The following is a 72,089-nucleotide window of genomic DNA, read 5'->3' on the forward strand; positions in this document are numbered from 1 at the left end:
GCCGCAACGTTGCTTATCTTCCGAGATGCAAAAACATCACTTCCATTTACAATCACGCTGACGTATTCGGTAGACCGACTGAATAAGTCTAAAAGAGACTAAATAAATGCCCGTAAAAATCCGAATTTTAAAAGTTTGGGACAGGGTACAAACTGTAGCGTAAACAACATTTTTAAATCTATCACTATCGACAGCCAACACCGTCGCCCGACTTAAGCGAGACCGTCATTAAATAACTGTTGGACTATGAACATTAACTTTTTGAAGGTAGTACGTCTTTCTAATAAGTCATCTGAATTGATATCAGATCTCTAACACTGTATAAAAATTATCCGGCCAATTATTAACAACTAGCATACCCTGGGTGCTTCGCTAACCTAACTTAAATTAAATACATAAATTTAAATTAATTTAAATAAATAATTAAAATGATTAAACATTTTTTTAAATGTTTCAGTTTTATACGTTCAATATCACGTGATTAAATTCGCATTCAGTAAGAAGCTTGTATTTTAAGTTTTATTCATTTAGCTTCCACATTACAGAAAATTTCGAAAGTACTATTTGAAAAAAAAGTACTATAAAATACCTCTAATAGGTTATCATTCAATCAATTCAAAAAATATAATTTGATGAATTAAAAAGTACCAAAAGTACCAAAAGTACTTCATTCACTAAGGTCCCTACATTTTAAATTTTATTTTCAATATCGTAAAAATATCAAAAAGTACCATCGGAAAAACGAAAAAGTACAAAAATCTCTTTTAATAAATTCTCATTTAATAAGGACCGTGTGTTCCGGTTAACCATTATAAAGAATCTAAAAGGTACCATTTGAAGAATAGAAAAGTACCAAAGAGTTTCCACTTACAGAATATTATTCAGTCAAGATCATGTATGTTAAAATTAATGTTCCTAGGTTGAATATTTTAGAAAATTAAAAAAGTACCAATCATGAGATAAAAAGTACTAAAAAGTTCTCTCTTAAAGAATCTTATTCAATGAGGACCGTGTATGTTTAATAATCATGTGTTTTGAATTCATATTAAAGAACATAGAAAGAGTATCATTTGAAGAAAGAAAAAGTACCAAAAGTGGAATACTTTTTACCTAAGTGGAAAGTACTAATAAAGAGTACAATTTTTTCCCTTTTCGCTTAGAAATATACTTTTTCGAGAATTAAGTTTACAAAATGTTTCGTATTTAAATCTATATATCACAGATAAAACTCAAACGATTCAAATCTGCTTTCATTTGTTCCAGAAAAATAGTGCTTTCAAAAAGTACCAAACAATTTACTATATAGGCCTTAGTACTCGAATTCCAAAATAATATACCAATAGCTTATTTTGTGTGAGTAAATAAACTTCTTTTTCAAATTTTATAAAAATTGGCTCAATGAGAATAAAATTAAATTTCCCGTTTTTTTCCCTTTTTGGTACTTTTTTCCCCAGTGAAATAGCAAACATTTTATTACAATAAATATTGCAGAGTTAGTCCGTAATTTAATAGGAATAATTCAATAAACCGAAAAAGTTTTCATAATGTGCTAAAAAAGTACCATGAATACAGTTTTCTCCCTTTTACACCCAAAAAGGACTGAATTTTAAAAAAGTAAGAAACAGGTGTCTCATAATTTTGGGAGATGTATCAAAAATATTTATAAACATTTTATTATATTAATTAGTTCAAAAGTTATAAAGGGCCAAAAAAGGTACCAAAATCACCTTTGTTACACATTTTTACCCCTTAAAAGTACGAATTTCAAAAAAGTACCAGACATTTTAAGAGTAGATACAGGTGCATTTAAAATTTTTCTGGTATCACTAATATTGTGTGAGATAATTAAGAAAACCTGTTTTACCCGTTTTTTCCCCTTTTTGCCCGTAAATGTACAAATTTCCAAAAATCCTCCTTAGTGGATCTACATAACCAAAAACGCATCTACTGTAAAAATTTCATGATTCTAGGTTCAGCCGTTTGGGCTGTGCGATGATGAATCAGTCAGTCAGTAACGCTACTATTTTATATATATAGATAATTCCCTGGGAGTTTGTTCCCTTTTGTGTACTTAATGTATAGGTGAGGGAACAAACTCCCAGGGAATTTATTATTCAGAATAGGCCAATAAATATGCAGGTTTTTTCTGAATAAATCCATTTGAAATTACCTCACTGATAGATTTTTCTTGCAATTCATTGAATTGTCAAATTTTTTAACAATCTAATGAAAGTATGTATTACTTGCATGATCAAAAGTCATGACAATTCCAAAATTATGTCGGAGGTCAAACATTTGTCCAACAAATTAACTTAATATCTAATATAAATCATTTACACAACAATTATCGTAGACTACTCAAAGTAGCCCCCCAAAAAAGCAATAATTGTAACATAAAGATTTATGCAAACATAAGTTACATATCGGATAAAAATCCCCATTCATAATAATGTGGGTGGATGGTTGGAATTTTATTCATTAATTCATTCATCTCGTTCATTATCACATATTTATACGCTTTTATATGAGAATGTTTTTATTTACTCACAAAGTAATTATCATTATCATACTTATTGTGCTCATTTTCATATCATGTATATAGATTTTTTTATTATTTCTCTTTTCTTTAATTTTATTTGGTATGTTTTTAACCTCCTTCAAAAAAAGGAAAGAGAAATCAGTACAACAAACGTATGAAAAGGATTATAAAACAAGATTGTGTGTCCTTTTAGGGGGGGGAGGTAGTGGTAGTGGTGTCTGTATATGTATGTTTTGCAAACCCGCATTGTTAATAGATAATGTATATTCTCAACATTAATAATAAAATAAAATGGAATAAATACTCGTAAAAGTTTATCAAAGACAACAACTAAAATAAAGTCAACAAAAAGCCACAAATGGCAGAGTCAAATTGTTGTTGTTTTCATCTTATTTTCACACAAAAACACATAAACTCATAAAATTATAATGGTACATATTTACATACTTATACGAGGGCAAACTAAGAAGTTACATATTTGCTAATCTTAAATCAATTCTTTTAAATAAATTTGTCTGGGTCCATACCTAAAGATAATAGGAATGAATTTCTTATTATATAATACAGATCCTTGTTTCTGTTCGAGCATTTTATTGCGAAATTAGTAAATGATCCAATACATAAATGATAAGTGTGCTTTGTGCTAAGGTTTGGTCCATTTCCGCCTCCATTTCCTTCCCCACGCAACGGAGAGATTTACAAACTACAACGAAATGCTCTACTTTAGGGTCGTTGAACCAACAATTATTTTCAACATTTCAAGTGGAAACTTCTTAAACAATAATGTTTATGTCATAACAAGCAAAAGTTCAATCAAAAGTTATTAATTGCAGTCAGAGACGAAGAGTTTGAGATATCAAAATGGCTTACCATGCTTAAGACTTATGTACATCGTCTTTGTCTAACTGCTTATCGTGAACACCTGCTTTGACGACCTTATATCATGGTGATCTTTTTCATCCACTGGGTGGACTTAAGAATGGTCTATTACGCGTCCCTGAATCCTTCTATGAAGAAATCAGGTGGCAAGGCTGTGCCGGTCCATGTACAAGCACTTTGCTGCAATACTCGAGCTATCTAATCTCTTACCATAGCAGCCTCCTTGCGGAATGACAGGCAGCATTAGATCAATCCCAATGCATACCCCGACAAGGAAAAAGCAATCACTGGTCTAAAGTCAATAGAAGGGGCGACGCCAACATCAAGTGAAATCAATCTTCCGGTATATCACACCGGAAAGTGTCCACACTTTAGATGTCATGAAAGATTGCATTATTTAAAATGCAATCTCCATCAACTAATGACCCATTCCAGTGTATTCCTTAAGCTCTTAAAGCCCGCGGAAACACGCTACTGGTCCTGTTAATTTGGCAACAGCACCTAGAGACGTTTGGTAGTCCGAAATACCCAGCCAATAAACCAGGATTCCTTTGTACGGATGTAGGAAATTCCAAAGTTGATTCGAACCCGGGCAGAGGAGTCTTTCCCGAACGTTCACCAACTTACATCATTTCCATTGTCAGACCATAAAGAACGATCTACGAAATGACAGGCAACTACCAAGTGTCAACCTTAAAATTCCCCAAACAATACCTACTACGCGAAGAGTAAGAGATACTCAAAGGGTTCAAAAATCCAGCATAAATTTCTCTGTTACATCACCCAGCGACATCTGTTGAGATGGCAACAGCACCGGAGTGAGAATCCAGACATAGGAATATCAGTCCTTAAAGCAACATTCACTCCCCTACAAAGTCCTGCGGGCAACTGGCCACCCGTAGTACCAAATTATCTGGTGCTCTGGTTCGACCCCATGTCAAATCATTCCAAGGCAAGGCCGAGGATACATTTGATCAGATACAGTTTATAGTCTGGGCAGACTAGGTATTGTTAGCACCTCTTTTCCCCGGGATATTGCAATAACACCAAGATGGAGATTTTACCAAGGTAACCTGCCCCCGGGGGATGCTCCCAGATCAGTAAAACCTTCTGGTCATTCGTTCTTCAGTGTTCTTCGCCGCTAGTTCATTCAAAGGTAGTCTTCTCATCATATCCTACTATTTTGTAGAATTTCTTTCATGCTTGCGGATTCCAATATCGGTACCCCAAAGAATGACCAGTCGGAGGAGAATTGTCACGCTCTTCCCAAATTTATTGTATGACCATTTAAATCAGTTAAGTTCTTTACAAAAACTTTTACAAAAAGGATTGCCAAGGAGTCAAATATGTAAAACATTATCTATTTCTCATACAGACATTTCATCCTACCCTCGCATTAACATACAGACACACGATAACAATTATGAATGTATATGAGAGCATCATACACAAGCAGTAATAATAATCATGAATAGAGTCAATTTTTACTCATATTTTCCTTTTTTTGTTTTTTGTTTTTATTATTGTTTTTTATTCTTCTTTTATTGTTTGTATATATGATTTTGGTTTTGTTGTTGAAAGCTATTATCCTTCCTTATTCTTACGAATATTAACAATAATGGCAATGGCATTATACTCGTCCTTTTTTTTGCTCCATAAGCCACGCCTATTCAACAAACGAAAACAGCAACAACCACTTGTTTTTCTTAAACGAAATATTCTTTCTCTTACACACAAGGGTTGTTACTTTTTCGACAATAAATGTACATATGTATGTATATGTGTATGTAAGTGAGTAGTTTATAAAACTATATAAGGATAATTGTGTTTATGGTTAACACACTGTTATAAAACGAAGAAAGAAACCAACTGAGATTCTACATATTTATACACACATATTCCATTCCGTATTTACTTGGTACATGTGTTAGTATTTTCCGTCATAAATATTAGTAGTAATGTCAAAAGGACATGCCTTTATAAGTGTAGTTATTCTTTTTTTTTTTTCTTCTCTTCTTTTCTTTAGTTGGCCTTAACATGTGCATGTGATAAATTCGAGTATAAGATTTGTTTTATTTCACTTTTTTTATTTGCTCTGGCGTTGTTTTTTTTTCTTATTTTTGTTCTCTTCATGCTGTTTTGTTTGGTTGAACTTTTATGATTTTTGCCATAAAATCATTGGTTTTTATTACATACTATTTAATCGTTATGTGAATGTAGTTTCAAGTATGTACTTACAGCAAGTTATAGACAGGAATTTTAAGTAATGAGTTTTTAAATTAGTTTGGTAGTAATCGAAGAAATGTTCCCAAGGAGAGTCTTAATTAGGCAGTCTCGTTTTTATTGAAAAATTCTCCACAAGAAAAAAGATTTCAGTAATAATACTTTTTTTTATAGAGAAACTAGCTATACCCAGTGTGCTTTGCTACCCTAAAAGCAATGTAAATAAAAAAATTCTTTACGATTTTGAAGTTTCTAACTATAATAGTTTTCCATATATACATTTTTTACATATTGGGGATGCCACGCAAATTATTGCAAGTTCGCCAAATTTTCCAAAAGTTAATTTAGATTTTAATGTAACTTATGTAAAATCTGAATAATATAATAGTTTCCCAGATATATGTAGGTCCTATTGAAAGTCCGCCCATTTTTCTCTAAATATTCACATGAATGTCAAAGTTTTTCATGTAAAGTTTTTGTATTTAATTCATATGAGAGGTTCCGATTTGCTAGTCCGCCAATTTATTACCAAAATGTTCACATTGATGTCAAAGAAGTTTTGCTCTAATAGTTTCCCAGACATTTAATTCTATTTATTTAATATGGTAGGTTTTTAGCTCTAATAGTTTCTCAGATATACGGATTTATATATTTAATTCATATAGGGTGTTCCAAGCCCCCCTGATGAAAGTCCGCCCTTTTTTCCCTTTCATATGGGAGGTGCCACGACCCCTACTGCTAGTCTGCCCCCTTTTTCCTTAAATAATAAAATTGACACTATAGTGGTTCCGACAAAATTTGAAGACTCTATCTGTTATATTTTCTCAGATATGCTGATTTAATATTTTCTTCATATGGAAGGTGCCACGCCCACTATAGGCGTCCAAAAATATTCTTATGGATGTCAAAGTTGCACATACAAAATTTGAAGACTCCAACTCTTGCAGTTTCTGAGATATGCGACTTTTAATACTAATTTTTAAAGTGGGCGTGGCATGTCGCCCACTTGGAATTTTGAAGTAATCAGTAGCCTATAGTTCCTTCCAGATATAGGGGAACATACACTGAAAATTTCAAAAAGATCGCTTCTGTGGTTTAGCCTCCTATAAGGTACAAACAAACAAATAAATAAACATCATCGATATAAGGAAGTTTTCTCTGGAGTCTTCCTAAGGAAGACTTTTTCAGTAGAATATAGAATAGTCTTCCTAAGGAAGACTTTTTCTATAGGAAAAGACCTTTTCTATAGTAAAAGAGAGTTCCTTAGGAAGATTTTTTCTACAGTAAAAGAGTCTTCCTTAGGAAGACCTTTTCTATAGTAACAGATCTTCCTTAGGAAGACATTTTCTATAGTAAAAGATTTCCTTTGGAAGACCTTTTCTATAGTAAAAGATCTTCCTTAGGAAGGCCTTTTCTATAGTAAAGATCTTCCTTAGGAAGACCTTTTCTATAGTAAAAGATCTTCCTTAGGAAGACCTTTTCTATAGTAAAAGATCTTCCTTAGGAAGACCTTTTCTATAGTAAAAGATCTTCCTTAGGAAGACCTTTTCTATAGTAAAAGATCTTCCTTAGGAAGACCTTTTCTATAGTAAAAGATCTTCCTTATGAAGACCTTTTCTATAGTAAAAGATCTTCCTTAGGAAGACCTTTTCTATAGTAAAAGAGTCTTGCTTAGGAATACCTTTTCTATAGTAAAAGAGTCTCCCTTAGGAAGACCTTTTCTATAGTAAAAGAGTATTCCTTAGGAAAGCCTTTTCTATAGTTAATGACTCGTCATTAGGAAGACTTATTCCATAGTAAGTGAGTCTTCCTTAGGAAGACCTTTTCTATAGTAAAACAGTCTTCATTAGGTAGACCTTTTCTATAGTAAAACAGTCTTCCTTAGGAAGATCTTTTCTAAGAATCTTCCTTTGGAAGGCTTTTTCTATAGTAAAAGTGAGTACCTTAGGAAGACCTTCTCTAGAGTAAAAGAGTCTTCCTTGGGAAGACATTTTCTATAGTTAAAAAGTCTCCCTTAAGAGACCTCTTCTATAGTAAAATAGTCTTCCCTAAGAACCCAATTTCTATCGTAAAAAAGTCTTTCTAAGGAAACCTTTTTGAACAAAATGGTCTCCCTAGGAACATATTTTATGTACTATAAGAATCTTACCCAGAGACACATTTGCTTAACAAAGGAGTCCTTTTCTGTAGTAAAAGAGTCTTCCTTTGAAAAACCTTTTATTTAGGAAAACAGACTTTTTATAAGAAAATTATCTTCCATAGGAAAAATATTCTTAAAGTACAATTTCATTCTTTTAGGAGCCTGTTTTATAAAAAAAAATACACACACTATGTGTTTCGTGTATATATGATTATATAGAAAAATACATACATATTTGTACAACTGTTTGTACATTAAATGTAATTTGAAACTAACAATTTTTGTTATTAAAAGTAAATATTAAAATGTACATAGAACTTGGGTGATGATGACAATTACTACAACTAATTTGTGGTCATAATAAAAGTTAATAATGTTACGACTACTACTTATTTATACTCTTCTTTGTACATGATTGTATATTAATTTTCATAACATTATTTATTATTTATAACAGTGTTACGAAAAGATTTCAGAACAAAGATATACATTTTTATACTAATGCATCAAATGTAGGTATCTGTCCGCGGGAAGACTTTTAATCAAAAAGTAGTTCGGAAAATTTCCACAATTCAGATGATGAGTTCAATATTATTTAAATTTTAAGAAAGAGGTTATCTGATCAGTATAATCAGAAGTAGCGAGTTATTCTTTGAATTAGAGAGTCTGAGCAAGTGATCTCAAAATTACATATGGGCAATTCCATGAAAAGGTAAACCACGACTGAAAAAATAAAACCCTTATAACTGCTGCATTTTTGAAGATAATTCAACAAAATTTGGTATATGATCTTTTGTAGCACCAAAGATGAAGACTGTTGCAAATTTTTGAAATTGGTCTATTTTTACACCTCGCCGCCATACAAACGGACCCGAAAATATCACTTTTTAGCTCATAATTCTGTTAATTATGATGCTATCCCTTCAAAAATCGGCAGATCTAAAATGTTTATAAGCCTAAACCTTTATACCGATTTTCATAACGATTGGACCTCATTTGACCCTAGTTCCATTCAAAGTTTAATTTCAGAAAAACACTTAAACGTCCGTAACTCACCTCTAATCACTAGTATTATGATAAAATTTGGCACAAATAAGTTGTATATGAATAAAAATCACACCCTAGAATTTTATGAGGATCGGTCCATATTTGACCCTAGTCGCCATATAACTCCAGTTTTTTATTTTTATCTATAAATTGCTTAAACATGTATATAGGTCGGCCATGTCGAACTGCACTTTCCTACTCCTTTCGCTTTGTTGAAGTGTGTGTATGTATATATTTCCAAAATATATATTTTATAACCTAAAAAAATCAAGAGAAAAATCTGTCACATACGATGTGTCACGTACGATATTTAAAAATGTTAATTATAAAATTATATTAATTTTTTTGTATTTAAAAGTTATGGATTACTAATGAACAATATGTCCCATAGTGTAAGAAATTAAAACAAAAAAGATACACCTACAGAATTCGCAGATTTTCGTAAATATTTACATGTACTTTAAAAAAACTTCCGTTTTTTGTCACGTATGATATCGCCATATTTTAATCCATATTTTGGAAAACAAGGGATGATTCCTTTTGCAAATATAGTATTATTTAAATGGAACAGAATGACGAAATTGTTTTCCAAGTACTCCTAATTTTACAAAATCTATACCACTCTGAAGGCGTGCGAATGTCACATACAAGCGTATGGAATTGCCCATATATAAGAGTAATAAAAAAAACGTAATAATTTCTGAAAATTTAGTTTAATTTCAATAAATATTCCCAGTTTACAGTGTTTAAGAGTTATTGAATTTTGATTATAATTATTAGATACATACATAAATTGCAGAGAAAATGAAAAATCTTACGTTTCTAAAAGTCAACTAATTTGTTCACATTTTTCTAGCACTAACACCACTGTGCAGATTCTTACTTAATCCAATAAGAAATATAAATTTCCAACCAGATACGTTCTACTTAGAAAAACAAATAAACAAAAAAAAAACTTAAATAAATGAGAAAAATTTTAAGTCAAGGATATGCAACATTCATACACATACAAACATGTATAGAGATTACATTTACTCTCAAAAACAAAAAGCGTCTGTGCTCAACTAACAAGAAAATTAATATTTTATTGTTTTCACACACAAACCTGGAAAAAAACCTGAAAAAATATAAAAATATGTTAATAAAATCAAATAAAATAATTGCAAAACACAAACATGGCATGGCATACTAATAAAAAGGATACCCGCATATACACACACACACATTGAAACAAATGCCAAGCGCTGAAAAAGGAAAATAAAGTTGTCAAATGCTGTGTATTAAAAAAAATTCAAATGAAACTGAGAAAATGTGATAACGGAAATAATAGAACAATGAATGCATTACCAAACTCAGGGACTCCACAGCAGGAAGGGATAAAGGAGGGGATAAAGACAATTTGTTTTTTTTCTACGTTCATCATGCCACACAATTGTGTATAAGAATTATCACGTGCCACACACTTACAAGCTCACATACTCTAGCGTTAAACAGCCATAGTTGGAGATGGGCACAAACAACAAAAAAACCTGGGCAGGAGAAATAGACCAACCACCGCCAAGCAACCCTTATTACCAGGATATAAGTGTAAGTATGAGTGTGTGTGCACCAGTGGAAGAGAAGATTTCGCAACAACGACAAATGCGCAGCCTTCTAATGCAATACACGACGCATCAAATGGCAGCAAATAAAAATGAAAATTAAATGAACAAAAAATAAACACACAGACACAGAAAAGGAAGCAAGAAAAACTCAGCCAGGATAATCAATGCACAAGTTCAGTTCGATTTTTGAACGTGACGCGTGTACATGTAACGCAAGGACGTAACAAAAGTTAACGTAATATTTAAACAACAAAAATAAACGGAAACGGATATACAATTAAAGCAAATAATTAAGACACATTGTAACTTACAAAAAAAAAAAAAACAAAATTAAATTGTGCTTTTCTTTCGTTTTGTGCTTAATTTAAAGAAAATAATATTTGTTCATAAAATTCATGTTTACATTATGTTATTAAGTCGTAATTCATCGGTAACTTCCCATGAAGATACTGCAAGTGCTTTTGCCGCTACAACTAATAACGCACTCAACAACGATACCGCACACGATCATATCATGTCTTATGATCATACCCACCATCATCATCACCTTCACCAACTCACCTTAACGGGTCGTCTCGGTGAACGTGTGGAATTGTGTTGTCATCTTTGTGGCAATTATGTGCAAATAGTGAATACGAAAAATTTTACCAAAGAAGAAATCTTACGTAGAGAAAACAATTTTAAATGTGATAAATGTAAGAAAACGAAAAAGAATCGTTCGAAAAAATTAAACAATGATCGGGTTAATGTTAATAGTGATGGTGAGCAAAGTGATAATAATGTCGATGATGAAATTATAGATGATGATGAGGATGATGATGGTGTTGATCGTCCTATTGATAATGTTGAACGTGGACATGACGATCTTGATGATGATGAGGAAGATGCCGATATTGGCATTGATGATGATATGGACGATGATATTGATAATGATGATGTGGATTTAGTGCGTGATGATGATGACGATGATATGGATAATGATAGTGCTTCTTCACGTTTGCCAAAAGTTGATGGTGTTACGTCTGCCTCTACGACCACACTGCTAAAGGATAACAATACTAAACCCATTTTAAAATTTAGTGTTTCTGCGATATTGGGTGATACCCGGGAGGGTGTTAGAGTTCGTAATGGTAAGATATTTTTCGATATTTTTTTCTCCATTCACACCGGTATCCAATGAGTGTTGATTAAGACTTTTGGACCCTCTTATAGTATAAAGGAGTGCAAAAGTGAAATGAAATCAAATCTAATTTGCAAAACTTTATATACCCAAAAACAATGTAATATGTTCCTTTGGTCGATTTCGTGAGCTGGCACAGAATGCATAAAAAGTGTAATTTACCCTCTAATATTATATCCAAAAAATAAATAAAGATGCACCATCATCCTCCTATAAAGTATAAAAACTTGAACCGATCTTTCAACATACGATTTTCGAAATTGTGATCATTAGATACTTCGGACTAAAGCTATTGTTGAGTTTTTACTCTCAATAGCTTTAGTCCGATAACTGGAGTTATAGGGGACTTAGAATCCCATAATTTAGTTAATTGAAAGACTGCTCTCCTATAAACTACAAGAACTTGAACCGATCTTTCAACATACGATATTCAAAATTGTTGGTTTGTTTTACTCTTTTTTTATAATTGGAGTTATAGGGGACTCAGAATCCTACAATTTAGTTAATTGAAAGACTTATCTAAATAATAAGTTTCGGTATGTAAGACCTTCATAGTACTTAAAGACGGAATTCGAGTTTTTACCTCACAGTGGTTTAGAAACCTCTATTTTTGGAAATAAATAGTTATCTCTGAAACTATTAAAGATATCGTATGATCTGATTGGGCTGACAAGTAAAATATAACTTCTAATTGAGAAAAACTACAAGAAATGTGCTTCCATGTGTGGTTTATCTCTTTTGCTTCAAGAGATTTTTAGGGTCTTCGAAGGGACGTCAAATTTTTTAAAAATATCTTCTAGTTTTCTGATGAAATTCGAAATAAAACAAAAACAACTTCTCTCAAATTATATTGACTCTATAAAAAGTTAGACGCATCCAAATTTGAAACATATAAAAAGCTATTTCCCAAAAAAGTCTCTATATATTTTTTCTTTTATAGAAAAAATTTTTTTCGGGACTATAAACAAATTTTGTATGATCCGTAAAGGGAACATAACGTTTAAGCGTGTAAAATAAAATTTGGCCTATTTAAGCGGGAACTGGTACCACCAGCCTCAGGGCAAATGGGACAATCTTGAAAATAAAATGTTTTTTTTTTTTAAGTAAAAAATCTAAAAACGCAAAGTATCAATTCCCATAATGGCTTCATATTTATATGGACTTTAATGTTTCTAAAATATATCCAAAGTCTTTTTACTTTCACACAGTAATTAACGTTACAGTGGGCACTTTTATCAAAAAGCTCAGTTTTTGGAACTTAATTTCTCCGGTTTTAGGAATCTTGGTATTTGCTTATAGAAAATGAGAATAACTGAAACGCCGTAATTTAACCCTAGCCTGATTTTTTTGTTTGAGCGGCAAAAATTTATTTAATAAAACTTACATTTCTAAGCAACTTTTGTTCTAAAACTTTGTTCATATGTAGTATTTACCTGTGTTATGTGAAAAATACCTGGTTGGTTCCTAGAGGAACCACCAGGCACCCGGACTTCCAAATTATAAATATTGTAAAACGTACTTTAAAGGCAATAATAAGCAATTTCATTGTTAATGAAGACAATTATATTGGGATATAAATATAATATATAAAACAGCTCTTTTCTGATGAAAAATATGATTTTATGCGACATTTTCGACATCGAACTTTCGTTAGGGATGAATAATTTGGATTTTTTGATCGCGTTATGCCTTATATTATAAATTTTGGTAAGAGTATTATGTGATCTAGGTGAATATAGCTAGTTGGCAATAAACAGAGATTCTACGCCGACGTTTCGAAGCAATTTCAACCCCAAAATTTTTTGGTCGATCTTTTGCCACTCGAATTTTAACACAAGATTTCATCAAGTAATAACAGACTAGTGGCACAAATGCTATGCTTCATTTTAAAATAAATCAATCAAAAAACATCCCAAAAATTTCTATTTATATAATCTGATATATGAAAAAATTTGAAGTCTGGGTGCCTGGTGGTCTTTTAAAGAACCAACCAGAAATTTCTAAAAATCTCTCTAACTAAAGAAGCAAAATCACTTCAAATACCTATTATTACAATAATATTAGGCAACGATCCGTAAAATATTTTTTCTGTTTAAAATTTTGTTGATTTATAACTAAAACTTTTTGTCAAAAGTACACGATATCACAAAAGAATTTTTTTGAGGTAATTGCATTCTTTTGAACCTGGACAAGCCAAATGAAACTTTATTCCAATACCGATCAAAGAAATTAGTGCCGCTTGCAATTAAAAAAATTTTAAGAGTCTTAACATGAAGTTGACAAATATTTAAATAACAAAAAACTTAATTTTTATTGGTTGGTTCCTGGCGGTACCACCAGGCTATTAAGTGTTAAGAAAGACTTGGAACTATATACGTCCAAAATTTTGTTCCGATATCTGTAACCTTTCAACTTTTACATTAATTCAAATTTTATATTTGTAATCATATAGTAGGGATATAGGCGAAACTGAAGGGGTTGTCAAACAAAATTTGTTATTCTCTTCACACAGACGAGTTCTGTGAGAATAAAACACACTTGAGAGAACTAAACTCACTCACAAAACTTCAAATTTTCTTCGCAAAATTGCGAGGATATTTGCACTTAATAGTTTTTCTTATCACTTAAACATAATATTTATTATTTTTTGCGACACTTTTATTGTATTTAAAACCCCGAAAATAATTTATATTTTACAAACGAAAAAAAAATATTTTTTATTCTTTGACATTTCATTTTAATTAAAACTGAAAAAAAAGTTGTAAATTTTCGTATTGAAAATGAAAAAAGTTTTTCACCTACTTTTTTTCTTTTTCCATTAGTGCAGAAAAAAATAACAAAAAGACGTGTTTATAATATGTTTTAAGATGAAATATCTTCTGAAAAAAATTAATTAACTATTATTTTCATTCACTAGTATATAAAATCCCAGTAATAACATAAAAAATAACGTATCAGAAATACATTTATTATTTAGTACCTTTTGAACAACTGTGTTTATTTTTGTGCTTCTACTAATACATTCTCACCAGTTAGGTTTTTGACAGGGGACTTAGGTCTTTGACAATCCCTTTCGCCTATATGCTACTATATGTTTGTAATTTTAAAAATTCTCTATATTATAATTTTTGAATTTGTTCGTAAATGATGATTCTAATAATAGATCCCTTATATTATATATCTATTAAAATTTAATCCCTATGTCATTAGGTTTTCAATGATATCAAATATTTGTATAAAAACTTTAAACTTATAGTATACGCACAATTGGGATGAACGACGAATTTTTCGGAACGAATATTCGTCGTCAGAAATAGAACACACTTGGGTATATGAAAATGTACACAATCATTGCGTATGACGAAATTCGTCGTACGTAACGAACTATGCGATAGGTTTATTTCTTACGCAGACGAATTAATTGGGGAAAATTTGGCGGTTGTGAGTACAGCTAATGACAATACAATATTATGTTGGAATATTAGAAATTATATTCGAATAATTAAAATAATTTCTGGGTCATAAAAACTAAAAATAAAATTTTCGAAAATTCGAACTTAAGTTCGAAAAATTTTTAAAGCCATTAAAACCAGTTCTCGTGGCCCGAATTGTCTGAAATTTGGCAGTCTGGAGTACACTTGATGACACTGCAATGCTATGTTGGAATATTTAAAATTAAGTTCGAAAATTAGAAGTAATGTTCGAAAAAATTTTGAAGCTAATATTTCTTTTCGGGGCCAATTTCTTACATTTTCTAAATAATGTTCGAAGAAATTTTAAAGCTGTTAAAATTATCTCAAAATCGTGGAGATTCACAAAAATATAATTTTTGTTCCTTTTTCTTACTTTTTCCAATTTCGAACAAACAAATTTTGAAATGAATTCACAGTATGAATAATTTGATTGTGTTCCATTCGACGAATTAACGCAACGAATTTTTGTCGACTAGTTCGTCGTGCTATACGAAATTCGTCGTTCGTCCCAATTGTGCATATAGCATTAATCAACAGAATGTTGCCAAGCTTATACTCCTTTTGTTATTTTTAATGCTATTTTGCAGATTTGCAAGCAAATTTCGCTTATTAGCTCTGCCCCTGAAAAGGAAAATTGCCTTTGATGAGACTAATTTTATTCCATCTCTCTGTTGTTTGTAACACCCACCTTAATGTATACCAATCAGTTCAGAATCACTTCCTTATGCGCAATCTACAGGTCGCAATTTTCTTCTTTTGACCCAAGGATGAAACTATTGAAAATAGTTAAAATCGGTTCATTATTTCGCCTACCCCCATACAACCATTATTAGAATGTGTTCCTGTTCTTTAACTCCTTAGAAATACTTAAGTATCACAACAATGTTCCATAGAATTGGTTCCAGATCTAATGGCGTCATCACAAGTTTCAAGTTTGCTATTCAAGAATTTGAACTGATTCTGTTTGCACTCGATCTAGAACTAATCAATTTTTAACTAATTCTAAAATCCTTCCACTGAACTTACTTTTCAAATTTCAATCTTACCTTAAAAAGCTTTCTTTGGAAAAGTATTCGGTTAAAGTTTTCCTATAATCCAATATAGTCTTATCACAAGATATCGCCCTAATTACCTTCTGGTTATCGGTAAATATGTGAACCCCTGTTGGCAGCACATTTATTCTAATCCAATTTAGGCATTCCGTTATTGCTCAGACTTCTGCCTAGAAGTTAGTGTTGAGTTTAGGTAGTCGTTAGTATATTTCTGTTTCTTCATTATAGTACATCAGGACCGTTTGTCTCCCAGTTTGAAGCATTTCATGTTGCAACGGATTCCTAAGGGCATTCGCTTGATCTGGGATAAATATTTCAAAGTTTCCGACATATTTGAGGTCCGATCTGGCACGACCGATATTTCCGTCTGTAATGGCCGCCTTTTATCATCTACATAGAAAAATCATATTGTAATTGTCTATAAATTTCGGAAGAACATTTTGTTTGGATAGGATCCAAAGGATTTTAAACAAAGCTTATCAGCATATACTCTCATTTAAGGACCATCTTGTCACTAACTGGCAGAGTAACGGAGGAAATTTTACATAAATATTCTCTATTGATAAGATTTGATTGGAATTGAAAAATGGGCAATATTGATTCAAAATTCCAACTGGCCCTCTTACAAATGATCCCAGAGTACGGCAATGAATATAAAATTTTGCAAACGATAGTTTTATGTACCCAGAAAATATATTCTTAAGTATACATTAAAAATAATCAATGCGTAATATATACGAAAAATGTCGTACATAGTACGAAATGTAAGGCGCATAGATTATAAGGTGAAGTCATTTCATTTTGCGGCGAATTCATGCAATTTTTTATATATGGAGTTTGACATTACGAAAAAAGTAGTAGTTCCTTAATTACTAGATTTTCAAAATTTTTTAAAAGAAATTAACCATGAATGATTATTCGCTACTGAAATAATAACAATAACTGTAACAAAAATATAGTTTTAATAAATGTGAAAATTTTATTAACCGTTAAATGAGGTCAAATTATGGCGCAACGGCTTAAAAAGCTAAAATAAATATTGAAATTATTTCTTTTATTAAAAAATGCCAATCAAAAGAGGATTTCGCTCCATTTAGGATTCATTAAAATTCCCTAAACAATAAAAAACTACAATCACAACAGAAAAGCAACAAAAAATGATAATTGTATCTTTGTATCTTCTTTTTTTAAGCGCACATTAGTTATGGTAGCAGGATCAGCCAATGATTTAGTTCATTGCTATTGTCCTTGCTGCTACAGTGTATTAATGCCTTTGTTGTTTTAATGTTTTTTTATTGAGGATTTAAGCCTTCAGGCTGGAAGGCTGTAAAAACACAACACAATTTTTAATCATGTTTAAATTATTGCATATGCGGTATGTTTTTTAAATGTTTCTAAAGATCCTTATAAATCTTTTTCATATAAAAAATCAAAACACATATTGTTAAAAGAATAGAACGGAATAAAATTAACCAAAGTAAATGAGAATAACTAGTTTTTTTTTTCGAACGTAGCAATACTTCATTGAGGGTTAATTTACTGGCAACTTGATCAAAAGTAAGAGAAAATAAAACATGATCATAACATTTATAAGGCTATGAAAAAGGACGAGTGAGTAACTGTGTGTGTCTTTTTAGGATCTCACATTTTGTTGCCTCAAGTAGACGAGGAGGCACGCACGCACACACAAAAGAAGGCGTTACAAATTATCTATCAGTCATTGTAATCATTCGTCCTTAATATTGTTTTTACTGTTTGTTACCGTTTCCTTGTTTTAGTTTTTTTTTTACAGGAAGTTTTTTATTTTCTGTCAATTGTTATTCGTTTGGTAGGTTGGTTTGTGCTATTAGATTAATTGTTATTTTTTTTATTTTTTGTTGTATGGATATTGTATTTGTATATTTAATAATCCCATTTTTGGGTAATTTTATGGCTAATTTTTTATCAAATTTAGTTTTTTGCACATTTTTAATGCAATTTTTTTATTATTTTTGCTGTGTAAGGCCACGTGCTAGTTTTTGGTGTGTGTTTTTTATGGTTAAAATATTTAAGGTGTAACCAAAATCATATAAATCATAGATCCGTTTATTGTTTTATAATAACCAGCTTTTTCAATCATTATTTAATAGAAGAAAAAGGTTTTTATTATATAAGGTTGCTCTATCCCTTTGTAAAAGAACTAATTTATATAATTATCCTGGCGGTACATTGTTTTCACTTATTTTAGAAGAAATAACATAAAGCTTTTAAAGATTTAAATAAGTTTACAATTTTAGTTCGAAATTTCCAAAAATCATAAAACATTATATTCTGGAACTGCTTTGAAAAAAAATTTCATAACTAGAATGAAATTTGTCATAAATAATATGAAGAGGTCATGAATTGTTTTTCCTGAATTATAGTTTGGTGTTTAAAGTGATCATCCTCATCCTCATAGAAATGTACATATATACACAGAAAAATAGAATTCATAACTAGAATGAATCTTGTCATACATAGTATGAATTTGTCATGAATTTTTTATTTACCATTTGCTGTTTAAAGTGATCTTCCTAGCGGTTGTATTCTTCGTAATTTTGTAAGGAATGTCAAAGTAAAGACATGATATAACTAGACTTTAAGATTTCCTTCGATTTATTGATCCATCGAAGTCAATGGATGAAGAATTTCACCAGAACATCTATATTATCTGGTGCTTTCGGTAAACACAATAGAACAAATCGTAGACATAGAATTTTAGTGGAAGCTCTGAAAAATGCAAATGCTTCGGGATACGAATTTCCTGCGCTATGGAACAATAGACCCCAACTACGTGACTATAATCGAGAAATGCATTGAAAAAGTTTAGATGATTGAATGCATCTGTAGTATATGAATGTTAAAGTAAACACTTAGTAGTTGGCAGTCACTCCATGGAAGTGTTGTTCCAGCCAAATCCACCCCCGGGGTCATGTTACCTTGATGAATCTTCTTCCCCCATCTCGGTACTGGAAAATACCAGTAGCTTTAGTCTGCCGGGACTATAAACTGATCGGGTTCAAATGTATCCTCGACCTTTCCTTAAAATGTTTTGACATAGGGTCGAACCAGAGAACCACATACTCTTATACCACAGGAACCAAAGTTTCGGCAAAGTTTTTAGCCTTGTCCCGGTTATTGGAGTGGTGCTTTCTGGGTGCACGTGGCAGCTGTGGTTTAAATCCAAATTTGCGGGAAGAGAATGTTGGTTAAGAGACTGATGCACGGTAAAGTCTATAATTCGGGATAAGTTAGGTAGTGTTTCCGCACAGAAAACTCCTCCGGAGGCTGATGAAAAAACCCATCTTAGTGTGATTGCAATTACGGGGAAAAGGGCTGCTACCTATAATCTGGTGATGATCAAAATGTATCCTCGGCCTTTTCTTAGAATGATTTGACATGGAGTCGAACCAAAGAACCTCATAATATGTTACTACGGGTGGTAAGTTGCCCGTAGGACTTTGTGGTCGGTTGGTTAAGGACTGGCTGGTCAGTTGGTTAAGGTTCGTTCGGGACACACGTAGTGCCTGTGGTTTAAAACCAAATTCGCGGAAAGAGAATGTCCGTGACTTGATGCACGGTGAAATCTAAATTTCGGGATAAGTTCGGTGCTGTTGCCGAAGTCAACAGATACCCCCCACGTAGTGCCTGTGGTTTAAAACCAAATTCGCGGAAAGAGAATGTCCGTGACTTGATGCACGGTGAAATCTAAATTTCGGGATAAGTTCGGTGCTGTTGCCGAAGTCAACAGATACCCCACAGAAGAGTGATTGTGGGACTACATTCATCCAGTATCGTAAGATGAATGTAGCGGTATACGGAACTTACCCACCCGTATGTCTAGAGTGAATGTATCGGATATTGTTTTTCTTCTTAGTCCAGGTATGTTCAGGGTTTACTCTCTTCATACCAGATTTATCACAATGTGTTCTCTCTGAGTAAGAACAAGTCCTCAGCTTATTTGATTTATTCGTATTTCGGATTCCTGTTGCTGATGTTTACCTCTTTTGTCGAGGCCATTATTGAGCTGGATTAAAAAAAGGATCCTGATTTACTTTAGAGCGCAAGGGTACTACTATGGTAAAATCACTTTGACTATTTGTCTCTTCTCTCATTGTTATATTTTCGCTCGTATTCTCGATTTAAGAAACCAGTAGTGTCACTCGCTCTACATACCTGACAGATCGATCTTTTGACTGGAATCTTGAAGGTCGATTTCCGATGATATTCTGATTCGATTTTAGTGTTTTATATCTTATTTTATAGATATTTTATACAATTTCGTAGAATATAAAAACTATTTCTTAACTTTAGGGTAAAACGGAAAAAGTGTTAAATGTTAAACAATTCTGTGATAATTTGTACACGAATTTTCACAATCCAATTGGGTTTAAACTTATCACCAGTTATATTGAATAAAATTAGACAATTTTCCTTTTCTGGAGCAGGACTAATAAGCGAAATTTCATAAAAAAGCATTAAAAATATCAAAAGGAGTACGTACAAGTTTGAGAGTTTCTTAACAAAAGTTTTATTTAAATTAAGAGAACCTATAATTTTCTTTTGGCACCCCACAAAATGGCGCCGTCCTATTCTAAAAGCTTCAACCAACTATAAAATCATTATAACTAAAGAGGCGTTAATATGTTAATTGTTTCTGTCTAATCGAATTAAAATCATAACAAAAAACACTTGGCAAAATGAACACAAAATTTACAAAACCTTTAAAACTGTAGACTAGTAAAGAAATTTTTCGAAACAAAGCCATAGGTAATTTAACATACATACATCCTTATATAATACATATAAACATCCTTATCCATAATTCTACACAAAATAATACAAATTAATTCCATACGTCTGCATATGAGTGGAAAAATGTGGTTTTTGTTTGAGTGCGTTTGTATTAAGAAGGATGTGTAGTAAGTGTGTGTGAAATTATTTTGAAAAACTTTTCCTTTTCGTTTATTATAATTATAAAATCAAGTTTAGCTACCATGCAAAGACAAACAATAGGAATAAAATACCTTAAATTAAACTAACACAAGGTTATGTACATATCTACATATATGTATCCTTAAATATACATATTTCTAAGTATTTATGTATAATTAATTAAACGTGTTTTAGTATGTGTTAGTTTTAAAAGTCTTTGTTGTTGCTTTTTTAAACAAAAGTTTTTTGTTTTTTCTTTTCTTAAACAAACACAAGGTGCTTATATCCGCCGGAAGCTAAACTTCTAACATCAAAGCAATAAAATAATTAAAATTTTTGTCTGCAGAAGTGCGTGTGTGTATAGGTGGGAGAGTAGGAGCAATAATATGTGCAAATGTTGGCTTTTAAAAATTTCCCATCTTATGCTGTCAAGTTTTATTGTTTGAATTGTTTTGAAAATTTTCATAATTATGCATATGATTGTGAATCTTTGACACTTCAAAGTGTTGAATATTCCACTTCGTAATGTTTGTGTTCACTCACTCATTAAAAGAAAATGTAAATGGGAAATTCAAAATTAAGCAGAAATGTCTGTGGTTGAAGATAGTTGAAGAAATTTTTAAATTAAGATGGCTTAGCTAAAAGTTGCCAGGCAGCAAATTTTAAAACTCGACGACATCTGAATTCGTCCAAAAGTGAAATCTCAATAAATTTTAGGTTTTTAAGAATTTGTAATTAAAGATATGTTGTAACTAACTAACTAACTAACTAACTAGCTAGCTAACTACTAACTAACTAACTAACTAACTAACTAACTAACTAACTAACTAACTAACTAACTAACTAACTAACTAACTAACTACTAACTAACTACTAACTAACTAACTAACTAACTAACTAACTAACTAACTACTAACTAACTAACTAACTAACTAACTAACTACTAACTAACTAACTAACTAACTAACTAACTAACTACTAACTAACTAACTAACTAACTAACTAACTAACTAACTAACTAACTAACTAACTAACTAACTAACTAACTAACTAACTAACTAACTAACTAACTAACTAACTAACTAACTAACTAACTAACTAACTAACTAACTAACTAACTAACTAACTAACTAACTAACTAAACTAACTAACTAACTAACTACTAACTACTAACTAACTAACTAACTAACTAACTAACTACTAACTAACTAACTAACTAACTAACTAACTAACTAACTAACTACGAACTAACTAACTAACTAACTAACTAACTAACTAACTAACTAAACTAACTAACTAACTAACTAACTAACTAACTAACTAACTAACTAACTAACTAACTAACTAACTACTAACTACTAACTAACTAACTAACTAACTAACTAACTAACTAAACTAACTAACTAACTAACTAACTAACTAACTAACTAACTAACTAACTACTAACTACTAACTAACTAACAGACTAACTAACTAACTAACTAACTACTAACTAACTACTAACTAACTAACTAACTAACTAACTAACTAACTAACTAACTAACTACTAACTAACTAACACTAACTAACTAACTAACTAACTAACTAACTAACTAACTTAACTAACTAACTAACTAACTACTAACTAACTAACTAACAACTAACTAACTAACTAACTACTAACTAACTAACTAAACTACTAACTAACTAACTAACCTAACTAACTAACTAACTAACTAACTACTAACTACTAACTAACTAACTAACTAACTAACTAACTAACTAACTAACTAACTAACTAACTAACTAACTAACTAACTAACTAACTAACTAACTAACTAACTAACACTAACTAACTAACTAACTAACTAACTAAACTAACTAACTAACTAACTACTAACTAACTAACTAACTACTACTAACTAACTAACTAAACTACTAACTAACTACTAACTAACTAACTAACTAACTAACTAACTAACTACCTACTACTAACTAACTAACTAACTAACTAACAACTAACTAACTAACGAACTAACTAACTAACTAACTAACTAACTAACTAACTAACTAACTAACTAGCTAACTAACTAACTAACTAACTACTAACTAACTAACTACTAACTAACTAACTAACTAACTAACTAACTAACTAACTAACTAACTAACTAACTAACTAACTAACTAACTAACTAACTAACTAACTAACTAACTAACTAACTAACTAACTAACTAACTACCTAACTAACTAACTAACTAACTAACTAACTACCTAACTAACTAAAACTAACTAACTAACTAACTAACTAACTAACTAACTAACTAACTAACTAACTAACTAACTAACTAACTAAAACTAACTAACTACCTAACTAACTAAAACTAACTAACTAACTAACTAACTAACTAACGAACTAACTAACTAACTAACTAACTAAACTAACTAACTAACTAACTAGCTAACTAACTAACTAACTAACTAACTAACTAACTACCTAACTAACTAACTAACTAACTAACTAACGAACTAACTAACTAACTAACTAACTTTTAATAAATGTTCCTTTCAATAAAAAATTTTCTTTTCTATAGAAAATATAAAAAATATCTTTCCATTGAAAATAAAATTTCCGTTTCAAAGAAAATTTTTAAATTAATTTAACTTTTTAAAGAAAATTTCCATTAAATTTTCGATAAGTTCTCTTTAAAAAATATTTTTTATAGAAAATTTGTAGTCATTCTTTTCTAAAAAATTTAATTTTCATTAAATTTGCTATACATTTTATTTTACATTTTTCTGGTAAATTGTTCTTTCTATAGAAAATTTTTTATAAATTTTCTTTTTCAAAAAAAAAAATATTTTTAATGGAAAATTTTCATTAAGTTTCCAATTGATTTTATTCTTTAGAGAAAATTTTCGATAAATATTTTTACTATAGAAAATTTTCTATTATTATGAGGATCGTTTCAGTTTGGCCCTAGCCGCCTATAAAGACTTCATGAGTTCAGCGCATAATTAAGCCATACCTTAACTTTAAGAAGTTCTATTAAAATACACCTTTCGAATCATATTATACTTTCATATATGAAGTAGGGTGTCATTTGATGGGCCATAACCGACTACACTAACTTATTTGTTATAATATCTATTCATATTTTGCTTAAACACCTACATATTAATAATTATGACTTCTATTGTTATTGTTTATTTTTTGTAGAATTTATGCAACCACAACATATCTGGCCTTATTTACAACAAAACTTCATACACCATCCACACTTTCCGCATCCAGCATTTCTAACGCAACAGCATCACAATGGCAATAGTTGTCAACCGCAAACCACATCATCGTCGTCACCTGGCAGTACGATTAGTGATAGCGACAATCACTCTACCTGCACCACAAATAGCATCAGCACAAATACAAGTTGTAATAATGGCAACAACCATTCCAATAACAACAACAATACACATGCAAATAATAACAATGACAAGGATAACAATGAAGAGGATAACAATAATCGAAGACATACAATGCCAACGGGTCAAGAAAAAGCAACAATGCCTTTACAACATCCTGGTAGTGGTGGAGGTGGTGTCGGTGGTGGAGGAGCTCATCTAACACACGCACAACAACCACAACATCCGCAAGCTGTTATTGCAAAACCCCTGCCCAGTCGACCAACACCATTCCTGCCTCACAGTCTCCAACATCCACATTTGCATTCATTGTTGGCACATTGTAGAAATCCCTACATGAGTGGTAAGTACATGTCCGTCTGTCTGTATGTCTGTCTGTCCATCAGTCCATTGAACACAAATAGAAATTACACCCGCTTCCGAACAAATAAACATTTTAGTAGTGCTTCTCAACTAAAATTTAGTTAAAAGGGAAATGTTCAGCAGGCTTGTATTAATTGTTGTCAACACCAATTAAAACACAAACTCACTGCAATATTCCAATGCAGTTGTGTGTCTGCAACATTTAAATGCAACTGTAATTATGTGTAAAATGCATTTACAATAGTACGCAATATATCCCCACATATTTACTCTCATAGACTCTTTACTATTGCAACTAAATTTGTAAATTTTCCCACGTTTTATTTGTATTCTTTGAACAGTTGGTGCACAAGTGTTTCCCCTGCCTCCCGGCCAAGGTTTCCCTTGGGCACATTCAACACGTGGTAAACCACGTAGGGGTATGATGCGTCGTGCGGTGTTTTCTGGTAAGTGTGAAAATATTTATTTTCTTAATTTATGTTGTGGTTTAGGTTTAAATTTACGAGTATTTTTCAGTCGTACTGCATGGTTGCAGTCTTCATAATTTTTATAAGAATCTTTTGGTAGGAGAAAAATATTGATTTATTTCTTGTTTATTGTGTTTATAGACTCCCAGCGTAAGGGTTTGGAGAAACGCTTTCAACAGCAGAAGTACATCAGTAAACCGGATCGCAAAAAGTTGGCAGAACGCTTGGGTCTAAAAGATTCTCAGGTAAGATTTGAAAAACATTTTGAAAAAATTTTTTCTTTATTAAATAAAATTATAATTTGAATAGTAACAAGATTTGGGTTGCTAATAGTCCAATTTTGGTCCAGTTACCAATTAAAATTTTAAAATAAAAATCTGAAACTCATTTAACATATTAATTATTTGACCGAGATAGTTTCTCAAAAGAGAGTGAAGAGAGTAATCTTTTCAAAATCAAAAAAATTGTTAGCGGATTAAACTACTGGCTAGACTATAGACTAGACTATAGGCTAGACTATAGACTAGACTATAGACTAGACTATAGACTAGACTATAGACTGGCCTATAGACTAGACTATAGACTAGACTATAGACTAGACTATAGACTAGACTATAGACTAGACTATAGACTAGACTATAGACTAGACTATAGACTAGACTATAGACTAGACTATAGACTAGACTATAGACTAGACAATAGACTAGACTATAGACTGGACATAGACTAGACTATAGACTAGACTATAGACTAGACTATAGACTAGACTATAGACTAGACTAGACTATAGACTAGACTATAGAAACTAGACTAGACTATAGACTAGACTATAGACTAGACTATAGACTAGACTATAGACTAGACTATAGACTAGACTATAGACAAGACTAGACTATAGACTAGACTATAGACTAGACTATAGACTAGACTATAGACTAGACTATAGACTAGACTATAGACTAGACTATAGACTAGACTATAGACTAGACTATAGACTAGACTATAGACTAGACTATAGACTAGACTATAGACTAGACTATAGACTAGACTATAGACTAGACTATAGACTAGACTATAGACTAGACTATAGACTAGACCATAGACTAGACTATAGACTAGACTATAGACTAGACTATAGACTAGACTATAGACTAGACTATAGACTAGACTATAGAATAGACTATAGACTACACTATAGACTAGACTATAGAATAGACTATAGACTAGACTATAGACTAGAGACTATACTATAGACTATACTATAGACTAGACTATAGATTAGACTATAGACTAGACTATAGACTAGACTATAGACTAGACTATAGACTAGACTATAGACTAGACTATAGACTAGACTATAGACTAGACTATAGACTAGACTATAGACTAGACTATAGACTAGACTATAGACTAGACTATAGACTAGACTATAGACTAGACTATAGACTAGACTATAGACTAGACTATAGACTAGACTATAGACTAGACTATAGACTAGACTATAGACTAGACTATAGACTAGACTATAGACTAGACTATAGACTAGACTATAGACTAGACTATAGACTAGACTATAGACTAGACTATAGACTAGACTATAGACTAGACTATAGACTAGACTATAGACTAGACTATAGACTAGACTATAGACTAGACTATAGACTAGACTATAGACTAGACTATAGACTAGACTATAGACTAGACTATAGACTAGACTATAGACTAGACTATAGACTAGACTATAGACTAGACTATAGACTAGACTATAGACTAGACTGTAGACTAGACTATAGACTAGACTATATAATAGGCTATGGGCTGAAATCTATACCAGACTATAGACTAGACCATAGACTGGACTATCGACTAGACCATAGACTGGACTATAGAAAGACTGTAGAATAGACAATAGGCAAAATTCTAAAAATAATCCATCATTAACCGTATTAAGCATTGATAAATACGGATCATAGTCTTTGTATATGTATATGACTTATTACTCCGAATTACAGTTTATAGCCCTACTTTACCTCTGACCTTTCTGATGAACTTACCAAACATATTAGCCAGCTTTAAGTGATGCTGCCACTGACACAAAGTATGATGATAAATAAATAATCTTTCGACAAAATTTCAAATAAAAAATTATTTATTTCAAATTGTTTTATTTTATAAAGGAAACAAAAAAACAAGAAAAAATTCCATATAAAAAATCAACTTTTTTCGAAAAACAACAATAGAAAAAATCACAAAAATAAAAAACGAAAAAAACTCCGCCCATTGTGCTAAAATAATAAAATGAATGCCACTAACAGAAAATAACAAAGGAAACAATACCCTGTTTTAGCACAACCACAATTATAGGATTTAAATAAAAGAAATGCGAACTTTTTACAACTAAAAAATACCGACGGTAACTACTTCAAAATTTTTACTCACTCATTATTAACAAAAAGCAACATCTTATGAGTAGAAAATATAAAAGAACGAAAGCACTCATTATTATAAATCATACAAAAAGCTTATAGTAACAAGGATACGCAACTTGAGATTATAAAAGGAACAAAAAATATTGAGTGTTTATACACATACATACATACCTACATACAGAGATATTTGTAAAATAAAAAGGAAAATAAAAGAACTTTTAATGTTAACACCCCAGACATAAATGCGCAGTCTCTATAAAGGAAAAATTTTATATCGTTATATAAATACAAAGTAAATTTTATATATTTATGTGAATCTATGTATAAAATATTGTTGGTTTTGTTTAAAAGTGTTTATTTTATGTGGTTTTGTTGTATTATGAAAAAGAAATAAACTCTAAATAACAATATAATTTGCATATTTTATAATATTAGATTGTATTTATATAAATAAATTGTATTTTAGAATTAAATATACAAATTATACATTACCTTTAACACAGACATTATATGTATGTTAAACAGGATATGAAGAGAAAAAAGGATATTTCCATATATTCCACTTTAAGATAGGTGAAAGACTTAAAACGAGGAAATAAAGCTAATATGTATATTTGGACTTTCTTTAAGTTATTAGCCTCATTTGGAAGATGTGCGGAATGAATTATAGAAATCTGTAGTACAAAAAAATATATAGCATATATATAATATATGTTCCGAAATTACTGTTAGTATCCATTCAGTTTTGCATCTAGTTATTTCCAAAAACATACCAAAATAGTCCTATGTGACTATGACTATAATCTAGACTAGATGATAAACTAAACTATAGACTAAACTTTAAACTAAACTACAAACTAGACTTAGATTAGACTACGGATTAGTCTATAAACTAGACTATATAGTCTAGACTAGCCTAAACTACTGCGTAAACTATTGACTAGGCTGTAGACTAGACTAGAGAATAGACTACAGTCTTGGCTATAGACTACACTAAAGACTAGACAAAAGATTAGTTTATAGACTAGACTACAGTATAGACTACTATTTACTAATCTATAGACTGGACTATGAACTAGAGTACGGCTTAGACTATGGCCTAGACTATAGGGTAGACTGTTGATCAGTCCATTGACTAGACTGTTTACTAGAACATATAATATATTATAGACTAGATTATACACTAGAATATAGACTAGAATGTATACTAGACTATAGACTCGCCCGAAGACTAGGCTAAGATTAAACTATAGACTAGACTACAGACCAAAATATTTACTTGAATATAGACTAAACTATTGAATAGACTATAAACTAAACAAGTGACTAGACTACAGACTACAGTATAGACTACTATATACTAACTATATACTAGACTATGAACTAGACTATAGACTAGACTATAGGCTAGATTATAGACTAGATTCTGAACTAGACTATAGACTAGATTGCAGACTACACCATATACTAAACTATAAACTGGAATATAGAATATAATATAAATAAACTATAGACTAGACTAAAGACTAGACTATACTATAGACTAGACTATAACCTTGACTATAGACTCTAGACTCTAGACTAAATGATAGGTAGACTATAAACTAGACTATAGACTAGATTGCTGACTAAACCATATAGTAGGCTATAAACTAGACTATAGTAACTAGATTAGTCATGTTCGATTCATACTATTTATTACAAAATTCATTCTAAATATGAATATTCACGGGGGACATTTCTATATGGTATAGGTGAAATTAAGAACTAGAGTATGGCCTAGACTATGGCCTAAACTATAGGCTAGACTATATACTAGATAGTTGACTAGTCTATTGACTAAACTGTAGACTAGACTATAAACTAGATTATATACTAGAATATGGACTAGGCTGTAGATTATAGACTAGCATGAACACTAGGCTACATATTAAACTATAGACTAGACTACCGAGCAATATATTTACTAGAATATACACTAAACTATTGACTAAACAAGAGACTAGACTACAGACTACTAAGGACTGAACTATAGACTATAGACTAGTTATAGATTAGATTATGGACTATGTTATGAACTAGAATATAGACTAGAGCGCTGCCTAGACCATATACTAGACTATAAACTAGACTATAGACTAGAATATAGACTAGACTATAGACTTGACTATAGACTAAACTGTGAACTAGACTATTGACTAGACCATGAACTAAAGTATAAACTAAACCATATACTAGACTATAAACTAGACTATAGACTAGACTATAAACTGTAATACACACTAGACTTACAAAATTCATTCTAGATATGAAAAATTTATTATCACAAAAATGTTATCATAATTTCAGCAATATCTTCATATTTATTAGTGTTCAAACAATATTCCCGGAAACATTTCTATGGGATTTTGGGTGAAATTATAACGTTTTTTTTTTTTTTTTTTTTTTTTTTTGAAAGCGATTATAAAAAGACTTTTTAAGTAATAAACTTATAAGATGTCCATTGCTGTACATCAAATTATTCTTGATTTTAAAAAAATTAATTGCGTTATATTTTTATTTTGAAACAACAGCATATGTTAGTAAAATCTTTCAATTTAAAATTTTGTGCTCGCCTTCTTTTCCCAAAATTAAAAGTATTACATACTTGTATTGTTTGAAAATTTTACACCAAATTATAACTTCATTAGTCAAAAATTTCCTTACGTATGAAAAACTTTTCTGCACTAAATATGAAAAGAAATATAAAAATTTGATCGATTGCTGTCAAAAACTAATTAGTAACACTTTATGTTTCCAAAAAAAAAAAAACTAAGCGTAATTATGGTTTAGATTTCAACAGCTAAAGGAAAACATAGAAAAAAAACTACTGCACTAATTTGGCGTAACATGTGACATCAGACAGGAATTGGAACAAAAGGACAATTGTATTTAATCATTCATTTACGCACATAAATAAATACATACATATATTAGTATGTATATTGCTTGTGTTTAAGGATCACATATAAACGTGTGTGTTATGAGTATAACCAACTGCTTTTAGGAGTGATTCTCCATGTTTGGCTCATATGATAATGATGTGTAATTTTTATTCTTTTATTTTTTGTATTTTTGTTAAATAATTGAGTTGTGAATCGATTACATTTTGACTTCTGTTAATTCGTTACAGAAATTTGCAATTTTAAAATTCATTGTTATTGATTTTTTCTTTATTGCTTTACTGTAGTGTCATGAAAGAAATTTGTTTTAAAACCATTAGAGTTTTTTTCATTTTATTTTATTCTTAATTACAAATGTCTGTGGCTAATGATAGTCTGTCATCATTACACGTTTAAGTACAATCGGTAATAAAATTGTAGATTACAGACTAGACTAGGCTAGGCTAGAATCTAAAAACCAGACTCTATTAGACTAGACTTAACTAGACTATAGACTAGACTAGTAGACTATAGACTAGACTATAGACTAGACTATAGACTAGACTATAGACTAGACTATAGACTAGACTATAGACTAGACTATAGACTAGACTATAGACTAGACTATAGACTAGACTATAGACTAGACTATAGACTAGACTATAGACTAGACTATAGACTAGACTATAGACTAGACTATAGACTAGACTATAGACTAGACTATAGACTAGACTATAGACTAGACTATAGACTAGACTATAGACTAGACTATAGACTAGACTATAGACTAGACTATAGACTAGACTATAGACTAGACTATAGACTAGACTATAGACTAGACTATAGACTAGACTATAGACTAGACTATAGACTAGACTATAGACTAGACTATAGACTAGACTATAGACTAGACTATAGACTAGACTATAGACTAGACTATAGACTAGACTATAGACTAGACTATAGACTAGACTATAGACTAGACTATAGACTAGACTATAGACTAGACTATAGACTAGACTATAGACTAGACTATAGACTAGACTATAGACTAGACTATAGACTAGACTATAGACTAGACTATAGACTAGACTATAGACTAGACTATAGACTAGACTATAGACTAGACTATAGACTAGACTATAGACTAGACTATAGACTAGACTATAGACTAGACTATAGACTAGACTATAGACTAGACTATAGACTAGACTATAGACTAGACTATAGACTAGACTATAGACTAGACTAGACTATAGACTAGATTACTAGACTATAGACTAGACTAGACTAGACTATAGACTAGACTATAGACTAGACTATAGACTAGACTATAGACTAGACTATAGACTAGACTATAGACTAGACTAGACTATAGACTAGACTAGACTATAGACTAGACTATAGACTAGACTAGACTATAGACTAGACTATAGACTAGACTAGACTATAGACTAGACTAGACTATAGACTAGACTATAGACTAGACTATAGACTAGACTATAGACTAGACTATAGACTAGACTATAGACTAGACTATAGACTAGACTATAGACTAGACTATAGACTAGACTATAGACTAGACTATAGACTAGACTATAGACTAGACTATAGACTAGACTATAGACTAGACTATAGACTAGACTATAGACTAGACTATAGACTAGACTATAGACTAGACTATAGACTAGACTATAGACTAGACTATAGACTAGACTAGACTAGACTATAGACTAGACTATAGACTAGACTATAGACTAGACTATAGACTAGACTATAGACTAGACTATAGACTAGACTATAGACTAGACTATAGACTAGACTTAGACTAGACTATAGACTAGACTATAGACTAGACTATAGACTAGACTATAGACTAGACTAGACTAGACTAGACTATAGACTAGACTAGACTATAGACTAGACTATAGACTAGACTAGACTATAGACTAGACTATAGACTAGACTATAGACTAGACTATAGACTAGACTATAGACTAGACTATAGACTAGACTATAGACTAGACTATAGACTAGACTATAGACTAGACTATAGACTAGACTATAGACTAGACTATAGACTAGACTATAGACTAGAGTATAGACTAGACTATAGACTAGACTATAGACTAGACTATAGACTAGACTATAGACTAGACTATAGACTAGACTATAGACTAGACTATAGACTAGACTATAGACTAGACTATAGACTAGACTATAGACTAGACTATAGACTAGACTATAGACTAGACTATAGACTAGACTATAGACTAGACTATAGACTAGACTATAGACTAGACTATAGACTAGACTATAGACTAGACTATAGACTAGACTATAGACTAGACTATAGACTAGACTATAGACTAGACTATAGACTAGACTATAGACTAGAATATAGACTAGACTATAGACTAGACTAGACTATAGACTAGACTATAGACTAGATTATAGACTAGACTATAGACTAGACTATAGACTAGACTAGACTATAGACTAGACTAGACTATAGACTAGACTATAGACTAGACTATAGACTAGACTATAGACTAGACTATAGACTAGACTATAGACTAGACTATAGACTAGACTATAGACTAGACTATAGACTAGACTATAGACTAGACTATAGACTAGACTATAGACTAGACTATAGACTAGACTATAGACTAGACTATAGACTAGACTATAGACTAGACTATAGACTAGACTATAGACTAGACTATAGACTAGACTATAGACTAGACTATAGACTAGACTATGGACTAGACTATAGACTAGACTATAGACTAGACTATAGACTAGACTATAGACTAGACTATAAACTAGACTATAGACTAGACTATAGACTAGACTATAGACTAGACTATAGACTAGACTATAGACTAGACTATAGACTAGACTATAGACTAGACTATAGACTAGACTATAGACTAGACTATAGACTAGACTATAGACTAGACTATAGACTAGACTATAGACTAGACTATAGACTAGACTATAGACTAGACTATAGACTAGACTATAGACTAGACTATAGACTAGACTATAGACTAGACTATAGACTAGACTATAGACTAGACTATAGACTAGACTATAGACTAGACTATAGACTAGACTAGACTAGACTGTAGACTAGACTATAGACTAGACTATAGACTAGACTATAGACTAGACTATAGACTAGACTATAGACTAGACTATAGACTAGACTATAGACTAGACTATAGACTAGACTATAGACTAGACTATAGACTAGACTATAGGCTAGACTATAAACCAGACTATAGACTAGACTATAGACTAGACTATAGACTAGACTAGACTATAGACTAGACTATAGACTAGACTATAGACTATAGATAGACTATATAGACTAGACTATAGACTAGACTATAGACTAGACTATAGACTAGATTATAGACTAGACTATAGACTAGACTATAGACTAGACTATAGACTAGACTATAGACTAGACTATAGACTAGACTATAGACTAGACTATAGACGAGACTATAGACTAGACTATAGACTAGACTATAGACTAGACTATAGACTAGACTATAGACTAGACTATAGACTAGACTATAGACTAGACTATAGACTAGACTATAGACGAGACTATAGACTAGACTATAGACTAGACTATAGACTAGACTATAGACTAGACTATAGACTAGACTATAGACTAGACTATAGACTAGACTATAGACTAGACTATAGACTAGACTATAGACTAGAATATAGACTAGACTATAGACTAGACTATAGACTAGACTATAGACTAGACTATAGACTAGACTAGACTATAGACTAGACTAGACTATAGACTAGACTATAGACTAGACTAGACTATAGACTAGACTATAGACGAGACTATAGACTAGACTATAGACTAGACTATAGACTAGACTATAGACTAGACTATAGACTAGACTATAGACTAGACTATAGACTAGACTATAGACTAGACTATAGACTAGACTATAGACTAGACTATAGACTAGACTATAGACTAGACTATAGACTAGACTATAGACTAGACTATAGACTAGACTATAGACTAGACTATAAGACTATAGATAGACTATAGACTAGACTATAGACTAGACATAGACTAGACTCCCTAGACTATAGACTAGACTATAGACTAGACTATAGACTAGACTATAGACTAGACTATAGACTAGACTATAGACTAGACTATAGACTAGACTATAGACTAGACTATAGACTAGACTATAGACTAGACTATAGACTAGACTATAGACTAGACTATAGACTAGACTATAGACTAGACTATAGACTAGACTATAGACTAGACTATAGACTAGACTATAGACTAGACTATAGACTAGACTATAGACTAGACTATAGACTAGACTATAGACTAGACTATAGACTAGACTATAGACTAGACTATAGACTAGACTATAGACTAGACTATAGACTAGACTATAGACTAGACTATAGACTAGACTATAGACTAGACTATAGACTAGACTATAGACTAGACTATAGACTAGACTATAGACTAGACTAGACTAGACTATAGACTATAGACTAGAGACTATAGACTAGACTGTAGACTAGACTATAGACTAGACTTAGACTGACTTTAGACTAGACTATAGACTAGACTATAGACTAGACTATAGACTAGACTATAGACTAGACTATAGACTAGACTATAGACTAGACTATAGACTAGACTATAGACTAGACTATAGACTAGACTATAGACTAGACTATAGACTAGTATAGACTAGACTATCTAGACTATAGACTAGACTATAGACTAGACTATAGACTAGACTATAGACTAGACTATAGACTACTATAGACTAGACTATAGACTAGACTATAGACTAGACTATAGACTAGACTATAGACTAGACTATAGACTAGACTATAGACTAGACTATAGACTACTATAGACTAGACTATAGACTAGACTATAGACTAGACTATAGACTAGACTATAGACTAGACTATAGACTAGACTATAGACTAGACTAAGACTGATAGACTAGACTGATATACTAGACTATAGACTAGACTATAGACTAGACTATAGACTAGACTATAGACTAGACTATAGACTAGACTATAGACTAGACTATAGACTAGACTATAGACTAGACTATAGACTAGACTATAGACTAGACTATAGACTAGACTATAGACTATAGACTAGACTATAGACTAGACTATAGACTAGACTATAGACTAGACTATAGACTAGACTATAGACTAGACTATAGACTAGACTATAGACTAGACTATAGACTAGACTATAGACTAGACTATAGACTAGACTATAGACTAGACTATAGACTAGACTATAGACTAGACTATAGACTAGACTATAGACTAGACTATAGACTAGACTATAGACTAGACTATAGACTAGACTATAGACTAGACTATAGACTAGACTATAGACTAGACTATAGACTAGACTATAGACTAGACTATAGACTAGACTATAGACTAGACTATAGACTAGACTATAGACTAGACTATAGACTAGACTATAGACTAGACTATAGACTAGACTATAGACTAGACTAGACTAGACTATAGACTAGACTTTAGACTGGACTTTAGACTAGACTATAGACTAGACTATAGACTAGACTATAGACTATAAAAAAGTAGCATAAGAAAGGACACAATACAAAAAATAAAAAATTTTCCTCCCTAATCGGTGAAACTGGACCCGTCCCTGCCTTAGTCGTTATGTAAAACCACTTTAGGAATTTAACATATTATTCGGCATAGCAGAATAACACTAACTATAACTTTATTTTATTATTCTTTGATTTTATCTTTATCAATTTAAAATTTCTATTCCTGGTTAAATATCGATTTATTTTGCGCCATATTTTTTATATAGTTTTTATCATAAAAATGTACCAACATACCACATAATCATAAAACTATAAAACAATTGAGCAAAAGAAAAATCTCTATAAAATCATACTATTATTTATCATTTGTCAAAAGCATTTATTTGATTGACCATTTATTATTTTGTCGGCAATTTTATAGGAAATCAAAAAACTATAACACATATACATACATAGTTTTAAAAAGAGAGTGCAAAAAAGGACAAATTAAAGTTCTAAAACATGAAATAAAAAGAGAGTCCAAAAAAACAAAGTGTCATAAAATGTGTTGTGTTCCTTTTTTTCCAATTTTCAACTCCCCCAAAATGGAGCTTAAAAAAACTGGAAAAAATAAATAAACTGTCAAAAAAATGCTAAAATCACTGATGGCGTTTTTGGTCATATGTGACCACAGCAGGAGACAGTTTTTTGTTTAAGAATATTTTTGTGTCGTTTGAAAGCAGTGCTGGCCGGCAGGCAGTGGGGATACATGTCAAAGCCGGAAGGTATATTAACAACAAGCAGTGTAAAATTCAACACTTGTGTTGATGGTCATTGAAAATGTGCTTCTTAGTTGGAAAGAGTTGTAGGGTGTATTTTTTGCCCTTTGGAAGGAGAGGAGGACTTCAAAGGATGCCAAGGCAAAAATGTCACATAAGGAATATATGCAAACTTGAACACACATGGATGGCTAAGGCTGGTCAAATACTTATACAATGATAAAAAATGCAAAAAAAACTCAGAGTATTACAAAAGAATGAACTCTGCCCGGTTAGTATGAGTTCCTGCCAGCCATCATATGGATTGCATACAATCATATATGCATTTTGTTTTATATGGAAAATAAAAACCTAAAAATACAACATTTTTATTTGAGAAATATATCGTTGAGAAATTCTATTATGCAACAAAAGCTCATAAATATTGTTGTGCATAGAAAGCACAGTCAAACACTCTCCAGATCAGCAAAGAAGGATAACAGCTATATTTATAAGGGACAACTGCAAACCCCTACCATTTCTCTGTTTTCACTGCATTTGGTCATTTTATGATTTTTGGGCCATAAATATGCATTTGTTGGTTTACAACAACGTTTAAATGCCATTCATTCATCTTTCTCTATATCTATAGCAAGCGCATAAATGTACGATGTATGTATATAGTATGTATCTGTTTGTATTGTCTGGGGGGCCCCAACAAATGACAAACGGTGCAATTCAGGTGCAATTCATCATTTCAAGTATTATTGCAACCATTATTGTCGCGTTAAATGACATTTTTAACAAACGCACTTCATTCAGTCATCACAAAAAAACCATCTCACAAATTTAAACTGAACAACAATTCAGAATTCTTGGGACGAAAATTATATACATTCATGTTTGTAGATAAAAAAAATTAATGCATTTTTTTCGGAAAAGTTTAAAGTTGAAATAAATTGTAATATTGAAAAGTTTTAGTACAGTTACAGATTAGTACAGTCGGCTTATTTTCAAGATATTTTCATGAAATTTGAAGCATATGTGTTTCCCAATGTCGAAGCCTATAAAACTTCAACCATGTTTCGGTCCATTCTTCACGGTCCATTATTTCACTTAAACCCCATACAACCGAACTTTCCGATTTGGTCTTTTTGCTAATTAAACGAACTAGTATCTATTAAAAAATCGGCAGAACTAAGTTTTATATAACTACTCTCCCGATCGGTCCATTATTACACCTAACCCCCCCTCAACCAGACCTCTTAATTTAATCTTTTGATTCATAACTACTTTCGATCGGTCCATTATTACACCTAACCAACCCTCAACCAGACCTCCTAATTTGATCTTTTGATTCATAACTACTTTGAATATACTAGTACCTCTTCAAAAATCATTACAACTAAGTCCCATAAAAACTTGTTTTACTTATGGTCGGGATGCCACGACCACTTATAAAATAAATAGAGTCCTCAAATTTGTATGGACATCTTTGACATTCATATTAACATATAGCGACAAAATAGGCTATAGTGGGCCTGGCTATATAGAGTAAAGTCCTCAGATTTTTTTCGAATCCACTTTAGTGTCAATATGAATATTTAGGATACGAAACGGACGGACTAGCAATAGCGGACGTGGCACCTCTCTTATGGATTTGTTCGTTCTTATAAAGTTCGTTTATCTGGAAAACTATTAGAACAAGAATCTTCAAGTTCCCGTATTCAGTATACGTCTGAGATAGAAAATACGGGTATAAGATTGAAGTGAATATTTAGAGGGACTTGGAAGCTCCTATAAATAAAGAAACTATTAGAGATAGAATTTTAAAATTTAGACGAAGAACTTTAACATCCATGTGAACATTTTGGAGACTTATAATTAATATACAATGATTGACCCAATCCCTCATTACAGACTCCTTTACGGCTACAAAACGCTGAAAACAAAATATTTTCCATTTCTTTTTGTATTTACTTTTTACGTTTTTATACCCTACACCACTATAGTGGACAGGGTATTATGCGTTTGTGCTAATGTTTTTAACACACAAAAATATTGGTCCTACACCCACCTTAAAGTATACCAATCGGCTCAGAATCACTTTCTGAGTCAATTAAGCTATGTCCGTCTGTCTGTCAATCTGTCAGTCCGTCTGTGTGTCTAAGTTAACCTTGTGCGCACGCTACAGGTGAAAATCGACCTAGGGACGAAGCCTATTGAAAATGGTTAAAATCGGTCCACTATTTCGGCTAGCCCCCATACAACCGTACTCCCCCAATAGGGCTTTTGCGCTCATAATTATGTTAAATGTTTTAGTATATCAACCAAAATCGGCATAATGTGGTTTTATATACGTCTAAATTTCGTAATGATCGGTTCATATTTGACCCTAGCCCCCATACAAAGTCCTCTTCGGAAAATCCCTTGAAAATCTCGATAAAGTTCTTTTTAAATAACTTTAAAGTAAACGTAAATCTCTCTACCAAAATGCATAAGGATAGGCCCATATTTACACTTGCCTCCACATAACTCCTATTTTGGCAAAACTCTTTCTTGTCAATAAATTGTTAAAATATTTCGGAGTTAAGTTAAAAAAAACTAAAATGATTTATTATTAAAAAGTAATACACATTTTTAATATACGATCGGACATGCCCGACTGTACATTATTACTTGTTTTTTTTTTTTAATTGAAAGTTGTTTGAAAATAAAATACAATTTCCATAATTTAATTTATGACGCACTGTTTTATTTACTGTTGTTTTTTTACAATTATTAATTATTTTAACAATATCAGGGGTTATCACCTTTAAAACTATGTATTTAATGGACAATATTGACGCAAATTTATAGAACACTTAGAACTCGTAAAACAATAAAAATCTGGAAAAAAATAACCTCCAAAGTAGTAGCAAAAAAACATTAAAAGTATTGCATTTAATACAGTGATGTCATTGGAGGTAAGTACTTACCTTGCACGCTTACAAATAGGGAGTTAAATAAGTACTTACCACAATCGCTTAATAACAAGGACGACTAGCATACGTCCACTAGGTCGACTAATAGTTTTAATACAAAAACACTAGTTTGCTGCTGTTTGAAATATCTAAGAGTATTAGGTGTAGACTTGCAGGCATTATCTTGTTAGTAGTAGAATAAATCATATTATTATATATTAATGTCATGGTTTAAATTAGCACAAATCAAAATATATTACTATCAATTGCTAATATGTGTAGAACTTTTTAATTACCACTTCATATTTACGTTAGAAATGAAATAATTACTTAATAGCTGTATATTCAGACGTCTATTTTATTTTCAAATAGTTTTGACATTTTTAGTTTCTAATTACCATTTAAAAAAAATAATAACTTCCTCAGTTTTCTTTAATTTATTTGAAAATCGAGGTTTTTGAATTGTTTCAGATGTAGTTCAACTGAGCGTTCGAATTTCTTAGCAAATTGTTTACTGATGAGTATAAGTATAGATCATTTTAAGTATTTGATATCATTGAAATCATAAAGAATTAAAGATTCATTACCTATACCCAGGAGCAATCGAGGGTGTGGCATCTCCTATACAAATGGGAGATGCCACACCCCCGATTGCTAGTATGGCCAACTTTCCCTCAAATGTTCACATGGATGTTAGATTTGTTCATGCAAATATAAAGGATTCCAGCTCTAATAGTCTCCTAGATATTAGAATTTTTGTATTTAATTCATATGGGAAGTGCCACGCCCCCTATTGGTAGTCCGGTAAATTTTACCCCAAATGTTCACATGAATGTTAGAGTTGTTCGTTAAAAAATTGAGGATTATAGCTCTAATAGTCTCCCAGATATTAGAATTTTTTTATTTAATTCATATGGGAGGTGACACGCCCCCTATGGGTAGTCCTGCCAATTTTCCTAAAATATTTACATGAATGTCGAAGTTGTTCGTGCAAAAATTGAGGATTTTAGTTTTAATAGTCTTCCAGACATACGAATTTTTCATTTTAATTCATATGGGAGGTGCCACGCCCCCAATTGATAGACCGGCCAATTTTCCCACAAATGTTCACATAGACTTTGACATTCAGTCTAATAGTCTCCCAGATATACGAATTTTTGTATTTTATTCATATGGGAGGTGCCACGCCCCTACGACAAAACTGTCTCTATCTTCTCAGATATTTTCTTTATAATGGAGTTGCCACACCCACTATTGCTAGTCCTCCTATTTTGTCGTCAAATGTTTTTATTAATGTGAAAATTTTCTATAAAAAAAAATTTGAGGACTTTTGCAGTCGCTGAGTTTTTGAGATATATGTTCTTTACTACTTACTTTGTATGTAGGCGTGGTACATCATCTACCTGAACTTTCGAAATAAAAAGTCCTTCCAGATCTACAAGAAGACCCTGTGAACATTTCGGTCCGTCTATAGACTTCAAACATACCCATAAACAAACAAATAAAGCTATTGATGGGTAAACACCAATAGCCTCCCGAGGACCCTAACCGAGAATGGACTTTGACCTGATAGCTATGCAAATGATGTCATCATACTTTTAAGGGGAAAGGATGGCCCACAAAGTTGCTGTAATATCAACTTTTCTATAACTCTTAATATGTAATTAGGAAACATGCTATAACTTTGTAAACTTACATATATTAACATTCCCCTTAAGCTTCATTTTTCCAATTTCCCCTTTAACAAAAAGACAACAAACAGAAAAGGAATCCTTTTGAAAAATTTAACCACAAAATAAAAGTCCTTGAAGATATGATTATAAATAAGATAAGAAATTAATTTAAGTACCTGACAAATACATAAATATTTTCGCATTAAAATCACTTAAGGCACAAACACACACAAACATAAAGAAACGGAAATCGATTTAAAAAAGCTAAACGAACAAAAAAACAACAACGCCAACAACTTAAGGCAATAAACTTAATGGTTGGTTTATTTGAATATTTAATAGAGTGATCGACTCGATTTTTCAACCGGTTTTAAAACCGGTTTTTTCTGCTTTACCAGTGTCGGTTTTTTCTTAATGTTGATTTTTCGAATATCGAATAACCCGGTTTTTTCACTTTTTAAAACCCGGTTTCGAATACTTTTATTTGCTTTGTATTCAAAGATTATTTAAATGAAATTTTTAAGTAAATAATAATACAGCCCGTCTAAATTTTAAAAATATTCGAGTCGAGGAACTAGCGTATATTTTTCTACAGCTCCTTTGGTTAAACTTCTTTGATTTTCCTAATTAATTAAAAAAATTTATTTGTAAAATTGATAACTTATTTGAATATTTAATAGAGTGATCGACTCGATTTTTCAACCGGTTTTAAAACCGGTTTTTTCTGCTTTACCAGTGTCGGTTTTTTCTGCTTTACCAGTGTCGGTTTTTTCTTAATGTTGATTTTTCGAATATCGAATAACCCGGTTTTTTCACTTTTTAAAACCCGGTTTCGAATACTTTTATTTGCTTTGTATTCAAAGATTATTTAAATGAAATTTTTAAGTAAATAATAATACAGCCCGTCTAAATTTTAAAAATATTCGAGTCGAGGAACTAGCGTATATTTTTCTACAGCTCCTTTGGTTAAACTTCTTTGATTTTCCTAATTAATTAAAAAAATTTATTTGTAAAATTGATAACTGTTTGATAAAATTTTATCAATCTTAAGATTATATTCCAATTACAATAATTAATTTACAGCTGAAATTTTATGGAAGTGTTGGAATGCCTATGCAAATTTCCTAAACAGGGCTTTTTAAAAAAAACCCAGGATTACATAGTACCTTATGTTTAACAGAAGTGTCCCACTTTTTTCCTAATTTTTTTTATATTAAAGAAATAATGTAAATCAGACGACTAGATCTAAAGTTATAATCTTTTAAACTGTTAAAAATCATTTCGGGCCATGTTTCATTAATCAAATTTAAACATAAACATTAAGTTTTTTAAATTAAAATATATATTTTTTATTTATAATGAAAAACCGGTTAACCGGTTTTTTCTGTATTTGAAAAATATCAACCGGTTTTTTTTAAATGTCAACTATTCGAACTATTCGAAAACCGGTTTTTGGAAAATGTCGAATAATCGATCACCCTAATATTTAATCGAAACTCAAATATTTATATTGAAAAAGAAAAAAAAAACGCAGTCACACACACATACACAATATTGTAAAAATACTAAATTGAAACACGCGACACAAAACGTGTCATTTACCGCTTACAACATTCTCATTCGCAGGCAGGAGTGCGAGCATTCATTCACACTGGAAATGAACCATTTAAAACTCCCTCATGTTTGTTAAACCAATATATATTATAGATATTTTTTTTATAAATATTTATTTTATTTATTTGTGTGATTTTATTTGCAGTTGTTGTTGTTGTTGAGTTTTTTTTAGCTTTTTATCCACCCACCAAAAGTGTTTATGTCAAAACCACACATTTATCTGTTTTTGATTTGCTTAAAGAATTATAAATGAATAAAAATTCGTACACAAATAACAAAAGATGTAATTCCCATTAAAATTTTGGGGAAGTTGCAAATCGTACTGGGAATAAAAAAAAACATAATATAAATAACATGGTTTATTTACTCGACTGATTCCTAATGGGATTTTGTTTGATTTTTTATCTTGTTTTTTTATTTATTTCGTTTATTACAATTTTAAGTTGTTTAAGGATTTGTAAGAATCTTTAAAGGATTTATAGGAATGTTTAAATTGGGTTGACAAATAATGGGGCGATAATAAATACTTTTGCTGGCAATTTGAAAATGTGTTATGAATTTCAAAAGGAGTTATGATTCGAGGATTTCCGATGAGTAAATATATAACTTTTAGAAATCGCTTTTTGTTAATTTATATAACACCCGACTTTTACCCTGCGGATTACAATCTAGACATTTCCTGGCAATATTATCGTTGAGATTACGGTGGGTGTGACCTATTCGACTCCAATTCCAATTACATATTTCTGTTTTATAGGCTATTGTTGAGTAATACCTGAAGCGCGACTTTATTTGTGGAAAATTTCAGCCCTCAAGCTTCTCGTGTTTAGGTCTTGCGAACGTTTATGAACTAGAACTGAACTAGTGCTGAACTAGAACTGAACTAGAACTGAGATAGTACTGAACTAGAACTGAGCTTGAACTAAACTAGAACTGAGCTAGAACTGAACTAGAACTGAACTAGAACTGAAATAGAACTGAACTAGAACTGAACTAGAACTGAACTAGAACTGAACTAGAACTGAACTAGAACTGAACTAGAACTGAACTAGAACTGAACTAGAACTGAACTAGAACTGAACTAGAACTGAACTAGAACTGAACTAGAACTGAACTAGAACTGAACTAGAACTGAACTAGAACTGAACTAGAACTGAACTAGAACTGAACTAGAACTGAACTAGAACTGAACTAGAACTGAACTAGAACTGAACTAGAACTGAACTAGAACTGAACTAGAACTGAACTAGAACTGAACTAGAACTGAACTAGAACTGAACTAGAACTGAACTAGAACTGAACTAGAACTGAACTAGAACTGAACTAGAACTGAACTAGAACTGAAATAGAACTGAACTAGAACTGAACTAGAACTGAACTAGAACTGAACTAGAACTGAACCAGAACTGAACTAGAACTGAACTAGAACTGGTAACTAGAACTGAACTAGAACTGAACTAGAACTGAACTAGAACTGAACTAGAACTGAACTAGAACTGAACTAGAACTGAACTAGAACTGAACTAGAACTAGAACTAGAACTAGAACTAGAACTAGAACTAGAACTAGAACTGAACTAGAACTGAACTAGAACTGAACTAGAACTGAACTAGAACTGAACTAGAACTGAACTAGAACTGAACTAGAACTGAACTAGAACTGAACTAGAACTGAACTAGAACTGAACTAGAACTGAACTAGAACTGAACTAGAACTGAACTAGAACTGAACTAGAACTGAACTAGAACTGAACTAGAACTGAACTAGAACTGAACTAGAACTGAACTAGAACTGAACTAGAACTGAACTAGAACTGGTAACTAGAACTGGTAACTAGAACTGGTAACTAGAACTGAACTAGAACTGGTAACTAGAACTGAACTAGAACTGAACTAGAACTGAACTAGAACTGAACTAGAACTGAACTAACTAGAACTGAAACTAGAACTGAACTAGACTGAACTAGAACTGAACTAGAACTGAACTAGAACTGAACTAGAACTGAACTAGAACTGAACTAGAACTGAACTAGAACTGAACTAGAACTGAACTAGAACTGAACTAGAACTGAACTAGAACTGAACTAGAACTGAACTAGAACTGAACTAGAACTGAACTAGAACTGAACTAGAACTGAACTAGAACTGAACTAGAACTGACTAGAACTGAACTAGAACTGAACTAGAACTGAACTAGACTGAACTAGAACTGAACTAGAACTGAACTAGAACTGAACTACTGAACTAGAACTGAACTAGAACTGAACTAGAACTGAACTAGAACTGAACTAGAACTTGAACTAGAACTGAACTAGAACTGAACTAGAACTGAACTAGAACTGAACTAGAACTGACTAGAACTGAACTAGAACTGAACTAGAACTGAACTAGAACTGAACTAGAACTGAACTAGAACTGAACTAGAACTGAACTAGAACTGAACTAGAACTGAACTAGAACTGAACTAGAACTGAACTAGAACTGAACTAGAACTGAACTAGAACTGAACTAGAACTGAACTAGAACTGAACTAGAACTGAACTAGAACTGAACTAGAACTGAACTAGAAATGAACTAGAAATGATCTGAACTGAACTAGAACTGAATAATGTTTTTAATTAGGAAAAGTGCAATCCTAAAATTTAGCACGAGTAACTTCTCTGTCTAATTTTTCTAGAATAAAATATTCTAATAAAAAATGTTTACTACTAAAACTCCAGTTTCAATTTAATGACAAATTAATCTAATAATTTTCCGGCTATAAAATTGAAATGTAATTAATTTCACGTGATTTTTATCGTTACGCATATGTTGATTGCATTAAAAGCACATACACAACTTATTAAAATGTTATAAATAAATCAATGTCATAAAACAGATTCCAAACAGAATGTTACCCAACAAAAAGCACCAAATGTTACACCATCGCATATATAAATAAAAGAAATAATAATCATAATTTAAAAGCTAAAACTAAAAACCTCTACAAACAACTCCTTTTATAATATCTACCTAAAGTATGATGAATACAAAAAAGAAGGTCTAAATAATGCGTTCACAATAAAAACAATTAAATTATTACAAGTTACTTTTACTGGCAACATATTTAACTGACATATTATTGCCCTAAACTGGCAACTCACCCTTAAAGTGGGAAACGGAAGAAAACCGAGAGCAACTAACAAATTGTTTAAGCAAATAAAATATAGTAGACTTTTAGGAGGTAATGTATGTTTGTGTGTTGCTATAGCAAATAACTTTTTGACTTCATTTATAGGTTTGTGAGAGTGTGTGGCAAAGCATGAATAATATTTAGGAAAAATTTTACTGGAGAAATAAAAAAAACAAAAGAAATTTGAAACAGCAAGTTAAATATTTGCAACGCTTTGCAACACATGTTTCACTAATGAGTCTCTAAATACTCGGAGATTTTTCTTCTTCTATAGATTTGTATGTTGTTTTTAAGGGTAGTTGGTTGTCTAAATAACTCTGTTCCGGTTTTCTTACTTTGCAGGGGTATTTCAAAAGATATGGGGTTTAAAGATGTGTTTAATGTTATTCGATATTATGCATAATAGTAAATTAAATAGTGTCTGGAGAATAGTGTTTTTATATGAATGTGGTTGGGTGGTGGTGGTGGTGTGTGGTCGTTCTTTTTGTTTGCCTTCTAGACATTGTTAAGTGCTGTATGTATTTAACAATATGTTTTGGATTAAATATCATAGTTTTATCAATTGTTTGGTATAGAGTGTAAATATTTAACAAATTTGTTAAATGTTTCTTATTTGCAAATTTTATATCTAATAATATGCTGGTTTATAAAAAGCACTTAAGTTAAGGTAAATACCTGAATACCCGATAATTTTAGGTTTATAGAGATTTTAAAAAAATTTCAGTAAATCAATTCCGCAACATTCAAAATGTTTATCTTCAATTTCTTCGGTGTCAATTTAGTATCGAAATAAATTTTTAAGAAATATGGACGGACTAGCAACAGGGGCATGTCACCTCTATATGAATTAGATAAAGAAATTCGTAGATCTGGAAAAAATACACGAATTTAAATCCTCAAGTTTTGTACGAACAACTTTGACGTCCATGTAAAGGTTTGGAGAAAAAATGGAGAAATAGGGGGCGTTTCACCTCCTATATGAATTAAATACAAAAATTCTTATATCTGGGATACTATTAGACCTAAAATTCTCAAATTTAACACGAGGGCTTATGTAACATTTGAAGAAAATTTTATATAAAAATACATAAACTAATTAATTCCTTATAAAAATTCCTACACAAGTTAATGACAACTAATTTTCCTCGAGTTGCTTTTAATTATAACCAAACTTGTAATTTTCTTATTTCCCACAAACTGCTTTCTGTCCAATGCCCACAAAAATCATTAAAGCACACCATAACTTTATTAAAATCTAAACCTGAATCATCTACATTCAACAGCAACAACAAGTTAATAAATATTTAAAAGCAATAAACCATAAAATTGTATTAACTGGTAAAAAGAAAAGAAATCTTGTAAATATTTCACTGATTTACTATTAACTAAACACACGTGTGTCGTTTGTTATTTGCTTTAAGGCTTTTTAGCTTAAATACTCGTGTTTTCTTATCCTTTTCCTGTTAATGCTTGTATTGCTTCTTCCGGTCATTGAGTATTGTTTGTATTATTTCTCAGTAACAGTAAAAACCACAGGATTTCACACGTATACAACAACAACTACTACAACAAAACACTTAAATTAAGCCACCCACCTAAGCGCTCTTTTGTTTAAGGTCTTTTTATGTATTTGTTGTTGTAGCTGTTGTAGTGCTATTGCCACCCTTCTTGCTATTTAAACTTAGACAAACTTTTCTCGTCTGTCGTTTTTTTTTTTTCATTTTTGGTACCGTTTGCTAACGACAATCTGTAAATTGAAATAATAAGCCAAGGCGGCGATAAGATTAATGATTATGGGTTTTACTTTTTTATACATTTTATTCACTCGTTCACTCACTCACTCATTCATTCATTCGTTCGTTCTTCTTTCTTTCCTTGGTTTGTCGTATATGTCTTTGTTTCTTTTCCTATACAGTGGCTGTAGTATTTGTACCTTTTCCTCCCCCACAGACCTCTTATCATATCCTATTACTATTTGCTGAGAATGATGATGGTGCGGCAAAAACTGATGTCTGTTTTTGATGGAAATTAATTATAAAGCGTGCAATTTAGTGTAATTTTATTGTACATTATTAGACTTGTTTTATTTTTGTTGTAAGTATGTTGGGTGTTGGAGTTGTTGTTTTCTTATAAGTATCCTGATTTAAATAGGTTTTACTTAATGGGAATTCATGAGATGTTTTGCTAAGTTTATTGTTTAAAATGGATTTATGTTTGTTTAATTGTTTAAAATCACTTGTTAATCCAATTAAAGTTGAAATCATTGAATTGGAAAGTGTGTGTGTGTCTTTTGGAGAAATGAGACTGGTCTAAGGTCAAAACTATATGTAATCAAGACTACAAACTGGTATATAGACAAAACTATAGACTGCTAATCATGACTATAGACTGATCTATAATCAAGACTATAGTATGATCTACAGTTAAGACCGATCTACAGTCACGATTATAGACTGCTCTATAGTCAACACTATAGACTGCTCTATAGTCAAGACTATAGACTGTTCTATAGTCAAGACTATAGACTTCTATGGTCAAGATTATATAATGTTCTATAGTCAAGACTATTCTATGGTCAAGACTATAGATTGTTCTATAGTGAAGACTATAGACTTCTCTATAGTCAAGACTATAGACTGCTCTATAGTCAAGACTATAGACTGCTCTATATTCAAGACTATAGACTGCTCTATAGTCAAGACTATAGACGTCTCTATAATCAAGACTATAGACTGCTCTATCGTCAAGACTATAGACTGCTCTATCGTCAAGACTATAGACTGTTCTATAGTCAAGACTATAAACTGTTCTATAGTCAAGACTATAGACTGTTCTATATTCAAGACTATAGACTGTTCTATAGTCAAGACTATAGACTGTTTTATAGTCAAGACTATAGATTGTTCTGTAGTCAAGACTACAGACTGGCCTATAGTTAAGTCTTGTACGATAAAATTACACTAAATTGCAAGATTATAGACTGTTCTATAGACTGTTATATAGTTAAGACTATAGACTGTTCTATGGTCAAGACTATAGAATATTCTATAGTCAAGACTATAGACTGTTCTATAGTCAACACAATAGATTGTTCTATGGCCAAGACTATAGACTGTTTTATAGTCAAGACTATATACAGTTCTATAGTCAAGACTATAGACTGTTCTATAGTCAAGACTATAGACTGTTCTATAGTCAAGACTATAGACTGTTCTATAGTCAAGACTATAGACTGTTCTATAGTCAAGACTATAGACTGTTCTATAGTCAAGACTATAGAATGTTCTATAGTCAAGACTATAGACTGTTCTATAGTCAAGACTATAGAATGTTCTATAGTCAAGACTATAGAATGTTCTACAGTCAAGAGTATAGAATGTTCTATAGTCAAGACTATAGAATGTTCTATAGTCAAGACTATAGAATGTTCTATAGTCAAGACTATAGAATGTTCTATAGTCAAGACTATAGAATGTTCTATAGTCAAGACTATAGACTGTTCTATAGTAAGGACTATAGACTGTTCTATAGTAAAGACTATAGACTATTTTATAGTCAAGACTAAAAACTGTTCTATAGTCAAGATTATAGACTGTTCTATAGTCAAGACTATAGACTGTTCTATAGTCAAGACTAAAAACTATTCTATAGCCAAGACTATAGACTGTTCTATAGTCAAGACTATAAACTGTTCTATAGTCAAGATTATAGACTGTTCTATAGTCAAGACTATAGACTGTTCTATAGTCAAGACTTTAAACTGTTCTATAGTCAAGATTATGGACTGTTCTATAGTCAAGATTATAAACTATAAACTGTTCTACAGTCAAAATTATAGACTGTTCTATAGTCAAGATTATAGACTATTCTATAGTCAAGACTAGAAACTGTTCTATAGTCAAGACTATAGACTGTTCTATAGTCAAGACTATAAACTGTTCTATAGTCAAAATTATAGACTGTTGTATAGTCAAGACTATAGACTGTTTTATAGTCAAGATTATAGACTTTTCTATAGTCAAGACTATGGACTTTTCAATAGTCAAGACTATAGATTGGTCTAAAGACATGACTACTGATTGGTCTATAGTCAAGGCTATATATTGGTTTATAGTCAAGGCAACACAATGATCTATAGACATGACTATAGATTGTTCTATAGTCAAGACTATAGATTGGTCTACAGTCAAGACTATAGATTAGTCATGACTACAGATTGGTCTATAGAAAAGACTATAGATTGGTCTATAGCCAAGAATTTAGATTGGTCTTTAGTCAAGACTGTAGATTGGTCTATAGTCATGACTATAGATTGGTCTATAGCCAAGACTATAGATAGGTTTATAGTCAAGACTCTATAAATTCAAGATCATAGACTGATATATAGTCAAAACTTTAGATGGTCTATAGTCATGACTATACGACTAGACTGTTCTATCGTCAAAACTATAGGCTGATTTATATGTTAAATTTTTAGTATTCTCCATTAAGGAGAGGAAATGCGAAACTGAGATTATTGTACTACAGAGCAAGTGAGATTTCGACCCATAACCTCCGGACCGATAGAACTAATACACACATTAACTCAAATACTTATTATGAAATCCATTAAATTAAAATCTTTTCATAGATTTTAAGTGTTAAAATGCCTGCTGCTTTCCAATAAAAAACTTCATCTACAACAAAATATATTCCAGAACCCAAAACGTAACTGAAAAATTCAACTTGCTTAAAAAAAAAGCTCACTTTATTTTTTGGGCAGACAACCCCACAAAAGTTTTGAGAAAAGTTTGAATGAAAACCTTAAACATTTTGACCCCCACTAAACAAACAAGCATACAAGTTACAATTTTTTTCCAATGACAAAGGAAGACACACACACACTCTGTATCTAGAATAGAGTTGGATAATAATTCAAAAACAGTTTCTATTAAAAGTTACCGCCTTTTCTCGTAGCTGTCAGTCACATATACTTCTCAAACTTTTGCCACCACCAACACTACTACCGCAAGTAAACAGCAAACAAAGGAATATACATTTACTGGGCGTCTAAATGTCCTCTGACTCTTTCAAATGTCCTTTATGCTAACGGAAACATTAAAATGTTTTCTCAAATGTGCGTGTGAGTGACTGTAGTAGTAGTAGTGATGTTATCAAATAATAATTTGTATCTGTTTTGTAATCAATTTGTTTCAAATTATACTGCTGCAGACATACACAGATACTTTTACATGATTTCTTACACACAAACACTGAGATTAGGTTGCAGAAAGTACAAGTGAAATGTTTTTATTGTTTTAAGATAGAAATTAACATTTATTGAAGGATATCTGCTTTTAACACTTTAAGCAGACAGAACAAACTTTTTGTTTAAAATATAAATGAATAATTATATTTAAAGGATTAAAAATTAATTTCCTTTTTTACTTCTTTTACTTTACAGGTCAAAATATGGTTTCAAAATCGTCGCATGAAATGGCGCAACTCTAAGGAACGTGAACTGTTAGCCAGTGGTGGCTCTAGAGATCAAACCTTGCCCAATAAAAATAATCCCAATCCAGATTTGTCGGATGCTAAAGGTGACCGTCCTCTAACGCCTCTATCCCCCATGGCCATGTCACCACAACGTCGCAGTGTTTCACCACCACATTCACCCAATTCCAAAGAAGACTTAAGCAACTCAGCTGCCAGTACCCCCAAGCCTATGATTTCACCCAAAACACCCAATTCACTGCAATCACCACCCATTATGCATCATATACCACAACCAGTAACCAGTATTGGCTCTTCTTTCGGCAGCTCACAACAAATGCAAATTTCCTCACCTCCGCCTCTGCTAACGGTAGCCAAACTGCCAACACAACATGATCAATCATCCACATCATCCAATGCTTCATCACCGCCCAACAATGCTGCTGGCAATGGTGGTGGTGGTGGCGGCATGATGCCCATGACCAGTGCTGAGTTTCAAGCGAAAATCAATGCTGAAATGCATAAACATTTGGTGGCGGCTGATTTGAAATTTAAACTGGAAACCACCTTAAATGAGGCCAAACAGAGACGCATGACTATGTTAAATATCAGTGCTGGTGGCATGGTGGGTTCCCCGGACTCCTTGCATCACATGGCTTTGCATCCAGGACATCCGGCAAATAATATTTTCATAACCAATGCCATGCAACATCACCTGCAACAACAGCAACAACAACAAGCAGCTATGGCTCATCAGCAGCAACACCAACAACAACAATCACCCCATCAAACCTTAAATGGAGCCCCTACGCAAGCACAGTTTCAAAATCCCGATTTTATGAAAATGTATTACGATGACTATGACGAATCGAATTCCGATAGTGATGAAGAAATCAGTGTAACGTGACCGCCTTAATAGTTCATTATTTTGGCTTAAAAGAAAGATAAACATGAATTGTATATATTTACTTTATTTATAGTTTTTAAGTTAATTTTAATAACTAAACAAAAGAAATATTTATTTAGTAATTAATAACATTCATTCTCATACGAACTTAATTATAATAATATTATTAATAAAAATCTTTTTTCGAATTTAAATTCAAAATTATTAACTGGAAAAATTAATAAAACGAAATGTTTATTTTGTGTTTTATTGTTAAAAGAAACCAAAAGTTTGAAAAGTTGGCATCTCTGTAAGTAACTGTGTACTTTGCTATAAACACAATTGGTTGTGGCGTTTACTAATTGTTTAGTCAAGAACAAAACCATGTTGGTTGAGTTCAGTGTTGCCAGAAAAATTTTTACCATAATATTGTTCTTTTGCTTATTTGCAGCGTTCAACACACAAACACGTATATTTTATTCAAATTCTACTTGTAGCAGTGTTTTCAGAAAATTTTGACTCATGTCCCCGATCTTAGGCTGGAAGTCCCATTGAATTTAGCTGGACTTTTTTCTAGGAATTTCAGCAGTAATTTTTTTAGTTTTGGTCGCATATTTCTTCTGCTTGATTTGTTAAGATTTTTGTCGCCATTTGGCTCTTTACGGTGTTTTGCACTGTCGGGTCAAACAATGCCAGGGCAACAAGTTTAGGACTATGATACTACATGTGATTTAGCATTTAGTTAATTCCTTTTTCTGATATGTTTGTCAATGTTTTCGTATTTCAATAGAGTTATTGCCATACTCCTGGCATGGTGTACTGGACCTGGAGACCCGAAGCGAACATATTTTCCGTCAAGACGGCCAAGATATATCAATGCCAACTGTAGCAGCTCTTTGTAGTCTCTTGACTGGCATTCCATTAGTTTTCATTGCAGTTCTTCTTTGATATTCTCTACTTCTTCATGCATCCAAACCTCAGGTCAACAAGACTCGAAGCACATAGCCAGGAGCGAGCAGGAGAGACCCCATTCATCTAGACATTCGTACACTGCTAGGGCTTCTTCTTCCCCTGTCAGTTTCAGGAACGCCCAGGAGTTGTTCTTTCCATCCCAGTGCACGCAAACAGCCTCGTTTTGGAGTATGTTAAGTCTGTCCAATACATTTTTAAACTCGAATGCTCCACAGTGGTATAGGAAAAAAAAAAGAGGGAAATAATTCGGTAACTTCTAAACGGTTAATCCGATTTTAATGAAATATGGTATGCACAAAGAGGAGGTGTTGTCGAGTTTAGGTTTTGAATTTGGACCTTATAGGCCAACCAGGAGCCCGTCGGGGGGTCCTCAAATTAGGACACCTCGGCTATGTTAAATTTTTAAAACGATCCTATTTCTTCATTTGAGTTCCGATTTAAAAAAAATTTCGTATTTCGTAAAAAAAATTTTCATCGAGCACTATAAAAAATGTCGTCGTAGCAGTAAATTATCTCTTATAGTTTAGGAGATATTCGCATTTGAAAATTAAAATTTTAAAATTTTTACCGTCCTTACTTTAGTTTTTTTGATAATAGCGGGTCCAAATATTCCCGATTTTCGCCATTTTTTTTTATTCGCTTAACAACAAGTTTATATATCAAGCAGTGAAAGAATTATGTTGTGTTGCTACATTTTTTATAGTGCTCGATGAGGAGATTCTATATACGAAATTTTTTTTAAATCGGAACTCAAATGAAGAAATATGATCGTTTTAAAAATTTAACATAGCCGAGGTGTCCTAATTTGAGGACCACCCGCCGGGCCCCTGGTTTTCCTATAAGGTCCAAATTCAAAACCTAAACTCGACAACACCTCCTCTTTGTGCATACCAAATTTCATTAAAATCGGATTAACCGTTTAGAAGTTACCGAATTATTTCCCCCTTTTTTTTTCCTATACCACTGTGTGCTCCTAGACTATGCCCATTTTAAATTCTGATCTGATATATAAAAAACCATTCCTTACTAATGACTCACCTGTCCAAGATGTGCACAGCTTCTGCTATTTTAAAAGTATAATAAACAATAATGGAGGATCTAGAACTGATACAGTGCATAGCAAAGAACATTGAGTTTCTCCTGGGAGGAACATTATAAACTCGAATATTAAATTAACTTTGTTATACATAAGCTTCAGATATCTGAAATCATTTGTCAAGCCTTCATCAACTAATGTTTAAAGAGAAAGACACCTCCATATATGATCTTTGACAGTTGAAAGAACACTCTCGTATTGTCAAAAAATTCTCAGACGTACATATGTATGTATGTACATGTCATCGAACAGAACTTCATTGGAATCCCCACGTCAGCCAAATAAGGGAAAGATCCATCCATACCTGGAGAAAACAAATCGTTACCGAAAACGACTACAACATGGTGTTGTTCCCAGGTCAAGATGTCGAGATGCTTTACTTGAAAACCTGCCGTTTTAGCCTTATTTCACGGTGGTCCTTTTTCAACCACTTTGCTCACGTACTCAAACTATCTTATCTCTGACCATTGCTGTTACGTTGCTTAACTTCCAAGATGCAAAAATGCGATGGCCTCTGTTGAGTCGGCAACCTAAACACGAATCCATCAAATAAGCTGAGGGCTTGTTCTTACTCACAGAGAACACTCTGTGTGGTAAATCTGATATGAAAAGAGTAAACACTTAACATAACTGGACAAGGAAGTAAAATGGAATCACTTGTATAAAATACCTATCATCCGCCACCATTCAACCCAGAAGACTCCTCATTCATTCGACAGACTCATGGAAAACAACATCGAACAGTGAAGAGTGAGGCTTACAAGTGGGTAAAGTCCGTATACCCTTACATTCAACCGTATCATACACACTTAACACCAACTCATTTCCAACGCCTAGTCCCCCAGTCTTTTAACCAACATTCTCTTCCCTCGAATTTGGGTTTAAACCACGTGCAACCCGTAGGAACCTCTCCAATAACCAGGACAAGACAAAGTCCGAAATTTATACATGTTGTTTACATTTTCTTATTGTTCTTTTGTATATTTTGTCCTGATTGTGGTCCCGTTGTTTAAAATGGGCTTTACACACTACTACTACTACTCGCTGGTCTTAAGATTCATTGCAAATAGCTCTTTCATACCTGAGAGAACCAACATAATGTTCTCTGTTCTCAGTGAATGTCGGATAATAGCAGAGGAAATATAGTCTCCTCTTCCTACTCATTATGACAACTTCTACAGTAGTCATTGTACTCGAGACCCATACTCCTGGCATGATTGCCAAAAGCACAGTGACCCGTTATTACTGATAACAGCGTACGTATCTGCTATCTACGAAAACTTAACAGGGGTGTCATATAGAGACCTGGCTGACCTCGAAGTAAGACAGGTGGTTTACATTAGGGTTCTATAGTTGAAACGAAAAGTCGACTGTTCGACTTTTTTCATTTAGTTAAAAGTCGACTTTTCGACTTTTTGCATTTTATGAAAAGTCGATTTTTCGACTTTTCAACTTTTTTCATTTAAATAAAAGTCGACTTTTAGACTTTTCGACTATAAGTATTTTAAAAATAGTCGACTTTTCGACTTTTTCCGACTTTTTTCGACTTTTCGACTTTTCGACTTTTTTCGACTTTTTTCGACTTTTTCGACTTTTCGACTTTTTTCGACTTTTCGATTTTTTCGACTTTTTGACTATTTTCGACTTCATTCTACTTTTTTCCGACTATTTTTTGACTTTTTTCGAGTTTTTCCGACTATTTTAGAGTTTTTGACTTTTTTTCCACTTTTTTAAAATTTTTGACAATTTTTGACTTGTTTCTACAATTTTCGACTTTTTCCGACTTTTCGACTTTTTCCGACTTTTTTCGACTTTTTCCGACTTTTTTCGACTTTTTACGACTTTTAGACTTTTTTCGACTTTCTTCGACTTTTTTCGACTTTATTCGACTTTCAGACTTTTCGACTTTTATTCACAAAGTCGACTTTTCGACTTTTTTCACAGACGATAGTGGAGTTATCGACTTTTTTGGAACAAAATAGTCGACTTCGACTTTTCGACTTTTTTCGACAAAAAGTCGATTGTTCGATTATTCGAAAGTCGATTTATAGAACCCTAGTTTACATTCGAACAAGAATAACCTAAATTAAACAACGGGATTAAGTTTAAAATTAGAACCTAAAGAAAAAACTTGAAATGTAAATAAATATTTAAAGAATATACAAATTTCGACTTTATAATGGGTCACACGTAATGTTCGTCAATTGTTTAATAGATGTGAATTTATGTTTATTCAAGTGAAATTGTTTCCAAGATTTTATATTTGGATGAATAAAAACATATTAACAAATTTTTCAGTAAATACTTTTATTTCGTTATATATTTGCATGCATTTAATATATATTTTTTTGGTAAATATTTTTATTACATTGTTTTTTTTTTAATAAAAATTGCATTTTTTACAAAAATATCGTTTACAAAATCATAAAGAAATTTTAACAAACATAAAAATTAGACTATTACAGAGAGTTCATATTCATAAAATTAAATACTGGTGCATTAGTAGACTTAAAAACTAAAAATTAAGTTTTAGTGTATCACTGCTGTGGGCCTATACAACCCACTAAAATAATTTTGAACTAGTAACTAAGATTGTTGTGTGGAATGACTAAGGACTAAGAGGTAATTTGTACAAATAATGTAAAAAGGAAAATAAATATGCAAAAAAGTTATACATACTACTTTTTTCGATAGATAAAACTATAAACTATATAGTGGGATAATACAAAGTTTAAACGTAAAATACTTTGGGTTAAGAGTCAGTTATTCATCATCTAAACGTATGGCATGATTGACATGACCACATTCTTCAGAGGGCTTAATATCATCCGAAATGGCGGCAATAGTTGGAGCAATTATATCATTTACTTTCATATTAGTATCGGTATTCAGATTAATATTATTGGCATTTTGTACAGAAGTTATTTTGAAAACACGACGTCTTTGTACGGTATTGATTATGATCGATATGATTAGACCCAAAAACATGGTAAGCAAACAACCGATCATGGAATACCACATATAGCTGAGTTTAAATATGGGCCAAGATCTAAAAGAGGAATAATACCGTTAAAAACTAACTATGATTAAGAACAATAAGAACTTACGTAAATCCCGACACTTCTTCCTCCACAATAGTTTCCATGAAAACAGAACCCAAAGTTTGGGTAGCATTCACTGCACAATCACAATTTTCCACTGAAACTGGTAAAGATACTGGTTCAACATTGGCTATTTGAGCCACCACACCTATAAAGATGACTATCACCAATGAGATAATGCCACCATAAAAGGCTCCCTTGGTATTGGCACTTTTGAAAGCAATACCCAAAGAAAACAAGCCTAAGGTAACGCCACCTATTAAACCATTCAAGGTGAGTGTAGCCTGTAAAACACCGCCCAAGCGTTCCACAATGAAAACCAAGCCGAACGAAAAAATTCCAAAACCCAAAGACATCCATTTGGCATAAAGAGCACCTTTATCGGCAGAAATTTTTATATTCATGCCATTCACCAATAAATCCTCACAAGTAACAGCCGACAAGGAATTCAAAGCCGAGGCCACAGTTCTAAGAAAATAATTTTAAATTATATAAAATTCTATTAAATCTTCATATAACCAACAACTTACCCCAAACTTGCTGCAAAAATGCCCGCCACAAATATGCCAGCTATTGAGTAAATATGTTCATAAGTATTTATTATATAAAATGGCAACAATTGATCAGTGGCGGTAATACGTCCTGCTGTCAAAGGATCACAGTCGGCATAGTGATTGAATACCATTAAACCGGTATAGAAGTTGAGTAGGAACACGACCACCAAACCCAATATGGCAAAACCTAAAGCTATTTTAGCCAATCTTAAAGATTTCAAAGACATACATTTCTGCACCGAAGCTTGATTGGTGCAGAAGAGAGAAGTCCAATAGAAAAAGCCTCCGATAACCACAGACCAGACCGTATGGCGAGTAGTGGGATCAAAATTAAAACTGAAATATTAAGAAAAGTTAGTGTTATAGTTTTGGAAACATTGGAAATGGTTTCTAATAATACATACTTGAAAAATTCCAAACGCTCTCTGTCGGCAGCAGTATTAAATATTTCTACAGGTGAACCACTGTAAAAGCAGCCTAACCCAACGACCAGCACTAAAGAAATGGCCAAAACAACAGCCTACAATGGAATAAATAAAAAATATGAATGTGAAATTTCAAACATACTACAATAAAATATAGAGCTGAATTAGAAAAGAACTAATATTTATATAGGACTGAACAGGAACTGAAATAGATCTGCACTAGAACTGAATTATAACTGCACTAGAACTAAACTGAAATAGAACCACACTGGAACTAAATTAAAACTCAACTAGAATTGAAATAGAACTGTAATAGTACTGAACTAGAACTGAACCAGAACTGAACTAGAACTGAACTAGAACTGAACTAGAACTGAACTAGAACTGAACTAGAACTGAACTAGAACTGAACTAGAACTGAACTAGAACTGAACTAGAACTGAACTAGAACTGAACTAGAACTGAACTAGAACTGAACTAGAACTGAACTAGAACTGAACTAGAACTGAACTAGAACTGAACTAGAACTGAACTAGAACTGAACTAGAACTGAACTAGAACTGAACTAGAACTGAACTAGAACTGAACTAGAACTGAACTAGAACTGAACTAGAACTGAACTAGAACTGAACTAGAACTGAACTAGAACTGAACTAGAACTGAACTAGAACTGAACTAGAACTGAACTAGAACTGAACTAGAACTGAACTAGAACTGAACTAGAACTGAACTAGAACTGAACTAGAACTGAACTAGAACTGAACTAGAAATTAACTAGAACTGAACTAGAACTGAACTAGAACTGAACTAGAACTGAACTAGACTGAACTAGAACTGAACTAGAACCGAACTTAAACTGAACTAGAACTGAACTAGAAATGAACCAGAAATTAACTAGAACTGAATTAGAACTGAACTAGAACTGAACCAGAACTGAACTAGAACTGAACTAGAACTGAACTAGAACTGAACTAGAACTGAACTAGAACTGAACTAGAACTTAACTAGAACTGAAGTAGAACTGAACTAGAACTGAACTAGAACTGAACTAGAACTGAACTAGAACTGAACTAGAACTGAACTAGAACTGAACTAGAACTGAACTAGAACTGAACTAGAACTGAACTAGAACTGAACTAGAACTGAACTAGAACTGAACTAGAACTGAACTAGAACTGAACTAGAACTGAACTAGAACTGAACTAGAACTGAACTAGAACTGAACTAGAACTGAACTAGGACTGAACTAGAACTGAACTAAAACTGAACTAGAACTGAACTAGAACTGAACTAGAACTGAACTAGAACTGAACTAGAACTGAACTAGAACTGAACTAGAAGTGAACTAGAACTGAACTAGAACTGAACTAGAACTGAACTAGAACTGAACTAGAACTGAACTTGAACTGAACTAGAATTGAACTAGAACTGAACCAGAACTGAACTAGAACTGAACTAGAACTGAACTAGAACTGAACTAGAACTGAACTAGAACTGAACTAGGACTGAACTAGGACTGAACTAGAACTGAACGAACTGAACTAGAACTGAACTAGAACTGAACTAGAACTGAACGAGAACTGAACTAGAACTGAACTAGAACTGAACTAGAACTGAACTAGAACTGAACTAGAACTGAACTAGAACTGAACTAGAACTAGAACTGAACTAGAACTTAACCTAAACTGAACTAGGACTGAACTAGAACTGAACTAGAACTGAACTAGAACTGAACTAGAACTGAACTAGAACTGACTAGAACTGAACTAGAACTGAACTAGAACTGAACTAGAACTGAACTAGAACTGAACTAGAACTGAACTAGAACTGAACTAGACTGAACTAACTGAACTAGAATGAACTAGAACTGAACTAGAACTTAACCTAAACTGAACTAGAACTGAACTAGAACTGAACTAGAACTGAACTAGAACTGAACTAGAACTGAACTAGAACTGAACTAGAACTGAACTAGAACTGAACTAAAACTGAACTAGAACTGAACTAGAACTGAACTAGAACTGAACTAGAACTGAACTAGAACTGAACTAGAACTGAACTAGAACTGAACTAGAACTGAACTAGAACTGAACTAGAACTGAACTAGAACTGAACTAGAACTGAACTAGAACTGAACTAGAACTGAACTAGAACTAGAACTAGAACTGAACTAGAACTGAACTAGAACTGAACTAGAACTGAACTAGAACTGAACTAGAACTGAACTAGAAATTAACTAGAACTGAACTAGAACTGAACTAGAACTGAACTAGACTGAACTAGAACTGAACTAGAACTGAACTTAAACTGAACTAGAACTGAACTAGAAATGAACCAGAAATGAACTAGAACTGAATTAGAACTGAACTAGAACTGAACCAGAACTGAACTAGAACTGAACTAGAACTGAACTAGAACTGAACTAGAACTGAACTAGAACTGAACTAGAACTGAACTAGAACTGAACTAGAACTGAACTAGAACTAAACTAGAACTGAACTAGAACTGAACTAGAACTGAACTAGAACTGAACTAGAACTTAACTAGAACTGAAGTAGAACTGAACTAGAACTGAACTAGAACTGAACTAGAACTGTTCAACTGCGAATGTATACAGACGTGTTTGAGTAGTGCTTGTTAAATAGTATACAATAGTCGCTTAAAAGTGAATAAAAATTCAATAAAAATATAAAGACATATATAAAATCATACCTATCAAAAGTACAAAACAATAAAATTAAATAAAGTGCAGTGAAAATAAGATTTTCTTAGTAAACAATTAAAACTTTCAAAATACAAAATAACAAACATAAATCTATATCATAAAACGAAAATTAGCTCAAAGCAAAATCTGAAATGGTCTCTCTTCCAATCATCATACGTACTTGCAAACAGTGTAGTGAACCTTTACCGAGCAACTATGTTAAATGCTTTAATTGCAACAACAGCTTCCACTTCAATCCCTGCAGTCCTCTCTCCGAATCAACATACAATAGCATGAACAATGATCGTAAGGCTATTTGGAAATGTCATTTATGTAAACCCCGCGCTAAATCAACAACAAACAACACCTATGAAGTTGTATTATATCAGGAGAAGCAACAACAAAAGCAAATAAGGGAGAATGATGGTAATGAAAATGAGCAGACTAAACGTTTTAAAGACTCAATTTCTCTAAACGAGTTGCAATCGAGTATTTGCACAATTAAAGCCGAGCTTAAATCTGATGTCAACGAAGTGAAGACTGAAGTTAATGGTGTCAAAACAAATATAATTGATCTAAAAACCTTCGTTGAGCAATTAGCTCTCAAAATTGGCCAATCTGATGATAATTTTAAAGAAGAGATGAAAACTGCCCTTTCTCAAATAACAACAACTCTTTCTAATCTCTTAGGACAAATGGGAGAGATGAGAGAAGAGAATAGGAAAAACAAAAAAGAGATAAAAGAAATGGACACTAAAATTAATAATATCCAACAACAGATGCTAAGCAAAAAAATAGAAATAAAAAACGTAAAAAACACACAAATGCAACCTTATGATATCGTTAAAAAAATAGCTGAGTCAATAAACGTAAATATTACTGAATATGATATCAGCGATGTTTACCGTCTAAAAAGCGTCAAAGACAAAATTTTTGTTGAATTTACAACCCATATCAAAAAAAAGGAATTTATGGGAAGAATCAAACGCCATAGAATTGAAGGTAGCATAATTAATAATGACAACAATAGCGGATTTATTTATATAAATGATTGTTTAACTGCTCCTAATCGTAAACTTCTTTGGCTTGCAAAAACAAAAGCCAAAGAAAACAACTGGAAATATATATGGTCACGAAATGGATCAATATTTGCCAGAAAAACTGAAAATACTCCAGCAATTTTAATTAAAAACGCAGCTGATATCGAAACTATTGCATAGACCTGTCAACGTCGTTAAACTTTTCCCCACTCCCCAGCATTTGTGTAGACCTGGTAATGTCATTAAACTTTCTCCCACAAACAATTTTCCATTTTATATAAAAACAATATTATGAATTTCACACAAGAAAAACACTACAATTGTGAATTGTGAACTAGAACTGAACTAGAACTGAACTAGAACTGAACTAGAACTGAACTAGAACTGAACTAGAACTGAACTAGAACTGAACTAGAACTGAACTAGAATTGAACTAGAACTGAACCAGAACTGAACTAGAACTGAACTAGAACTGAACTAGAACTGAACTAGAACTGAACTAGAACTGAACTAGAAGGACTGAACTAGGACTGAACTAGAACTGAACGAACTGAACTGAACTAGAACTGAACTAGAACTGAACTAGAACTGAACTAGAACTGAACTAGAACTGAACTAGAACTGAACTAGAACTGAACTAGAACTGAACTAGAACTGAACTAGAACTGAACTAGAACTGAACTAGAACTGAACTAGAACTGAACTAGAACTGAACAAGAGCTGAACTAGAACTTAATTAGGTCTGAATCATAACCTTTGATTTTTGTGATAAAATTAAGTTTTTCTTACCTGAAAAGTATCGGCAATAACGACAGCTTTCATGCCACCTTGAGATGAATAGAATACACATACAACATAAATTAAAATCACAGCTATTTTTGTATTTAAACCCGTGGCCTTTGACAATGCTATAGCGGGCGCTAAAACAGCCACCGCGGTATAGAAACACATCTGAAATTTTGTTAACAAATTATAATAAACTATATAAGATTTTTAATAAAGTACAAAATTCTTACCTGTATTACATATAATACAGCACCAAGGACGCGAATTTCCTTGCCAAAACGTATACCCAAATATTCATAACAACTGGTCAATTCCATTTTGAAATAAATCGGATAAAAGATTTTAACAGCTACGGGTATAACAAATACCATGGGGATAACTGGAAAATGGATTTTGAAATTTAATACACATTTAAACAACAACCATATTAACTTACCTATCAAAACAAATTGTGTACCCTGGAAGTACATTTCCGAGGGATTACCCAACAATTCAATGGCCGTTATGAAACTAGTAGTCAAACTAAGTGTCACCGGGAATATGCTCATTTCCGAGCCCAATAAAAATTCATTCGAGGAACTGCCCGATTTCTTAAAGAAACCATAGAAGATGCCAATACCCAAAGATATAACCAACATGGCCAATAAAACAGTATAATCATAAGGTGAAAAGACGGCCTTATGAGAGGGATTACTGCACTCTTCTAATGTTTGATCGGCTACAGGATCCTGAAATGATTTCAACAATATCGAGGCGGCCAATTTGTAGTCAGAATTTTCCTGTGAACCATCTTCACCGCGTACAATTAAATATTCGGGAATATTATGTGGAGGATCAGTGGTAGTTTCATAAGTTTTGGGTACACTGGTGGCCGGTAAAGCCAAACAGCTAACAGTATGAGCCAAAGCGCATAAAAACAATAGTTTCAATATGGCAATCATGGCGGCAGACATTTTAGTTTTAAGGTTTTCAAATTATTAATTTAAAAAGTATAAAGTTTTAGAATTTTGTTTAACGATTTGTGCTGTGTTTTTGTCTGTGTATTTTTAACCCTTTTTTTCAATATAATTTTATAAAGGGGCGAGTTATTTACATTTCCTTTAAAACGTTCTAGTTCGTAGAAAAGTTCCAGTTAATACCAAAAGTTCAATAAGCTGCAAAGATAAGATAAATTTGAAAAATGTTATTAATTTTGTTTTATTACTTTTAATAAATTAATTGTTTTTATTTTTCTCAAAAAAAAAATTAAGAACACAATTGGCATATTGCTGTTCGGGATATTTAGCTCTGAAGTTGTTTTTATATTTTTCAATTTTTTAATTGGTGTCTCATTAATTAATTAAAACTATGGGTGTTTTATATGTATTTTTTTTTTTAAGTACAATATTTTTTAGAGACCACAAACCCAATGAAATTGTTCAAGTTCAATACTATTTCCTTACTTTTTGTTATTATTTTTCGCTTCTTTATGTAAGTCAATGATCTTCAATTAATTAAATGTCATTGAGAAAATTTTTAGCAATGAATTCAGAAAAATAAAACCAAACAATTATTACAAAAATATCAAAATAAATGAAAATGTTTGCCATAAATTTATATGAGAAAACAGAAATAGTAATTAATTAAAATTGGATTAATGTGTAAATAAATAACAAGATCGTTAAAAATACTTATACTGTAAATATTTATTTATTTTTAATAGGAAATATAATTTTAAGGATCTGTATCTGTTTTTAAGAATTTATTTTTTAATTGATAACAATTTTAATGTGTTGAAATAAAAATGTATTTAAACATTTGTTCCATATTTTTAATAGATTTTATTCAATTAATATTTACATTTAATTTCACAATAATTTTTAGAGGTATTTCTATTCTTTATCTCCCTGTCACAGAATTTAATTTCGATCTAAGTCAGATCTTAATGTTTAAAGTTGAATATTTACTTAACACTTCGGCTTTTTGTTGTATTATCTTTAACATAGTCCGTAAAATTTACCAAAAATATCAAAAATTACATCTATTCGTCAGGAATTACGTAAATCAATACTTTGACGTACCAGTAAATTGAAATAAAGAATTTAAAGAAAATTTCCAATTAATATTTTGGGAACTAAAACTGATCTAGAGCCGAACTAGAACTGAACTATACCTAGAACAGAACCTAGAACTGAACTAGAACTGAACTAGAACAGAACTAGAACTGAACTAGAACTGAACTAGAACTGAACAGAACTAGAACTGAACTAGAACTGAACTAGAACTGAACTAGAACTGAACTAGAACTGAACTAGAACTGAACTAGAACTGAACTAGAACTGAACTAGAACTGAACTAGAACTGAACTAGAACTGAACTAGAACTGAACTAGAACTGAACTAGAACTGAACTAGAACTGAACTAGAACTGAACTAGAACTGAACTAGAACTGAACTAGAACTGAACTAGAACTGAACTAGAACTGAACTAGAACTGAACTAGAACTGAACTAGAACTGAACTAGAACTGAACTAGAACTGAACTAGAACTGAACTAGAACTGAACTAGAACCTGAACTAGAACTGAACTAGAACTGAACTAGAACTGAACTAGAACTGAACTAGAACTGAACTAGAACTGAACTAGAACTGAACTAGAACTGAACTAGAACTGAACTAGAACTGAACTAGAACTGAACTAGAACTGAACTAGAACTGAACTAGAACTGAAACTAGAACTGAACTAGAACTGAACTAGAACTGAACTAGAACTGAACTAGAACTGAACTAGAACTGAACTAGAACTGAACTAGAACTGAACTAGAACTGAACTAGAACTGAACTAGAACTGAACTAGAACTGAACTAGAACTGAACTAGAACTGAACTAGAACTGAACTAGAACCGAACTAGAACTGAACTAGAACTGAACTAGAACTGAACTAGAACTGAACTAGAACTGAACTAGAACTGAACTAGAACTGAACTAGAACTAGAACTGAACTAGAACTGAACTAGAACTGAACTAGAACTGAACTAGAACTGAACTGGAACTGAACTAGAACTGAACTAGAACTGAACTAGAACTGAACTAGAACTGAACTAGAACTGAACTAGAACTGAACTAGAACTGAACTAGAGCTGAGCTAGAACCGAACTAGAACTAAACTAGAACTAACTAGAACTGAACTAGAACTGAACTAGAACTGAACTAGAACTGAACTAGAACTGAACTAGAACTGAACTAGAACTGAACTAGAACTGAACTAGAACTGAACTAGAACTGAACTAGAACTGAACTAGAACTGAACTAGAACTGAACTAGAACTGAACTAGAACAGAACTAGAAAGAACTAGAACTGAACTAGAACTGAACTAGAACTGAACTAGAACTGACTGAACTAGAACTGAACTAGAACTGAACTAGAACTGAACTAGAACTGAACTAGAACTGAACTAGAACTGAACTAGAACTGAACTAGAACTGAACTAGAACTGAACTAGAACTGAACTAGAACTGAACTAGAACTGAACTAGAACTGAACTAGAACTGAACTAGAACTGAACTAGAACTGAACTAGAACTGAACTAGAACTGAACTAGAACTGAACTAGAACTGAACTAGAACTGAACTAGAACTGAACTAGAACTGAACTAGAACTGAACTAGAACTGAACTAGAACTGAACTAGAACTGAACTAGAACTGAACTAGAACTGAACTAGAACTGAACTAGAACTGAACTAGAACTGAACTAGAACTGAACTAGAACTGAACTAGAACTGAACTAGAACTGAACTAGAACTGACTAACTAGAACTGAACTAGAATGAACTAGAACTGAACTAGAACTGAACTAGAACTGAACTAGAACTGAACTAGAACTGAACTAGAAACTGAACTAGAACTGAACTAGAACGAACTAGAACTGAACTAGAACTGAACTAGAACCGAACTAGAACTGAACTACAACTAACTAGAACTGAACTAGAACTGAACTAGAACTGAACTAGAACTGAACTAGAACTGACCTAGAACTGAACTAGACTGAACTAGAACTGAACTAGAACTGAACTAGAACTGAACTAGAACTGAACTAGAACTGAACTAGAACTGAACTAGAACTGAACTAGAACTGAACTAGAACTGAACTAGAACTGACTAGAACTGAACTAGAACTGAACTAGAACTGAACTAGAACTGAACTAGAACTGAACTAGAACTGAACTAGAACTGAAACTAGAACTGAACTAGAACTGAACTGAACTGAACTAGAATGAACTAGAACTGAACTAGAACTGAACTAGAACTGAACTAGAACTGAACTAGAACTGAACTAGAACCGAACTAGAACTAAACTAGAACTGAACTAGAACCGAACTAGAACTGAACTACAACTAACTAGAACTGAACTAGAACTGAACTAGAACTGAACTAGAACTGAACTAGAACTGACCTAGAACTGAACTAGAACTGAACTAGAACTGAACTAGAACTGAATTAGAACTGAACCTTAGTTTAGTAGTGGAGCTCAGTAATAGCAAAACAGGAAAAATTCCAATCGATTATTGACTTTTGTACCATTTTATCCGTTGCAGCGGGCATTGCGCCGTTGCGCCGGGTATTGTACCAAAAGTTGTATGAATATTTTCATATTTGTAATTGATCTAATAAATCGATATTAATTAATTTCAGGAAAAATGTCTTTATTAAGTTGTTTACGCGCCTTTTTTTAATTTTTTAATTCATAAATACATTAAATATTCAAATTTAATTATAAACATTTTAAAAATTTTAAAAATTCAATAATTAAAAATTATTATTCATACAGTATAATGATGATTTTGATATTTTCTTATAAACTGTATCAAATATTTGAAACCCATTTAATATCTGCAACAATCAAGCGTGAACTGGATCGAACTAGCTGATGCAAATTTCTCTAAATGTCGTCACAATTAGTCAGTAGAAAAGAAGCTGAAAAGAACTATTAATAATTGCATATTTAATTACTACTTCTAACTAGAAGTAGAATAAATATTTTGCAAGTTGTTTTTGCAAACTTTGATTTAAAAACAAAAAACAAGTTAACATGACAATTTATGTATGTGGCCAATAAGCCAATAGATTATCTATCTCTGCATTTTGAAAAAAAAAAATCTTAAAAATTTTGAATATATGCCAGCCACTACTTCTTTATGTGATGGTTGTTGGTTGGTTGATACCCATTGAATAGAAATCAAACGCAAACGAAAAACAATAACAAATTTACAAGAAAGCAAATTTATCTGGTTTATAGCAGTAACTGCCAGACATACTGGCACGAGCCAGTATAAAAGCGGAAAGATACACATGCAATCATACATACATACGTACATCAACCAAGTTTTACACTAACAAAATATTCTCCTAATAATATGAATAATAATAAAAAAAAAAACAAAAAAATACACATTCATATAAATTTTATTGAATATACTTCACTTCGAACAAGTACTCAACATACTTATGGATATAACAATAACGTTTGGACGGAATATTTAAGCAAAGAAATGTAACGTTTGTTAGACAACTGCAGCGCCAGATCGTTTACACATGTTCAGTCATCATTATGATCATTTAAATGAAATATTATAATAATTAAGTTAATATTGAATAATATACATACTTCCACAACAGCTAATAGTTAGTCATCATCTAAATGATTATAAGCGATCGATTGGTTTAACACTTTGCGGTTTAGTTCAAGTGCCTCCTAACGCCTTTTAATTACTATAGAAGCTGATCATCAGCTACTTAAAGCAGTATCATTACAGTAATCTGTTAAATTTACATAAAAATTTAAAGGCCCTTTATACACAATTTGAGCGACATGCGACATTAAGAGATTTATGTAATTTTAAAAGAATGTTTGAATACTTGTAATTGCCCTCAAACAGTGGTGATAATCGCGTGATGGCACTTTAAGCTCAAGATCAGCTTAGTTCACTAACTGTAGGTTTGTTTTACCTTGGAATTTTTTTTTGATTGTTTAAGAGCACGAAAATTGTGTGTTTAGAAAATAATAAATTAAAATAATTTCCAATATTTTAAACAAATAAGAACGATGTTACAAATTTATTTTTACCATCATGCAAAAAAATTATGTAATCCCACATAGAATGTCATGGTCAAGTGGAACATTAAAAATTCATTGCTACACGAATGACTCTATAAAAACGGGACAAACTGGGTCTGGAGTTCTATATTGAGGACTCAGAAACAAAAATCTACCTAATCATAACACTAGCTTCCTGACAGAAGTCCGACCAATAACGAAATGCGTTAATTGGCACCATATTTACCGACAGCTAGAAGACAATTAGAACGATATCAGGTGATAAAGTTAAATCTAACACCGCATTGGATTGTAAGAAATCCCTAACCGAATACTCTCTCAGAGGCAAGGCTTACATTATATGGGTACCAAGCTGTCGGCTTGGTAATAGCTTTAAAGGGAAGGGAACTTGAGGTAGTTAACCTGACAAACGCAAAACCATTTGACGCTAGGAGGGCAGAATTAAATATACGGGTGAGAGAATCCCATACGGCCTCTTAGAAAAATGAAACAGTGGATAGATCCACAAAGAACCTATGGGGTAACCTAACGAAAGCAAGCAACCTCCTCAAAATAAGCAAGTCTGATGTTAGTATGATAGTATGTATTCTGAGTAGACACACTGAATTATGGGCACAGGCTTTCGCCGAAATAAGATCCAAATATCTTGGGTTTGACATTATTCCGGATATAGCATCTCTCAAATTCTCAGGAATTACGCCCATTCAGGGAATACTTTTTGTTTTTACCAAGAAACATTTTTCATGAAAAGGCGTGCACAACAGGTCCCATAGTGGCCTAGGTGTATATCTTCGGATTTAAAGTAGATACATCCTCCTATCAACGTAACCTAAGTTTTTTCTTAAAAAAGTTTTCATAACATTTGATAAGTGTAACAGACCCATGCTGTAATCGGTAATGTTATGCCATTATCGCACGGCTCTCAAGTTTGACAAGATATTTAGTAAAAACTCATGAAAGCGAAAAATATAACAGAAGTTAAGGGCCGATTTTACAGATCACACTAAAGCAAGAAATTTTAGCTAAGTTTCGAAAATTTCAACTGTAAACCCCGCCCTAAATCTATATTTTAAAGTCGAGAGGTTGGACTTTGGAAAAGAACTTTTCCACTAGGACCTATCATGTTATCAGCAGAAAGACTGAAATGAAGAATGTTAGTCTTGTAACACGCTTCCATCGTAATCGATATTAGTAGTAGACCAATAAAATTATATACATTCTGATCTTATATAATCGATTCTTATTCGTTCGACTTGCTATTGAGATCAAAGAGCTTAAGAAAGTTAATATGACAAATGCGATTGGAACAACGAAACGGCACAACGAAACAAACACTAGAACATTTTCTCTGTCATTGACAAACCTTTGACGAAATTAGGTTCAAGCACTCTGTGAGAGGTATTATAAAATCATTAAATTTTAAAATTATAAGGGATTTCGTCCAGGAATGCTTGTTAACATCATACTATTACTCCAATTTTTTAACCTCTTTTAGAAAATTTTTAATTAAACTAATAATGAAAACTTGTCGCCTGTAGTTTGGCGCCTCCATTGTAAAGAAAGGGTACTAGGAAGATGCTCAGTAATTTCTTAATTAAAATTTTTTTAAGTACAAAAAAAACGGAAGTAAATTTAATATCATCAAACGTTATACATATGCTTAATACTTTTATTCTTATTTATTTAGAAATTATGTGGTTAAAAGATTTACAATAAATACAATAAAATTTAAAAAATCGCTTGAAATTATTAAGTGAAATTGACAACATTTTATAGAGACAGTTAATAATTTTATAGTCGATTAAATAAGACTATTCCGAAGAAATACACCTAGGCCTCCATCGGGCCTGTTGGGCGCTCCTTTACCAGTGACTTTAGTGGGAAGCGAATACACGACCTTTAGTCTAACCTACTAGAACACTATTTATTTTAATTCGGTCTACAATATTAGGGTATTTTATGAATTCTTACGATCGTTTAAAATCAGTTTTTTTTTTACCTAGTGATTGCGTTCCTACTTTCTTCATTTTGCCAACAAACAATTTACAAAACAATTGTAATATTGAGACACTTTCTTCTTGGTTCATTAGTTGTCGACGATTTGCTTCCAGACGCCAGTTTGTTTTATGTCCAATATTAATTTACATTGATAAATTTTATATTGTTGTTGATTGTTTTGTATGGACATTTTTTTTGGAATTAAATTTTGTTTGTATATGGTTTATGTATATGTTTGCATATTTTTAATAAAATGTCAATAAGTAGAGGAAATTTTCTAAATAAAAAGTAGAAAATTCTTCTACAAAGGCATTAATTTTAGCATCTGAAATAAGTTCTAAATAAGAACACATTGTCGTTAATAAAAATTCATGGAATAGACTTTCAAACTAAAATCTGTTAATGATTTTAGTAAAGATATAAACAGCCTAAAAGAAAGTTACGTAGTCCATACTGCAACACTTATTAAACATTATGAATAAAACACACAAACAAAGT

The 72,089-nt window shown here is 32.0% G+C and overlaps 2 protein-coding genes across 2 annotated transcripts in view; one reads left to right on the forward strand and one right to left on the reverse strand.

The window, feature by feature from the left end:
* The first annotated feature begins 10,838 nt into the window (after positions 1-10,838).
* Positions 10,839-52,843, forward strand: LOC119608891 (putative uncharacterized protein DDB_G0291608). The gene is made up of 5 exons (XM_037963466.1): positions 10,839-11,562; positions 24,288-24,833; positions 25,195-25,299; positions 25,462-25,565; positions 51,908-52,843. Exons 1-5 carry the CDS (start codon positions 10,839-10,841, stop codon positions 52,841-52,843), a joined length of 2,415 nt encoding a protein of 804 aa, XP_037819394.1.
* Positions 52,844-57,181: 4,338 nt separating this feature from the next.
* Positions 57,182-72,089, reverse strand: part of LOC119608896 (putative sodium-dependent multivitamin transporter) — a 20,743-nt gene continuing 5,835 nt past the window's right edge. Inside the window, exons 2-8 of the mRNA XM_037963473.1 lie at positions 63,937-64,654; positions 63,731-63,879; positions 63,504-63,665; positions 58,950-59,065; positions 58,522-58,881; positions 57,998-58,459; positions 57,182-57,939 (exon numbers count right to left, since the gene is read on the reverse strand). Coding sequence (XP_037819401.1) covers positions 57,654-57,939; positions 57,998-58,459; positions 58,522-58,881; positions 58,950-59,065; positions 63,504-63,665; positions 63,731-63,879; positions 63,937-64,453 — 2,052 coding nt within the window. The 5' untranslated portion in view covers positions 64,454-64,654 and the 3' untranslated portion in view covers positions 57,182-57,653. The remainder of the gene's footprint in view (positions 57,940-57,997; positions 58,460-58,521; positions 58,882-58,949; positions 59,066-63,503; positions 63,666-63,730; positions 63,880-63,936; positions 64,655-72,089) is intronic.

This window comes from Lucilia sericata, unplaced genomic scaffold (genome assembly GCF_015586225.1).
Source record: "Lucilia sericata isolate MDLA Ls3-8-SP2 unplaced genomic scaffold, ASM1558622v1 Contig000898F_arrow, whole genome shotgun sequence".
Classification (NCBI taxonomy): Eukaryota; Metazoa; Arthropoda; class Insecta; order Diptera; family Calliphoridae; genus Lucilia; species Lucilia sericata.

Bases quoted from the DNA above. Each gene is read 5' to 3' on its own strand.
- LOC119608891 (XM_037963466.1), top strand. From the start codon at position 10,839: ATGTTATTAAGTCGTAATTCATCGGTAACTTCCCATGAAGATACTGCA. The intron at 11,563-24,287 runs GTAAGATATTTT...TATTTTTTGTAG, and splicing joins GGGTGTTAGAGTTCGTAATG to AATTTATGCAACCACAACAT. The intron at 24,834-25,194 runs GTAAGTACATGT...TTCTTTGAACAG, and splicing joins TAGAAATCCCTACATGAGTG to TTGGTGCACAAGTGTTTCCC.